Source organism: Ixodes scapularis, unplaced genomic scaffold (assembly GCF_016920785.2).
Source record: "Ixodes scapularis isolate PalLabHiFi unplaced genomic scaffold, ASM1692078v2 ptg000582l_1__unscaffolded, whole genome shotgun sequence".
Lineage (NCBI taxonomy): Eukaryota > Metazoa > Arthropoda > Arachnida > Ixodida > Ixodidae > Ixodes > Ixodes scapularis.
This window is the reverse complement of record NW_024610003.1, coordinates 354,097-426,185: the sequence shown is the minus strand read 5'-3', so window position 1 is coordinate 426,185 and position 72,089 is coordinate 354,097. Positions and strand designations below refer to the sequence as shown.

Sequence of the window (72,089 nt, the reverse complement as noted above, 5' to 3'; positions counted from 1 at the left end):
TGTGTCCTCGGTGTTGCTTGCCCACCCCCGTAAGATGTGGAGACACACTTCATTGAAAACCTACGTGATTTACTAAGACGGGGGTTTCTGCAGAACCCCGTAGGGGGCTGTGCAGAGAATACAGGTCGACATCAAGCCTTCAGAATTCACAGGTACCATTCGACAAGAATGCTGTAGCTGGACCTGAAACAAGCCGACGTGGGAAAGTACGGAAGCCGAGAAAACAAATGTGTCGGCCAAGCCGCAGCAAGGACGTCCCAGCACGACTGCGGACAGCGTTAACCTGGCTGTGCAAAGTGACCACCGTAACGCAGACTGGACGTCCCTCGGAGACAAATGGCAGACTTTTGCTTTCAGACAGAAACAACGCCTGCGTTCAAATTTTGGCCGTCAAGGGAAGAGGGACGTAGCTTGAGGGTTCAAACTGAACAGGTAGCAAGCTAGAAGGTTACTCGTGCTTCAGTTTAGCTCATCTTGCGCCAGAAAGTGCAGAAGGGGACAAAATAGAAAGTGCGGGGCCAGTTGTACTGTAGGGGCATGTCTGCAAAAAGCTCTGTAGGGTTGTGTGGAGGCCCTCTTGCAGCACATATGTGTATTTGTCCCTTCCCCAACAATTTGATAGTTGTACGTACCTATAATGGTTTTCTAATTACGAGCGAGCGGCAGCTCTTTGAAGTCTTGCTCGCGCTCTGGTGAGCCTTCAAACGACTAGCCGCTCCGCCGAGCGCGCGCCGCACGAGATGAATGAATTAAAATAATCTCGCGCGCATAGCGAACGTTCCTTTTACCCGAGGGAGCGCTTCAGAACAAAAAAGCAAATTCTGGTAGCAAATGATGAAGCGCTGAGCAATATCGAACCCGAAAATTAGTGCTTTCCTCTGGAAAGTCGCATCAGTGCTCGTAGAGTAAACTATCGACTCGATCCGAGGTAAACTACAGTCGTCGGGTCTTCTACGGAACGCGTGCTCACGTTTGACACCAACATCGCGGCTCGGAAACGAAAATTCAGCCTCGGAGGTCCGAACACAGGTTCGGAAATTAGAATTGGCCGCCATGACCATGCCCACGGTAAAAGCGTCGTAGCTTCGCGAAAGCTTTTATTTCACACGTTCAAAGTGGTGTCCATAGAGTCTAGAAAGAACAAGGAACACATCGGTGCTAGCGGCGATGAGATACGACCAGTATTAATGAAGGAAGTGTCTATTCTGCCGGCAGCCGGCAGAATAACCGGCGGGGGAAAAAGTGCCGGCAGTAGTCGCCTATTGGGTCTCGTATAAAACGGATTGTAAACGCGCCTCTTCCGAGCTGTGGATTAGCTCAGTGGGTAAGATGTGCGCTTCGTACACAGCAGGATCTTAGTTCAATCCCCCGAGAAAATTTGTTTTTTTTTTTTTTCTTCGGACTTTTGTTTTTTGTTGAGGTATTAGGCGATATTTACGGCATCTCTCTTTTAGAATTAACACTACAAAAAGAACACGCAAAAAAAACAAAAAAAAAAACAGAAAAAACACCAGAAATCAGCCGAGTTCTCCGAGCGGTTTTAATAGGTCGATAAAACAACTTTTGCGTTTGCTATCTCGAAGAAATTTGACACACAAACAGTCCTACCTGGTGCGAGACCCTTCCCCAACAATTTGATAGTTGTACCTATAATTGTTTTCTAATTACGAGCGGGGGCGGCAGCTCTTTGAAGAATATCAATCCACTCGTGCTCGGGAGACCGTCCCTGTTGATCGAAAAGTCTCGATTGAGATGAGCTGACACGGTTTCACTGCACACACATTTTCCTACGATGTTGTTTTCACGACCACGATCGATGAATGCACTCCAGCGGTCTTGAATATTCACGGGTGAACGATTGAACTTGGTCGGGGTTTTTAATCTCCAAGCAAAGTCCCAAAAACCTGTTTTCGCGAGTATAACGAGTTCTAGACGAGCTGGAGCGATGAAAATTTAACAGTGCGTCTAAATTCAGAGCGCGATCATTCGCTGCGAATTAGAACCTTCCAACTATCGTAGTTTTCTTTATACGAGGATATGCCAAATCACAACACCACAGAATGAAGCCTTACACGTAAACTTTTTATTCGTAACTTTCTTATTAGATTAGCTACATCGATGAGACGCGCCTAGAATGTTCCTCGGAACATCCCACTCGCCTGGTTAAAATAAATGACCCAGCTAGCACTTGTGGATTGATATACTTGAATACAAAGTACAGAGATACAAAAAAAGAAGAGAAAACGCAAGTTCAAAGGCTGTATAGATAATACAACGCCGCTGACAGCGTCTTGCAATAAGCGCAACAGAGAACGTTAAAAGAATGCATGTGCTCGCTTTTGGGCGAGCACACACATAAAAAAACACATTTCTTTTTTTTTTTTTTTCACGATTACCACAGGAAAAAGTCAAATTTCTGAATAATACTGATAAGGTACTTACTTTGTTTCCGCAGGTGTGCACAGCAGGGGCCTCTTTGTCCGTTTAACCTCAGATTGTTATATTATATTAAAAACGCAACACCAGGTAATCCGTAAAATGGGAGAGCGGAACAGGGGAAAATTGTAATGTAATAGCTCACAACAAAGTTGGGAGGAGTGGCAGTAGTGGGCAAGAGGAAAATTAAAACACCATGCAAAGAGTTGCACATGAAACAAACGCTCGATCGACTACAAAACATTGTCAGATATAAATCTGCGATGAGGTAGGCTGTTTCATTCTGTTATGGTTCTGGGAAAGGACTATTTAAATGCATTTGTAAGGAGATCAAGACCCTATGGCGTCGGGAAGTATTTAAATTCTTTTTTTATATTTGGTTTCTATTCATTTACACTGCAGGCCATTTCCAATCCCCAAGCAGGGTGCGACGAGAAGGAACAAAAAAATAACAGTAAACCGACAAATCTGGTACACTGGAGATCACAAAAAGAAAGAAGAAAAAACACAAGTTCAAAGGCTATGTATAGATATAATAGAACGCCGCTCATAGCGTCTTGCAATAAGCTCAAACATAAGAAAGAAGAATTTATGTCCTCGCTCTTTTTTTTTTCACGATTACCACGGGAAAAAATCAAATCTCTGAACAAACTGATAAGGGACTTACTTCGTTTCCGCAGGTGTGCACAGCAGGGGCTTCGTCCTCACCAGCAAAACACAAAACAACAGATTTCTCTGTTTTAACCTCACGTTTTATTAGGCTTGACGTCAAACTTTATTAGGCCGACAATGCAAGTTTTCGGACGAGAGCTGTCTCGATGAAAACACACTTGTTCCTATTCAGTGAATTCGCACGAGCTAACACGATTTCATAAAAACACTTTTTGCTTGGAGCAAGTTCTCAGTTGCCATTCAAGCGGTCTTGATTAAGCACAGGTCATCCGCAGCTGAAGGAGGTCACTTGAAACGGAGGGCCAGCCGTGCAACTCGCTCTTGCGCTGCACAAAAAGACAATCTTTAGCGCCCTACATTAAAGATGCACCGAACGTTCTTACGCCATACACATATATTTTTTCTTTTCTTTCGTGCGTCAGAGGCCGGCTTCCTAGCTCGGCGCCGCCGATTCCGTGTTTCGCGTGAAAAGAACAAAAGAATTCGTGCAAGAAGTCGGCTCCAACGGTCGCCCAACAGACAAAGGGGCTGTAGCAGACGACAGAGGTTCGGGGAAAGCTCACCCCACTAGCAAAGCCTGGCCTGGCGCTGCTGCCCGCCCGCCGAAACCGCTCCTCCTTTCCCTCCTTCGGGAGACGCTAGTATCTTTTTTTTTCGGCTTCTTGTCGGCTGCGTTCTTGGCGCCCGACTTGATTGACAGCCTCTGTCTCGCGGTCTGCTTTAATCTCTTCTTCCCTGCCTTGCAGCGGGGACTGCTCCTCTTTGTGCAATAGCTACTCTGGGGCGTTTTTCTTTTTGCTATTCTTTGCTTTAAAAGCTCTTTCCCTGCGTCTAGCAAACACACACACTTCTTTCGCGGCACCGTTAATGAACACCGTCTGCGTTTAGAAACTTACAAACGAACAGCCCCGAACTCGATTACCCAAGCGCCGATGAAATTAATCAGCGCGCCCAGCGAAAACCCAACACGCTCGAACGCTGATTTTACGATGCAAGATAATAAAAAAAACGTACTTGGACACTACCAACCCAATTACAGCAACAAATTAAGAAATACGAGGAAAACAATATTGCGCAATCCTTAATCGGACGTTCGAATCGCGGCTGACTTCGTTTTATCAGTTAAAAAAAATAATAAACGTAGGTAGACACGCTGAACTTCGCGTATAGCCACTCTAACACATACCGTTTTAAAGCCAACAGTTTATTTATTATTTCGTGCCAACTGAGAAATCGACACGAGCTCAAAAGACGAATTTTGCCTAACGAAAACTGCCCAAACGCCTAGGATGTGCAGGTCACGCTTGCATAATTGTGGAATGCCTTTTTCCCACCCTATTATAGTTTGATCGCTCACTCCTCTCTTTTTCCGAGGCAGTATTACATCATTTCGCGATGGAATACGCGCTTCAAAGCTTAATACACTTTATCCCAGTCGAAAATTCTCATTAAATTCCAATTACAATTTCCAATTGGTACCAGTTAGGTTTTCGGACAACCAATAGGTCACTGTAATGGGAACCAACGGGAACCATTTGAAACCCATTAAGTTTCCAACTGGAAAATTTTTTCCAACTGGTGAGACCCATTGGCCAGTGTACTTCCAATTGGAACCCACTAAAACCGATTGGTTCCAATTAAAACCAGTTAGAATTCCAATTGGATCTAATGATAATTTTTAGCTGGGATATCTTTGCAGAGCATGGACCTATCAAAAAAAAGCACTTGCATCAAACATGCATCGGTAATTCTTGCTCGCGCTCTGGTAAACAGCCTTAAAAAAAAAAAAAAAGAAGACCAGCCGCTCCGCCGAGAATTCAATTCATCTTGCGCGCCTATATCACGCTCAATATAGTAGATCCCATTAAAAGCCTTCTTTGCCGACACTCGGAAAAGCGTGCAGAATCACGCACGCTCCGAAAAGAACATTTCCATCTACCAACCGCCGAGCACAACAAACGCTCTTCTAATCTCCTCGCAAAACGCACGCGCTCACACAAACGACTTTGGGCAAAAACAAAGATCATGAAATGATCTTTGTTTTTATTCCCAGCGTCATGTACACGCATTTCTTGCGTGGAACAACGAATGAATAACTGCTATCTGCGTTTAATTCGATCTAGAAATCCCGTCGCGCCCGTTTGTTTACTTTCTGCCTTCCAGGTTAGACAACCTTCCTTCAAAAAATCCTAAAAAATCACCAATTCGTGCTAGAAGTGCCTGCCTCGGACGATAGGCAGCGAACAATTAGCGCCTTAGTTTGCGATTAAATAAGCTTCTGTACGCGTTTAATTAAAACTTGAAAGCACGCCGCCCGTCACGCGCGATGCCGGCGTTCGCTTTTCCAGGAGGGTTAAACACACTGCTCCTTTTTTCTTTAAGTTGAAAAAAGGTAATAATAAAAGTAGATAGAGATTCTTAATTTCGTGTGCCGTTAGACAAACGTGTGCGCTAAGAGCACAGAAAAAGAGACTGTTCTAAAGGTAGTAGTTCACTTTTATTTTTAATTTTTGCCTGATCTTAGACGATCGGATCGCGGCTCGAGCGCGCTTTCCGGACTCAACCGCTTCACTCTCTAACCCAAGAAAAATTAGTTGTACGCATATCGAAGTATATATTTTCCGAAAGCTAATGAACTTGTCCAATAGGTGTAAAAATTATTTGATTTTAAACGGAATTATTCTTCTTCATATTTCGATCTAACCAGCCAAACTAGTTTTCGGGTGCTCTGGGTGGCTGGTCGATTTAAGTTAAAAAAAGGTAATAATAAAAGTAGATAGAGATTCTTAATTTCGTGTGCCGTTAGACAAACGTGTGCGCTAAGAGCACAGAAAAAGAGACTGTTCTGAAGGTAGTAGTTCACTTTTATTTTTAATTTTTGCCTGATCTTAGACGATCGGATCGCGGCTCGAGCGCGCTCCGGACTCAACCGCTTCACTCTCTAACCCAAGAAAAAATAGTTGTACGCATATCGAAGTATATATTTTCCGAAAGCTAATGAACTTGTCCAATAGGCGTAAAAATTATTTGATTTTAAACGGAATTATTCTTCTTCATATTTCGATCTAACCAGCCAAACTAGTTTTCGGGTGCTCTGGGTGGCTGGTCGATTTAAGTTAAAAAAAGGTAATAATAAAAGTAGATAGAGATTCTTAATTTCGTGTGCCGTTAGGGAAACGTGTGCGCTAAGAGCACAGAATAATAAGATTCTTGTGAAGCGAGTAGTTCGTTTTCATTTTTAAATTTTGCCTGATCTTAGACGATCGAATCGCGGCTCGAGCGCGCTCCGGACTCTCCCGCTAAAAATCGGACTCTCCCGATAAAAATCAAAGCTAGAAGCAGACAAAGAACGCACCCGACAAGAAGCAACGCCAAAGAAAGATAACGGATACAGTCTCAAAGAGCTAAGTGGGTCAGGGGGCCCAGGCAAGGGGTGGCCCTAGGGTGCCTCAATGTCCTTCTGTTTAGGGTGATGCCACCCTTTGTAGTACCTGATGCGGACAGCACGCGCTCACGGTCAAAATACAAAGAAATCGACGAAAACAAAATGTCGCCATAGCACAGTCAGCGCCACAAGCGCGTGCAGGGACACGCTCTTTCACCTGCTTCTCAACAAAAAATAAACGCGTGTGACAAAATGGCGACATGCCACCACCCTAAGCAAAGCGCGCATGAAGGCACCCTAGGTGGCCCGGCGTGCGCGTTCTAAGCGGAGTCGAGTTAGAAAAAAGATTTCAGCGCGTGGTTCACCAAATGCAAAGGTAGAAATATGACATTTTCTAAAAATGCCTGGCACTTCGTTCTCTTCTACAGCACGAGCCGCGACGTTCGGCAACCGCTTCGAGGATCTGACCGGCTGTGTCCCGGTATCGACCACCTGAACCGGGAGCTACGCACGGTGCGAAGGGAACAGCGGAGGCACGAGCATCTACGCCACCCCGTCCCTGGACTGAGTGGCTACACAAGCGAGGAAACGAGCCTCGTCACGACATATGCCGGGGAATCTCTAGGCCTCGTAGAACTTTCTGTCTCCCGACCCTTCTCTTACCAACCCCGGACGAGCCTGTGACAATGTGCGACAGACATTGCTAATTGTTCTGTACAGAAGAGAACGAAGTGAGATGACAATTTCGTGTGCCGCTAAAAAAACGTGCGCGCCAAGAGCACAGAAAAACAAGTTAAAAAATGTAATAATAAACGGAGATAGAGATTCTTAATTTCGTGTGCCGTTAGAGAAACGTGTGCGCTAAGAGCACAGAATAATAAGATTCTTGTGAAGCGAGTAGTTCATTATTTTGTTTATTTTTTGCACTATTTATTAAGGGAAGCATTCTCGTTGATCTCCCTTCATTAATACTGGTCGTATCTCATCACCGCTAGCACCGATGTGTTCCTTGGTCTTTCTAGACTCTACGGACACCACTTTGAACGTGTGAAATAAAAGTTTTCGCGATGCTACGACGCTTTTACCGTGGGCATGGTCATGGCGGCCATTTCTCCTTTTAGAAACCTTTGTTCGGACCTCCGAGGCTGAATTTTCGTTTCCGAGACGCGATGGTGGTGTCAAACGTGAGCAGGCGTTTCGTAGAACACCCGACGACTGTACTTTACCTCTGATCGAGTTGATTTTTTACTGTACGAGCACTGATGCGACTTTCCACAGGAAAGCACTAATTTTCGGGTTCGATATTGCTCAGCCCTCCTCCCTCGTACGTTTTCTTGAGAAAACTGTTTTTGTTTCTTGTTTAGCAACGGCCAGCGCACCTTTCGAAAGTTATTAGAAAACTTTATCTGCTCTGGATTTTAAATAAAGACACACCTGGGTCCTGTAGCCGAAAGATTTTTTTTTCTAAGCTTTGGAACCTCCTTTCGTAAAGGTATGCCTACTGAAATTTGAGGCCTCTGGTACCTTGCTACCTGTGAAGTTTCAACCCTCTGGATCCATCCGTTTTTCTCTGACGGCCAAAATTTGAATGCAGGCCTGTCTTAGTAAATCACGTTCAGGGGCTCTGGAAGCGGGGGGGGCAGGGTGGGCTTGAGCCCCTCCTGTCCTCAGGACCGAGCTGCCGAGCCCCCCCTCCCCCTCCCTCTTTTTTTTCTTTTTTTTTAGTTTGTGTGTTTGCAGGTTATCTGGTATGGGCCTTCGGCCTATTTCCTGTACCTCCGTCTCTCCTGAGCCGAAATAAATGAAATGACTCTTTATACATGCTGACCTACCGCCCTCCTCACCTCCGCCAAGCACAAAAAGCACCGGGGCGACGGAGAGGCTTGCTTGAAAAGTCAAAACCAGAAGAAAATGACAGGCAGGACTCATGAGCCTGATTGACAACCAGTTTAGAGCGAGCAAAGAGGAGACAGCGAAATGAATGGATTCCGACAAAACGACGTCGGCCAGCGTTTGTCTGCTTCCCCCGTGTGGAAGCAAGAAGCCCAGAAGATGCATGGTGCTTCTGGCCCGCGGACAAAACAGGCAGGCGCTTAAAGGCCATCATTAGGAAAAGGGGGAGGGGGGGGTCTGGTGAGCTTGAGTGGGGATTCGGGAGTGCTTAGAAAAGGCGAAAGTCTACGAGCTCCCAAATTTGACAAGGCGCCTTTGATGGCGAAAGCTTTGCGCGCATGCGGCGTCGTGCCCGCAGGGTGGTGAGGCATGAGGCGACACATGTTTACAAACTAAGGACAACACAACACGAAGTCTGAAACACAGCTATTATCCTTCAGTACTCTCCTTTTGTGATGCCCCCCAACTTGTATTGACGCCAGGAGTCCGAAGCGATCACGGTCGATGTACTTGATCCTGAGGTACATACCGATGTATGCAACCTCTGCTTCCAGTTAAGACATCCGATGGCCCAACTTGCTGTGTTTGAGACTCCGTGTTGTGTTGTCCTTTTTTCCCCCGAGTTTCGGGGTTTTGTCTAAAACTTTTAACACTTGTTTGTCTACGTCTGCGTTAATACATCATGCTTCCCCGAGAATCCCTAAATGAAGGAAGGTTTTCATTTTTAGACATAGCCAATTTGGCATAGGCACAGCTGCGGTTGACATGTAACAGTTGGTATAGGAAAGAAAAAATAAAGAACACATGGTGCGGCTGATTTCAGTGGTTATCCAATCATTGTATGAGTTGTCAGTGCAAGCTTCTTACTGTTATTTTACTGAACCATTGTTTTAATTTGTTTTCCATGGATATGTGCGTGAATATGCGAACGCGGTGCATTAATATGTTTTCATTCAAATGTGGCAATTAATGTCAACCTGAAACCAACCTAACCTTGAGGATTTCGGAGATGTCGAGCCCCCCCTCTAAAGAAAGACTTCCGGAGCCTCTGGTCACGTTTGTTTTGATTAAAGTGTGTCTCCACATGTTACGGGGTGTGGGCTCTGTAGGGTTGTGTGGAGTCCCTCTTGCAGCACAGATGTGCATTTGTCCTCACCGTCTCTGGAAAAGACGACCATAACTCAGAATGAACGTCCCTCGGAGACGAAAGGCACACTTTTGGTTTGGCGCAGAAACAACGCCCGCGTTCAGATGTTGGCCGTCAAGTGAAAACGGACTTAGCTTGAGGGTTCAAACTGCTCAGATAGCAACCTAGAAGGTTACTCGTGCTTCAGTCGAGCTCATCTTGCACCAGAAAAAGCACAAGGGGGGAAAATAGGAGTGTGGGAGCGGTTGTACTGTGGCGGCATGTCTAGAAAAAGCTCAAAAGTGATTTGTGGAGTCCCTCTTGCGGCACAGATCTGTATTTGTCCTCACCGTCTCTGGGAAAGACCACCTTAACAAAAGAATGGACGTGAAAGTGAGGCAAAGGGCGTAGTTTTGCTTCGAGGTAGAAACAGTGCCTGCGTTCAGATGTTGGCCGTCAAGTGAAAACGGACTTAGCTTGAGGGTTCAAACTGAACAGGTAGCAAGCTAGAAGGTTACTCATGCTTCAGTCGAGCTCATCTTGCACCAGAAAAAGCACAAGGGGGCAAAATAAAGAGTGTGGGGCCAGTTGTACTCTAGGGGCATGTATACAAAAAGCTCTGCAGGAACAAACCTTTTCCCGAGGTGGACAGCAGGGGCCTGAAGACATAAATAAAAAAGAAGTGACACATTTAACGAGTCTTCACTGCGCCAGAAAAACAAGAATCAGCTCATTTCTTTTTGAGACCTCAGACTTTATTTAGGCCAAGAATACAATTTTTCAGACGAGCTGTCTCAATGTAAAAACACACTTCCTTATTAGTACCCTTTTGACACACAAACAGTCCTACCTGGTGCGAGACCCTTCACCAACAATTTGATAGTTGTACGTACCTATAATGGTTTTCTAATTACGAGCGAGCGGCAGCTCTTTGAAGTCTTGCTCGCGCTCTGGTGAGCCTTCAAACGACTAGCCGCTCCGCCGAGCGCGCGCCGCACGAGATGAATGAATTAAAATAATCTCGCGCGCATAGCGAACGTTCCTTTTACCCGAGGGAGCGCTTCAGAACAAAAAAGCAAATTGTGGTAGCAAATGATGAAGCGGTGAGCAATATCGAACACGAAAATGACTGCTTTCGTGCGGGAAGTCGCATCAGTGCTCCTACAGTAACCTATCGACTCGATCAGAGGCAAACTACAGTCGTCGGGTCTTCTACGAAACGCCTGCTCACGTTTGACACCAACATCGCGTCTCGGAAACGAAAATTCAGCCTCGGAGGTCCGAACACAGGTTCGGAAATTAGAATTGGCCGCCATGACCATGCCCACGGCAAAAGCGTCGTAGCATCGCGAAACCTTTTATTACACACGTTCAAAGTGGTGTCCGTAGAGTCTAGAAAGACCAAGGAACACATCGGTGCTAGCGGTGACGAGATACGACCAGTATTAATGAAGCGAGATCGAAGAAAGGATCGGTGCCTAAAGTGAGGAAAGCGAATGGCTGGCTTCGATGTGAAAACTTTCAAACGCCGTTTATTTCGCGAAACTCGCATCACACAAGAAAAGAAATCGGTCTCTGTCCAGTCCAGGGGCGGCTGGGAACAAGTGTCCCCCATTTGATATCGTAAATTCAAGGTCGTAATATAGATTTCAGAAATTCAATATTTTCAATGGTAAAACAAAAGGCACCAGGTGGCGGGATTTACCGACCGGTCGGAATCGCTCAGCCGCACTCATGGATCCATTCATTCGAAACGGGTCATCTATCTATTCATTCATAAAAAATGTAATTCCTGGCCGTGTTTTAAAATTAACGAAATCATACTGCGAGGTAAAGCTTCTGTACACCTGGCGTTTTGAAACCTGCCTGCGTCCAGCGTTCTTTCATTTCTGCTGTCACGTGACACGATCCGCCCGAGTAACTCGGGTTTGTTAGGGTGAGATTTGAAACACAGCCCTGGTTTAATAAAACCAAACTTAGAATTACGGGAATCGTCTTATTTTTCAAAACGATGTCGTCGAGACCCGTGTTCCACAACAAGTTTAAATTATTTAGGTCAAGTATTTAGAAATTTACCGCCCATTCGTGGTTCTGGTTTGGTTTTTGCAAAAAAAGCAAATGGCTGCCGCGTGTTTTGCTCGCAACCGGAGGTGATTCAATCGCACGAAGCTCGGAAAGTAGGCTAGCTAGGACATTTATTTTAACCAGGGAGTAAGATTATGTTCCGAGGAACATTCGAGGCGCGTCTCATCGATGTAGGTATTCTAAAAAGAAAGTTATCAACAGAAGTTTACGTGAAAGTAAGGCTTTCACTGTACGATGTTTTGATTTCACCTATGCTCGTATAAAGAAAACTACGATAGCTAGAAAGTTCTAATTCGCAGCGAATGATCGCGCTCTGAATTTAGACGCACGGTTAAAATTTCATCGCTCCAGCTAGTCTAGAACTCGTTATATTCGCGAAAACAGGTTTTGGGACTCTGCTCGGAAATTAACAAGCCCGACCAAGTTCAATCGTTCGCCCGTGGATATTCAAGACCGCTGGAGTGCATTCATCGATTGTGGTCGTGAAAACAACATCATAGGAACATGTGTGTGCAGTGAAACCGTGTCAGCTCATCTCAATCGAGACTCATCGATCAACAGGGAGGGTGTCCCGAGCACAAGTGGATGGATATACTTCAAAGAGCTGCCGCTCGCTCGGAATTAGAAAACCATTAAGCTATCCAATTGTCGGGAAAGGGTGTCGCACCAGGTAGGAGTGTTTGTGTGTCAAATTTCTTCGAGATAGCAAACGCAAAAGTTGTTTTATCGACCTAATAAAACCGCTCGGAGAACTCGGCTCATTTCTGGTGTTTTTTCTGTTTTTTTTTGTTGTTTTTTTTTAGTGAAAAAAGATGACTCTTCAGATTACCATTTCTTTTAGGTAATTGAGAAGTTGCATTAAAGAAACGGCCTGCACAGTAAATACAAATGGTTCTATTGCGATTATTTCATAATTGAACCAGAAAAGCACATTAATTTTGGCATGTTTTTTTTTTTTTTTTTTTTATTTATCAATACTGCCAGCCCAATATAGGGCCAAGGCAGGAGTGGGGTGATACAGTGTCACACATGCACATTATAAACACAACAGTTCTAAACAAAAAGCAATCTTAGCACCGAAAATTAATATCTACGACATATTCGAAAGAAGAGAAACAATACAGTAACCAAATGTAATACTAGTAATAACAATAACAGTATAGCAGTAAATGTAACAGCAGTAATAAAAAATAAAGACAGTAAAATAATTTCATAAGAGCAATAAAAGCAATCTCAGCACTGAAAAATATTATCTACGGCTTTTTCGAAAGAACAGAGTGAATCAATATCGACAACATCCCCGGGAAGGCTGTTCCACAAATCAATTGTATGCACAAAAAAAGATTGTTTATAGCTATTTATTCGAGCTTTAATAGGGGCTACGGTCTTTGAGTGATGCAAGCGTTCCGAGTAAAAACTTTTTGGTTTTAAGTAAACGGAGCCATCAATTTTTATTGAAAATCTGAAAGAACAGCTTCAACCGTTGGCTCTCTCTTCTGTTTGACAGAGGGCTTATATTGGCTCTCCTTTTAAGTTCGGTCACAGACGTAGTTCGTCTGAAATCTGAAAAAACTATACGCACAGCTAGCGACTGAATATCTTCGAGTTCTCTGACCAGAGAGTTCTGCCATGGGCTCCACACTGCAGACGCGTATTCTAACACAGGTCTAGTAATTGTCTTATACGCAAGAATTTTAACGGAAGGGGGAGTTTTACCCAGCGTTCTCTTCAGGTACCACAATTTGTTAGTTGCCCGCTTTTTAACATACTCCACATGCCTTTTCCACCCGAGGTCAGAAGACAAAATCACTCCTAAATATTTGTAACTATCCACTTCAGTCAATACTACGCCAGCAACCTCATAGCTAAAGTTTAAGACAGTTCTTTTTGTTGTTATGTGCATGTACTGAGTTTTGCTAATATTAATCTTCATGTTATTTTCACGACACCAAGACGCAATGTTAGCCAGTGCTTTACTCACTTTTATCTGGTCTTGTATTTCAACAACGGGACTGCAAATGACGCAGTCGTCGGCAAACATTCTTAGCTTAATTGGGACATCTTCATTGGATGGGAACAAACTGTTAACGTAAGTTAAAAAAAGTAGGGGCCCTAAGACAGACCCTTGGGGCACCCCAGAATGAACATCTAACAGCCCTGAGTAAGTACCATTTATATCCACAAATTGTTGACGGTTTGAAAGATATGCATTGATCCACTTAGTCAAAGAAAAGGGAACTCCGAGATCTATTAATGTCTTAATCAGTCTGCGGTGAGGTACCCGGTCGAATGCCTTCGACAGGTCGATGAAAACTGCATCAACCTGCGTACGGTTGTTAACGTAAGTGGCTAATTCATGGTAAAATTCAATCAACTGGGTTACCGTTGACAGGCCCCTGCGGAAACCATGTTGGTTGGGGTTTAGAACATTATGCATTTCTAAGAAAGAAACGAGTTTCTAAGAAAGAAACGAAACAAGGGCGTGGGGTTTTGTAGTGTCTGAGAATAAAGAGGCACTGCAGACAAGAAGACTGTGTCCTCGGTGTTGCTTGCCCACCCCCGTAAGATGTGGAGACACACTTCATTGAAAACCTACGTGATTTACTAAGACGGGGGTTTCTGCAGAACCCCGTAGGGGGCTGTGCAGAGAATACAGGTCGACATCAAGCCTTCAGAACTCACAGGTACCGTTCGACAAGAATGCTGTAGCTGGACTTGAAACAAGCCGACGTGGGAAAGTACGGAAGCCGAGAAAACAAATGTGTCGGCCAAGCCGTAGCAAGGACGTCCCAGCACGACTGCGGACAGCGTTATCCTGGCTGTGCAAAGTGGACGTCCCTCGGAGACAAAAGGCAGACTTTTGGTATTCCGCAGTAACCATGCCTGCGTTCAAATTTTGGCCGTCAAGGGAAAAGGGACGTAGCTTGAGGGTTCCAACTGAACAGGTAGCAAGCTAGAAGGTTACTCGTGCTTCAGTTTAGCTCATCTTGCGCCAGAAAGTGCACAAGGGGACAAAATATAAAGTGTCGGGCCAGTTGTACTGTAGGGGCATGTTTGTTTGTTTGTTTGTTTATTGGAACTTTTGACAATACAGGATTGTCATGGTGCTGAGGCAAAAGGTGACAGTAAGTCACCTGACCAGGCCCCTAGCACCAGACTACACTTGCAGCAGATGCAGCAGATGCAGCAGGCAGACTAGTGGTAGAGTGCTATAGTTAACCATAAACAAAAACAAAAAATACACAGTAACTAGATCACTACACTACATACGCTCTTGCAATGAAAAATAAATAATTCGCAACATGCAACAAAAATATATGAACTACATTACTACAATTACATCTGTACACATAATTTAGAAGACCACAGTATTATGCGGAAAGTAAAAAATATGTTTTTGATTTTTTTCTGAAAGTCAAGAGGTTTGAATTATGATCGATTATATCGATCAAGCCAGGGTGGAGGTTGAGAAGATTGGGAATCTGCCCAAAATAGTAATTGCGTACCGTAATTTGTTCTGGTTCTGATTTTTATAAAGTTTGTATTTCTAAAATTGTAGTGTGTATCAGTATTCGTATATGTAGAAAGGAATAATTCACGGTCAGTTTTAACTTGGGAGAATATCACCTCAGACAATCGTTGATTATACAGTGCCTCAATATTCAGGATACGATGTTTCTCAAAGTATTGGAATGTATGATCGCGGCTTGATAGGTTTTCAATAAATCGTATACTTTTTTTCTGCATTAAGTACAAACTAGTCATATTACATTTAGATGTAACCCCCCAGACAAGTAAACAATAGTGCAGTCGAGAATGAACAGTAGTGAAATAGAGCTGACGTTTTAGCCACATTGGTAATAAGGCACGAAATCTATTCAGCATGCCAATAGACTGTGCGATGTCACGCTTCACAAAATTCACATGACATGTCCAGCGAAGGTTTTCATGAAAATGTATGCCTAAGAATTTGTATTCGGTAACCCTTTCTAGTGACCGTGACTGGAATACAATTTCGGTAGTAAGGTTAACTGGTCTGTTAATTGAGGAAAAAACAATATATTTTGTTTTGTTAACATTTAGAAGCAGCTGATTCGCATCAAGCCACTTCGATAAGTTTTTGAGCCATGCGTTTGTGACAGGAATAAGAGATGATAGGTCCCTGGATGAAAAAAAAAACACTCGTGTCATCGGCGTAAAGTACTATGTCTGGCGTATGGGGGATAGCAACAATGTCATTGATATAAAGAAGGAATAGTATAGGTCCTAATATTGATCCTTGCGGAACACCAAATTTTATATGTTCAGTGTCCGATTCTATACTATTAGCTACCACAAACTGGCTACGATTTGTCAGATAACTGCGCAATAGTTTAAGTGAAATGCCTCTAATTCCGTAGTGTGGCAGTTTATCAAAGAGAATATTATGCTTGATAGAGTCAAAAGCTTTATTGAAATCTACGAAGATGCCTATAGTGTAGGATTGATTTTCTATATTGCTGATAAGTTTTCCTCGAATGTTAAGTAAAGCTGACTCAGTATATTTACCTCTCTGAAATCCATATTGGTTTGCAGAAATTAGTCGGTATTTATGAAGATGATTAATTATTCTAGATGTCTACAAAAAGCTCTGTAGGGTTGTGTGGAGGCCCTCTTGCAGCACAGATGTGTATTTGTCCTCACCGTCTCTGGAAAAGACGACCATAACACAGAATGAACGTCCCTCGGAGACAAAAGGCAGACTTTTTGTATTCCGCAGTAACCATGCCTGCGTTCAAATTTTGGCCGTCAAGGGAAAAGGGACGTAGCTTGAGGGTTCAAACTGAACAGATAGCAACCTAGAAGGTTACTCGTGCTTCACTTTAGCTCATCTTGCGCCAGAAAGTGCAGAAGGGGACAAAATAGAAAGTGTCGGGCCAGTTGTACTGTAGGGGCATGTCTGCAAAAAGCTCCGTAGGGTTGTGTGGAGGCCCTCTTGCAGCACATATGTGTATTTGTCCCTTCCCCAACAATTTGATAGTTGTACGTACCTATAATGTTTTTCTAATTACGAGCGAGCGGCAGCTCTTTGAAGTCTTGCTCGCGCTCTGGTGAGCCTTCAAACGACCAGCCGCTCCGCCGAGCGCGCGCCGCACGAGATGAATGAATTAAAATTATCTCGCGCGCATAGCGAACGTTCCTTTTACCCGAGGGAGCGCTTCAGAACAAAAAAGCAAATTGTGGTAGCAAATGATGAAGCGGTGAGCAATATCGAACCTGAAAATGACTGCTTTCGTGCGGGAAGTCGCATCAGTGCTCCTACAGTAAACTATCGACTCGATTAGAGGCAAACTACAGTCGTCGGGTCTTCTACGGAACGCGTGCTCACGTTTGACACCAACATCGCGGCTCGGAAACGAAAATTCAGCCTCGGAGGTCCGAACACAGGCTCGGAAAGTACAATTGGCCGCCATGACCATGCCCGCGGTAAAAGCGTCGTAGCATCGCGAAACCTTTTATTACACACGTTCAAAGTGGTGTCCGTAGAGTCTAGAAAGACCAAGGAACACATCGGTGCTAGCGGTGACGAGATACGACCAGTATTAATGAAGCGAGATCGAAGAAAGGATCGGTGCCTAAAGTGAGGAAAGCGAATGGCTGGCTTCGATGTGAAAACTTTCAAACGCCGTTTATTTCGCGAAACTCGCATCACACAAGAAAAGAAATCGGTCTCTGTCCAGTCCAGGGGCGGCTGGGAACAAGTGTCCCCCATTTGATATCGTAAATTCAGGTCGTAATATAGATTTCAGAAATTCAATATTTTCAATGGTAAAACAAAAGGCACCAGGTGGCGGGATTTACCGACCGGTCGGAATTGCTCAGCCGCACTCATGGATCCATTCATTCGAAACGGGTCATCTATCTATTCATTCATAAAAAATGTAATTCCTGGCCGTGTTTTAAAATTAACGAAATCATACTGCGAGGTAAAGCTTCTGTACACCTGGCGTTTTGAAACCTGCCTGCGTCCAGCGTTCTTTCATTTCTGCTGTCACGTGACACGATCCGCCCGAGTAACTCGGGTTTGTTAGGGTGAGATTTGAAACACAGCCCTGGTTTAATAAAACCAAACTTAGAATTACGGGAATCGTCTTATTTTTCAAAACGACGTCGTCGAGACACGTGTTCCACAACAAGTTTAAATTATTTACGTGAAGTATTTAGAAATTTACCGCCCATTCGTGGTTCTGGTTTGGTTTTTGCAAAAAAAGCAAATGGCTGCCGCGTGTTTTGCTCGCAACCGGAGGTGATTCAATCGCACCTTTAGCTAGGACATTTATTTTAACCAGGGAGTAAGATTATGTTCCGAGGAACATTCGAGGCGCGTCTCATCGATGTAGGTATTCTAAAAAGAAAGTTATCAACAGAAGTTTACGTGTAAGTAAGGCTTTCACTGTACGATGTTTTGACTTCACATATGCTCGTATAAAGAAAACTACGATAGCTAGAAAGTTCTAATTTGCAGCGAATGATCGCGCTCTGAATTTAGACGCACTGTTAAAATTTCATCGCTCCAGCTAGTCTAGAACTCGTTATATTCGCGAAAACAGGTTTTGGGACTCTGCTCGGAAATTAACAAGCCCGACCAAGTTCAATCGTTCGCCTGTGGATATTCAAGACCGCTGGAGTGCATTCATCGATTGTGGTCGTGAAAACAACATCATAGGAACATGTGTGTGCAGTGAAACCGTGTCAGCTCATCTCAATCGAGACTCATCGATCAACAGGGAGGGTGTCCCGAGCACAAGTGGATGGATATACTTCAAAGAGCTGCCGCTCGCTCGGAATTAGAAAACCATTAAGCTATCCAATTGTCGGGAAAGGGTGTCGCACCAGGTAGGAGTGTTTGTGTGTCAAATTTCTTCGAGATAGCAAACGCAAAAGTTGTTTTATCGACCTAATAAAAGCACTGTCAGTACTCGGCTGATTTCTGGTGTTTTTTCTGTTTTTTTTTGTTGTTTTTTTTAGTGAAAAAAGATGACTCTTCAGATTACCATTTCTTTTAGGTAATTGAGAAGTTGCATTAAAGAAACCGCCTGCACAGTAAATACAAATGGTTCTATTGCGATTATTTCATAATTGAACCAGAAAAGCACATTAATTTTGGCATGTTTTTTTTTTTTTTTATTATTATTTATCAATACTGCCAGCCCAATATAGGGCCAAGGCAGGAGTGGGGTGATACAGTGTCACACATGCACATTATAAACACAACAGTTCTAAACAAAAAGCAATCTTAGCACCGAAAATTAATATCTACGACATATTCGAAAGAAGAGAAACAATACAGTAACCAAATGTAATACTAGTAATAACAATAACAGTATAGCAGTAAATGTAACAGCAGTAATAAAAAATAAAGACAGTAAAATAATTTCATAAGAGCAATAAAAGCAATCTCGGCACTGAAAAATATTATCTACGGCTTTTTCGAAAGAACAGAGTGAATCAATATCGACAACATCCCCGGGAAGGCTGTTCCACAAATCAATTGTATGCACAAAAAAAGATTGTTTATAGCTATTTATTCGAGCTTTAATAGGGGGCTACGGTCTTTGAGTGATGCAAGCGTTCCGAGTAAAAACTTTTTGGTTTTAAGTAAACGGAGCCATCAATTTTTATACAGTTCTTGAAAATCTGAAAGAACAGCTTCAACCGTTGGCTCTCTCTTCTGTTTGACAGAGGGCTTATATTGGCTCTCCTTTTAAGTTCGGTCACAGACGTAGTTCGTCTGAAATCTGAAAAAACTATACGCACAGCTAGCGACTGAATATCTTCGAGTTCTCTGACCAGAGAGCTCTGCCATGGGCTCCACACTGCAGACGCGTATTCTTACACAGGTCTAGTAATTGTCTTGTGCGCAAGAATTTTAACGGAAGGGGGAGTTTTACCCAGCGTTCTCTTCAGGTACCACAATTTGTTAGTTGCCCGCTTTTTAACATACTCCACATGCCTTTTCCACCCGAGGTCAGAAGACAAAATCACTCCTAAATATTTGTAACTATCCACTTCAGTCAATACTACGCCAGCAACCTCATAGCTAAAGTTTAAGACAGTTCTTTTTGTTGTTATGTGCATGTACTGAGTTTTGCTAATATTAATCTTCATGTTATTTTCACGACACCAAGACGCAATGTTAGCCAGTGCTTTACTCACTTTTGTCTGGTCTTGTATTTCAACAACGGGACTGTAAATGACGCAGTCGTCGGCAAACATTCTTAGCTTAATTGGGACATCTTCATTGGATGGGAACAAACTATTAACGTAAGTTAAAAAAAGTAGGGGCCCTAAGACAGAACCTTGGGGCACCCCAGAATGAACATCTAACAGCCCTGAGTAAGTACCATTTATATCCACAAATTGTTGACGGTTTGAAAGATATGCGTTGATCCACTTAGTCAAAGAAAAGGGAACTCCGAGATCTATTAATGTCTTAATCAGTCTGCGGTGAGGTACCCGGTCGAATGCCTTCGACAGGTCGATGAAAACTGCATCAACCTGCGTACGGTTGTTAACGTAAGTGGGTAATTCATGGTGAAATTCAATCAACTGGGTTACCGTTGACAGGCCACTGCGGAAACCATGTTGGTTGGGGTTTAGAACGTTATGCATTTCTAAGAAAGAAACGAGTTGTTTGGTTATGATATGTTCTAGTAATTTACAGGCCGTGCAAGTCATGGAGATGGGACGATTCATGGAGATGGGACGATGGGACGAAGAGTGCTAGAGCGACGATTCATTTTTGATACGAGTGCTTGCTTTCCTCCTGTAATGAACGAACCCAGGTTGGTTAACACAGCTGGTGTCAAAGTTTATGTACGAACGCAAAAGCTGAAGGTAGTCCTGATTTTTCGAGCCTTTGAACAGGGGCGTGGGGTTTTGAAGTGTCTGAGAATAAAGAGGCACTGCAGACAAGAAGACTGTGTCCTCGGTGTTGCTTGCCCACCCCCGTAAGATGTGGAGACGCACTTCATTGAAAACCTACGTGATTTACTAAGACAGGGCTTTCTGCAGAACCCCGTAGGGGGCTGTGCAGAGAATAGAGGTCGACATCAAGCCTTCAGAATTCACAGGTACCATTCGACAAGAATGCTGTAGCTGGACTTGAAACAAGCCGACGTGGGAAAGTACGGAAGCCGAGAAAACAAATGTGTCGGCCAAGCCGCAGCAAGGACGTCCCAGCACGACTGCGGACAGCGTTATCCTGGCTGTGCAAAGTGGACGTCCCTCGGAGACAAAAGGCAGACTTTTGATATTCCGCAGTAACCATGCCTGCGTTCAAATTTTGGCCGTCAAGGGAAAAGGGACGTAGCTTGAGGGTTCAAACTGAACAGATAGCAACCTAGAAGGTTACTCGTGCTTCACTTTAGCTCATCTTGCGCCAGAAAGTGCAGAAGGGGACAAAATAGAAAGTGTCGGGCCAGTTGTACTGTAGGGGCATGTCTACAAAAAGCTCTGTAGGGTTGTGTGGAGGCCCTCTTGCAGCACATATGTGTATTTGTCCTCACCGTCTCTGGAAAAGACGACCATAACACAGAATGAACGTCCCTCGGAGACAAAAGGCAGACTTTTGGTATCCCGCAGTAACCATGCCTGCGTTCAAATTTTGGCCGTCAAGGGAAAAGGGACGTAGCTTGAGGGTTCAAACTGCTCAGATAGCAACCTAGAAGGTTACGGATGCTTCAGTCGAGCTCATCCTGCACCAGAAAAAGCACAAGGGGGGAATATAGGAGTGTGGGAGCGGTTGTACTGTGGCGGCATGTCTAGAAAAAGCTCAAAAGTGATTTGTGGAGTCCCTCTTGCGGCGCAGACCTGTATTTGTCCTCACCGTCTCTGGGAAAGACCACCCTAACAAAAGAATGGACGTGAAACTGAGGCAAAGGGCGTAGTTTTGCTTCGAGGTAGAAACAGCGCCTGCGTTCAGATGTTGGCCGTCAAGTGAAAACGGACTTAGCTTGAGGGTTCAAACTGAACAGGTAGCAAGCTAGAAGGTTACTCATGCTTCAGTCGAGCTCATCTTGCACCAGAAAAAGCACAAGGGGGGAAAATAAAGAGTGTGGGGCCAGTTGTACTCTAGGGGCATGTATACAAAAAGCTCTGTAGGGTTGTGTGGAGGCCCTCTTGCAGCACAGATGTGTATTTGTCCTCACCGTCTCTGGAAAAGACGACCATAACACAGAATGAACGTCCCTCGGAGACAAAAGGCAGACTTTTGGTATCCCGCAGTAACCATGCCTGCGTTCAAATTTTGGCCGTCGAGGGAAAAGGGACGTAGCTTGAGGGTTCAAACTGAACAGATAGCAACCTAGAAGGTTACTCGTGCTTCACTTTAGCTCATCTTGCGCCAGAAAGTGCAGAAGGGGACAAAATAGAAAGTGTCGGGCCAGTTGTACTGTAGGGGCATGTCTACAAAAAGCTCTGTAGGGTTGTGTGGAGGCCCTCTTGCAGCACATATGTGTATTTGTCCCTTCCCCAACAATTTGATAGTTGTACGTACCTATAATGGTTTTCTAATTACGAGCGAGCGGCAGCTCTTTGAAGTCTTGCTCGCGCTCTGGTGAGCCTTCAAACGACCAGCCGCTCCGCCGAGCGCGCGCCGCACCAGATGAATGAATTAAAATAATCTCGGGCGCATAGCGAACGTTCCTTTTACCCGAGGGAGCGCTTCAGAACAAAAAAGCAAATTGTGGTAGCAAATGATGAAGCGGTGAGCAATATCGAACCTGAAAATGACTGCTTTCGTGCGGGAAGTCGCATCAGTGCTCGTACAGTAATCTATCGACTCGATCCGAGGCAAACTACAGTCGTCGGGTCTTCTACGGAACGCGTGCTCACGTTTGACACCAACATCGCGGCTCGGAAACGAAAATTCAGCCTCGGAGGTCCGAACACAGGTTCGGAAATTAGAATTGGCCGCCATGACCATGCCCACGGTAAAAGCGTCGTAGCTTCGCGAAAGCTTTTATTTCACTCGTTCAAAGTGGTGTCCATAGAGTCTAGACAGAACAAGGAACACATCGGTGCTAGCGGCGATGAGATACGACCAGTATTAATGAAGTAAGTGTCTATTCTGCCGGCAGCCGGCAGAATAACCGGGGGGGGGGAACAAGTGCCGGCAGTAGTCGCCTATTGGGTCTCGTATAAAACGGATTGTAAACACGCCTATTCCCAGCTGTGGATTAGCGCAGAGGACACGCACTCTACAATTAATTGAAGGAGAGCAGCCTACGAAGAGGTACCTACATGCCGAACGAGAGTATGTGAAGAAAAAGTCGGTGTCATTGCTAATACTGAACGGCCAGGAACTGAAGAATGAAAGTGATATTCACCAGGCTTTTGTCTCGCATTACACCAATCTTTTTGCAACAGGCACTAAGGCACCTCGTCCACGTTTGCGAGAGATATTATCAACACTACCCTGCTTAGAAAACGACACAACGGAAAAACTTAATTCACCCCTGGATGTACAAGAAATTATGCAAAACATCTCTGAAATGAAAAGTCACAAAGCTCCTGGTCCGGATGGATTGCCTGCTAGCTTCTTCAAGAAGTGGAAAGAAAAATTAGCCCCCATACTTTGCAACGTTTTTGAAGAATCTTACACCACGGGTTACTTACCGCTGTCATTTCGTAAGGCTCATACAATACTAATTCCTAAATCGAAAGACCCTAACAAGCTTAAAAAAATTGAAGGCTATAGACCTATCAGCCTCCTCAATACTGACTACAAAATCCTGGCTCGGTTAATCGCAGGGAGACTTCAAACTGTCATAACCCAAGTCATCGGAGAACACCAAACATGTTCAATAAGAGGAAGAAATATACAGACAAACCTCCACATTGTTCGATCAATGCTAGAAATATGCCAACGCACACAAGAAGCAGCTGCTATTTTACAGCTTGATCTCGAAAAAGCTTTCGACAGAGTTGACCACTCATTTCTTTTTGCCCTGTTGAAGCACATACGGGTCGGCGAAACTCTTGAAAAGGGCATCACACTTTGCTACAATAGCATATCGACTAAGTTAATTATAAATGGGTCTCTTTCAAAATCTATCCCCGTTTTACGCTCAGTACGCCAAGGCTGCCCAATGTCCCCGCTACTTTTTAATATCTACTTAGAGCCACTCTGCAGGGTCATCATCAACGACACAAAGATACAAGGTTTTCAACTTCATGCCAGCGAAGTAAAACTCCTGGCGTACGCAGACGACCTGGCCCTCATTTGCTCCAACAAACCAAGCATAGAGACAGCTATGTCACATGTCGAAGACTACTGCCATGTGTCTGGTGCTTCTGTGAATAAGGCTAAAAGTAGTGGATCGTGGTGCGGGGAGTGGGGATCAACACCAGCCAAGTTCGTTGACATTGAATGGTCTAGAAACAAACCGCAGCTTTTAGGGGTGCCACTCAGTGCGATGGACAATCCAAAGTCTATGTGGGATTCTGTAGGCACAAAGGTGAAGTCAGCTGTACGCATGTGGAGCCAACGATACCTTTCTACATTTGGGAAGGTTGCCGTATGCAATATCTTCCTTTTGTCAAGGCTAACATACCTTTTACAGGTTATGCATTGTTCTAGAATTACAGTTAATGAGTTCAATAGAGTTTTCGCGACATTTATTTGGAATTCGTCGTACGAGCCTATGCGCAGATCTAACCTTTTTCGACGAACGGAAGATGGTGGTCTAGGCCTCGGTCACATCTTTGTGAGACAGCTAATCGCGAGATGGAAATTTTTTAAAACTCCCCAACACCCGTTCCTAGAAGCGTGCAAAGATTATTTTTTACCAAAGTATACGCAGGCACAAATATCTGGAATTCCATCGAATGACGCAATCCGTTTACGTGGATTTTATAAAGAGGTCGCAGACACCATTGAATTTTTGGGAGCACGTTTCACAAGCGCTTTCTTGGAGTCGTGCTCCAAAAAGAAATTGCAGAAATGTCTACTTGTGTCTCTATTCCCTGATCCACTATATCGCTTGAGTCCTTTCAATGCTCCTTTAAATTGTATTACGGATGTTTTAAAAAGAGTGAAACGTATGCCTATACCACCAAAGTGCAAGTCGTTCTTTTTCCGCTTTCACTCCCGAACGATACCGGTGAAAGAGTGGCGTGAATCCCGGGGATTCGATGTATTTTGGAGCACTAACTGCAGATTGTGTAACACCACTGAATCATTCACTCATGCATTCGTACTATGTGTTGATGCTGTATTTTTTTGGGACGTTTTCAAAAGAACAGTCAAAAAGGAATTTGAAGTTGAGGAGAGTAACTTTCGTTACCTGCATTTTGGAGACCGTCTAGATACGGTCCTTGACACACTTGTGGTACTTGCCTTATATAGCCTATGGAAAACACGGAAAGTGGACACGGATGGGGGTGTCGCCAAACCTTCCTGGGTAAACTTCAAGAATATCTCTATATTTGTTGGTCAGAGCTTGTTGGCACGCTCCGAGGACGATGAATGGAAAGAAATTGTAGCAAGTATCAGTCGTTCACCAAACATCATATAATTTTTTTTATGGAAATACAAAGAGTTGTATACGCTGTCATGGACTTAATGACAGAACCGCGTCGAGAAAGATAGATGTAGTTTCTGCTAAAATCTTGCACAATTCGTACTGAGCTGCAATATTTGCTCTCTAAAGAAGTTTACTACAAACGTCCGGCGAGCGAAGAATGTGAAGGCATATTTTACGTGATGATTTTTTTCGCTTCGATGATTTGTACATAGTGTATTATACTGTTTTCGTGTATATAAATATGTAAATAAACAATTTCCAAAAAAAAAAAAAAAAAAAAAAGCTGTGGATTAGCTCAGTGGGTAAGATGTGCGCTTCGTACACAGCAGGATCTTAGTTCAATCCCCTGAGAGAATTTGTTTTTTTTTTTTTTTTCTTCGGACTTTTGTTTTTTGTTGAGGTATTAGGCGATATTTACGGCATCTCTCTTTTAGAATTAACACTAAAAAAACACGCAAAAAAAAAAAAAAAAAAGAAAAAACACCAGAAATCAGCCGAGTTCTCCGAGCGGTTTTAATAGGTCGATAAAAAAACTTTTGCGTTTGCTATCTCGAAGAAATTTGACACACAAACAGTCCTACCTGGTGCGAGACCCTTCCCCAACAATTTGATAGTTGTACCTATAATTGTTTTCTAATTACGAGCGGGGGCGGCAGCTCTTTGAAGAATATCAATCCACTCGTGCTCGGGAGACCGTCCCTGTTGATCGAAAAGTCTCGATTGAGATGAGCTGACACGGTTTCACTGCACGCACATTTTCCTACGATGTTGTTTTCACGACCACGATCGATGAATGCACTCCAGCGGTCTTGAATATTCACGGGTGAACGATTGAACTTGGTCGGGGTTTTTAATCTCCAAGCAGAGTCCCAAAAACCTGTTTTCGCGAGTATAACGAGTTCTAGACGAGCTGGAGCGATGAAAATTTAACAGTGCGTCTAAATTCAGAGCGCGATCATTCGCTGCGACTATCGTAGTTTTCTTTATACGAGGATATGCCAAATCACACCACCACAGAATGAAGCCTTACACGTAAACTTTTTAATCAACACTTTCTTATTAGATTAGCTACATCGATGAGACGCGCCTATAATGTTCCTCGGAACATCCCACTCGCCTGGTTAAAATAAATGACCCAGCTAGCACTTGTGGATTGATATACTTGAATACAAAGTACAGAGATACAAAAAAAGAAGAGAAAACGCAAGTTCAAAGGCTGTATAGATAATACAACGCCGCTGACAGCGTCTTGCAATAAGCGCAACAGAGAACGTTAAAAGAATGCATGTGCTCGCTTTTGGGCGAGCACACACATAAAAAAACACATTTCTTTTTTTTTTTTTCACGATTACCACAGGAAAAAGTCAAATTTCTGAATAACACTGATAAGGTACTTACTTCGTTTCCGCAGGTGTGCACAGCAGGGGCCTCTTTGTCAGTTTAACCTCAGATTGTTATATTATATTAAAAACGCAACACCAGGTAATCCGTAAAATGGGAGAGCGGAACAGGGGAAAATTGTAATGTAATAGCTCACAACAAAGTTGGGAGGAGTGGCAGTAGTGGGCAAGAGGAAAATTAAAACACCATGCAAAGAGTTACACAACAAACAAACGCTCGATCGACTGCAAAACATTGTCAGATATAAATCTGCGACGAGGTAGGCTGCTTCATTCTGTTATGGTTCTGGGAAAAGAGTATTTAAATGCATTTGTAAGCAGATCGAGACCCTATGGCGTCGGGAAGTATTTAAATTCTTTTTTTTTTTATATTTGGTTTCTATTCATTTACACTGCAGGCCATTTCCAATCCCCAAGCAGGGTGCGACGAGAAGGAACAAAAAAATAACAGTAAACCGACAAATCTGGTACACTGGAGATCACAAAAAGAAAGAAGAAAAAACACAAGTTCAAAGGCTATGTATAGATATAACAGAACGCCGCTCATAGCGTCTTGCAATAAGCTCAAACATAAGAAAGAAGAATTTATGTCCTCGCGCTTTTTTTTTTTTTTTTTTCACGATTACCACGGGAAAAAATCAAATCTCTGAACAAACTGATAAGGGACTTACTTCGTTTCCGCAGGTGTGCACAGCAGGGGCTTCGTCCTCACCAGCAAAACACAAAACAACAGATTTTTCCTTTTTTACCTCACATTTTAATAACCTCACACTTTATTAGGCCGACAATGCAAGTTTGCAGACGAGAGCTGTCTCGATGAAAACACACTCGTTCCTATTCAGTGAATTCGCACGAGCTAACACGATTTCATAAAAACACTTTTTGCTTGGAGCAAGTTCTCAGTTGCCATTCAAGCGGTCTTGATTAAGCACAGGTCATCCGCAGCTGAAGGAGGTCACTTGAAACGGAGGGCCAGCCGTGCAACTCGCTCTTGCGCTGCACAAAAAGACAATCTTTAGCGCCCTACATTAAAGATGCACCGAACGTTCTTACGCCATACACATATCTTTTTTTCTTTTCTTCCGTGCGTCAGAGAGTGATGAAACGTTTGAGTTCGTAGAGGCCGGCTTCCTAGCTCCGCGCCGCCGCCGATTCCGTGTTTGATAAAAAAAAAACTGCTCCGACTTTACTCAACAAGATTAACAATTTAATCAAACGTTTCGTCTCCCATCCGGGAAACATCGTCAGTGAAACCTACAAGCAGGAATGAGGGGAAAAAAACTCGATTCCGTGTTTCGCGTGAAAAGAACAAAAGAATTCGTGCAAGAAGTCGGCTCCAACGGTCGCCCATGCACGCTGTGCGGGTTCAGACATTGCCTTCTTTGCTTTAGCTCACTTCTCTTCACCAACTTTCTTTCGCGGCACATTTTTCACGTACCGGGGTCCCCCTCGAAAGAAAGCCCACCAGGAAAACCTAAGTAATCAAAACTTGGCCAAGCAGTCATTGAGTTAGAGAGGGATTTTTATAGCAGCGTATGATTTAAACAAGAGCAGGAATGTCGACGCGTTTCAGTTTAGAAATATCTGCAGCGACGTGGGGACGGCAACACACGACGTCGCACGAAGCTCAAAAAGTAACTCCCGCCGCGCAAAAACGTGGTTTTGTTTCACAGCATGACGGCATGTTTGGCATCCGATACACTAGAGACGAGATTTTTGAGACGACGAGTACACGAAACGCGAGACGTCGGGAAAAATCATGCAAGACCAAATAGACGATTGATACAGGGTACTTTGTGTCGGGTGGCGTCTTGTGCGACCTAGCTTACACAATTACGGTTCTCAGTTTAGTTTCGTTATTGAAAGGCGACCAAAATTGCTTCTTTGGCGCAGATTAGCCATATTTCGGTGAAATGTAGCAGGATGTAGCAAGGTTAGCCCCTTGGTGCAGTTTGGCGCAATTATCACATCACTGGTATTCCATCATTTCGCGATGGAATACGCGCTTCAAAATACACTTTATATCTTTGCCGAGCATGGACCTATCAAAAAAAAGAACTTGCATCAAACACGCATAGGGAATTTTTGCTCGCGCTCTGGGAAAGAGCCTTCAAAAAAACGACCTGGATCCGTGGCGCCGTCTCAGAATAAGGGGAAGAAACGAGGCTAAGAACATAGAACTCCGAAAGGAGACGATGCACGGAGAAAAGAACAGTTGCAGAAAAAAGATGCTTCGTTTCTGGAGCAGCAGAGGGGAGCTATTATTTATTCGCATTTATAGTCTGACACTTTGAGCACTTTCCGAAAGCTAATGAAAATGTCCAATAGGCGTACAAATATTTTGAATTTAAACGGAATTATTTTTCTTTATATTTCGATCTAACCGCCTAAACTAGTTTTCAGGCGCTCTGGGTAGCTGGTCGATTTAAGTTAATAAAGGTAATAATAAACGTAGATACAGACTCCTAATTTCGTGTGCCGTTATAGAAACGTGTGCGCTAAGAGCACAGAATAATAAGACTCGTCTGAAGGGATTAGTTCATTTTTATTTTTAATTTTTGCCTGATCTTAGACGATCGAATCGCGGCTCGAGCGCGCTGCGGACTCCACCGCTTCACCTGCTTCACTCTCTAACGCAACGAGAAATACTCTTACGCACATCGAAGTGTATATTTTCCGAAAGCTAATGAAATTCTCCAACCGGTGTAAAAAGCATTTGATTTTAAACGGAATTATTATTCTTTTTTTTGCTGAAAAACCCAAACCACTTTTTTTTGGCAAATCATCGGATTCAAAAACTCGAATTAAAGGATAGTATAATGGACGTACACTTACCCCAATGTGTCGAACGAAAGGAGGCCCTTTGACGAAGGCAGGAACCGTGAGGCGACGTTCGGGGTCCGAGGAAGAAGAAGACCGATTTCGGAACAAAGAACAAAGCAGGAGCTGGACACGGGTGACTACGCGACTGCTCCGAAGCACAACCGAAACCACACTGGGGCCGGCCTCTCGGAACAAAGGAAAGCGGAGGAGGATGAGCGAGGAGGAGAGAGAAAGAAACAAAGAGAAAGACAAAAGAACAAACGAGCAATTAGCGGGCCAAAGAAAGAAACCGGGGGGACAAACAAAGAGAAGGAAAAAAAGGATGGATGGATGGATGGATACGGCTGAGCCCTTTGGATCCGGCGGTAGCTTACGCCACCTAGCCACAAAAACGTCGGGAAAGTGGATCGCGCCGCCTGGTAGAGGGCAGACACACCACTCGCCTCGGCTAGTGTGTCTGCCCTCCGCCAGGAGGCACTCATTTTTATTTTGCACTATTTATTAAGGGAAGCATTCTCGTTGATCTCCCTTCATTAATACTGGTCGTATCTCATCACCGCTAGCACCGATGTGTTCCTTGTTCTTTCTAGACTCTATGGACACCACTTTGAACGTGTGAAATAAAAGCTTTCGCGAAGCTACGACGCTTTTACCGTGGGCATGGTCATGGCGGCCAATTGTACTTTCCGAACCTGTGTTCGGACCTCCGAGGCTGAATTTTCGTTTCCGAGAAACGATGTTGATGTCAAACGTGAGCACGCGTTCCGTAGAAGACCCGACGACTGTAGTTTACCTCTCATCGAGTCGATAGTTTACTGTACGCGACTTCCCGCAGGAAAGCAGTCATTTTCGTGTTCGATATTGCTCACCGCTTCATCATTTGCTACCACAATTTGCTTTTTTGTTCTGAAGTGCTCCCTCGGGTAAAAGGAACGGTCGCTATGCGCGCGAGATTAATTTAATTCATTCATCTGGTGCGGCGCGCGCTCGGCGGAGCGGCTGGTCGTTTGAAGGCTCACCAGAGCGCGAGCAAGACCCGCGTCGAATACCGATATTTCATCCAACTGCTTCTTGATAGGTCTATGCTCGGCAAAGAAAGCTTTCACTATAAAGTGTATACTCTATAATTGAGCTCTAAAGCGCGTCCGCCGCGAAATGATGGAATACTGCCTCGGGAAAGGAGATGACAAGGTTCATTTTGAAATTGAGGTGTGCGATCAAACTATAATAGGGGGAAAAAGGCATTCCACAATTCTGCGAGCCTGGCCTAAAAAATATATTTGGCGTGAGATCGTTTCGCGTATCTTTTTAAATGTAGGGCGCTAAAGATTGTTTTGTCTTTTGTGCAGCACGAGCGTGTCGCACGGCTGGCCCTCCGTTTGAAAGAAACCAATGGCCTCCTGACCCGAGTCTTCTTCAGCTGCGGATGACCGCTTCAATGGAAACACCGATTGTGACAACTCTCTGCGAGCAACATATGTGTGAAATCGTGTTATCTAGCTCCTAGGTTAAAAAAACAAGAACACTATACGAACTGTGAGATTTTCATGGCAGGGTACTAATAAGGAAGTGTGTTTTTACATTGAGACAGCTCGTCTGAAAAATTGTATTCTTGGCCTAATAAACTCTGAGGTCTCAAAAAGAAATGAGCTGATTCTTGTTTTTCTGGCGCAGTGAAGACTCGTTAAATGAGCCACTTCTTTTTTATTTATGTCTTCAGGCCCCTGCTGTCCACCTCGGGAAAAGGTTTGTTCCTGCAGAGCTTTTTGTAGACACGCCCCTACAGTACAACTGGCCTTTCTATTTTCTCCCCTTGTGCACTTTCAGGAACAAGATGAGCTCAGCTGAAGCATGAGTAACCTTCTAGCTTGCTACCTGTTCAGCTTCAACCCTCAAGCTACGTCCGTTTTCCCTTGACGGCCAAAATCTGAATGCAGGCGTTGTTTCTGCGCCAAACCAAAAGTGTGCCTTTTGTCTCCGAGGGACGTTCATTCTGTGTTATGGTCGTCTTTTCCAGAGACGGTGAGGACAAATACACATCTGTGCTGCAAGAGGGACTCCACACAACCCTACAGAGCTTTTTGTATACATGCCCCTAGAGTACAACTGGCCCCAACTTTTGCGTGTGCTGTCTCGAAGAAATTTGACACACAAACACTCCTACCTGGTGCGAGACCCTTCCCCAACAATTTGATAGTTGTACGAGCGAGCGGCAGCTCTTTGAAGTCTTGCTCGCGCTCTGGTGAGCCTTCAAACGACCAGCCGCTCCGCCGAGCGCGCGCCGCACGAGATGAATTAATTAAATTAATCTCGCGCGCATAGCGAACGTTCCTTTTACCCGAGGGAGCGCTTCAGAACAAAAAAGCAAAGTGTGGTAGCAAATGATGAAGCCGTGAGCAATATCGAACACGAAAATGACTGCTTTCCTGCGGGAAGTCGCGTCAGTGCCCGTACATTAAAATATCGACTCGATGAGAGGCAAACTACAGTCGTCGGGTCTTCTACGGAACGCGTGCTCACGTTTGACACCAACATCGCGTCTCGGAAACGAAAATTCAGCCTCGGAGGTCCGAACACAGGTTCGGAAATTAGAATTGGCCGCCATGACCATGCCCACGGTAAAAGCGTCATAGCATCGCGAAACCTTTTATTACACACGTTCAAAGTGGTGTCCGTAGAGTCTAGAAAGACCAAGGAACACATCGGTGCTAGCGGTGACGAGATACGACGAGTATTATTGAAGCGAGATCGAAGAAAGGATCGGTGCCTAAAGTGAGGAAAGCGAATGGCTGGCTTCGATGTGAAAACTTTCAAACGCCGTTTATTTCGCGAAACTCGCATCACACAAGAAAAGAAATCGGTCTCTGTCCAGTCCAGGGGCGGCTGGGAACAAGTGTCCCCCATTTGATATCGTAAATTCAAGGTCGTAATATAGATTTCAGAAATTCAATATTTTCAATGGTAAAACAACAGGCACCAGGTGGCGGGATTTACCGACCGGTCGGAATTGCTCAGCTGCACTCATGGATCCATTCATTCGAAACGGGTCATCTATCTATTCATTCATAAAAAATGTAATTCCTGGCCGTGTTTTAAAATTAACGAAATCATACTGCGAGGTAAAGCTTCTGTACACCTGGCGTTTTGAAACCTGCCTGCGTCCAGCGTTCTTTCATTTCTGCTGTCACGTGACACGATCCGCCCGAGTAACTCGGGTTTATTAGGGTGAGATTTGAAACACAGCCCTGGTTTAATAAAACCAAACTTAGAATTACGGGAATCGTCTTATTTTTGAAAACGATGTCGTCGAGACCCGTGTTCCACAACAAGTTTAAATTATTTAGGTCAAGTATTTAGAAATTTACCGCCCATTCGTGGTTCTGGTTTGGTTTTTGCAAAAAAAGCAAATGGCTGCCGCGTGTTTTGCTCGCAACCGGAGGTGATTCAATCGCACGAAGCTCGGAAAGTAGGCTAGCTAGGACATTTATTTTAACCAGGGAGTAAGATTATGTTCCGAGGAACATTCGAGGCGCGTCTCATCGATGTAGGTATTCTAAAAAGAAAGTTATCAACAGAAGTTTACGTGTAAGTAAGGCTTCACTGTACGATGTTTTGACTTCACATATGCTCGTATAAAGAAAACTACGATAGCTAGAGGGTTCTAATTCGCAGCGAATGATCGCGCTCTAAATTTAGACGCACTGTTAAAATTTTATCGCTCCAGCTAGTCTAGAACTCGTTATATTCGCGAAAACAGGTTTTGGGACTCTGCTCGGAAATTAACAAGCCCGACCAAGTTCAATCGTTCGCCTGTGGATATTCAAGACCGCTGGAGTGCATTCATCGATTGTGGTCGTGAAAACAACATCATAGGAACATGTGTGTGCAGTGAAACCGTGTCAGCTCATCTCAATCGAGACTCATCGATCAACAGGGAGGGTGTCCCGAGCACAAGTGGATGGATATACTTCAAAGAGCTGCCGCTCGCTCGGAATTAGAAAACCATTAAGCTATCCAATTGTCGGGAAAGGGTGTCGCACCAGGTAGGAGTGTTTGTGTGTCAAATTTCTTCGAGATAGCAAACGCAAAAGTTGTTTTATCGACCTAATAAAACCGCTCGGAGAACTCGGCTCATTTCTGGTGTTTTTTCTGTTTTTTTTTGTTGTTTTTTTTTAGTGAAAAAAGATGACTCTTCAGATTACCATTTCTTTTAGGTAATTGAGAAGTTGCATTAAAGAAACGGCCTGCACAGTAAATACAAATGGTTCTATTGCGATTATTTCATAACTGAACCAGAAAAGCACATTACTGCTCATGTCTAGGAAACTAAGAGTGCTAGAGCGACGATTCATTTTTGATACGAGTGCTTGCTTTCCTCCTGTAATGAACGAGCCCAGGTTGGTTAACACAGCTGGTGTCAAAGTTTATGTACGAACGCAAAAGCTGAAGGTAGTCCTGATTTTTCGAGCCTTTGAACAGGGGCGTGGGGTTTTGTAGTGTCTGAGAATAAAGAGGCACTGCAGACAAGAAGACTGTGTCCTCGGTGTTGCTTGCCCACCCCCGTAAGATGTGGAGACACACTTCATTGAAAACCTACGTGATTTACTGAGACAGGGGTTTCTGCAGAACCCCGTAGGGGGCTGTGCAGAGAATACAGGTCGACATCAAGCCTTCAGAACTCACAGGTACCATTCGACAAGAATGCTGTAGCTGGACTTGAAACAAGCCGACGTGGGAAAGTACAGAAGCCGAGAAAACAAATGTGTCGGCCAAGCCGTAGCAAGGACGTCCCAGCACGACTGCGGACAGCGTTATCCTGGCTGTGCAAAGTGGACGTCCCTCGGAGACAAAAGGCAGACTTTTGGTATTCCGCAGTAACCATGCCTGCGTTCAAATTTTGGCAGTCAAGGGAAAAGGGACGTAGCTTGAGGGTTCCAACTGAACAGGTAGCAAGCTGGAAGGTTACTCGTGCTTCAGTTTAGCTCATCTTGCGCCAGAAAGTGCACAAGGGGACAAAATAGAAAGTGTCGGGCCAGTTGTACTGTAGGGGCATGTTTGTTTGTTTGTTTGTTTATTGGAACTTTTGACAATACAGGATTGTCATGGTGCTGAGGCAAAAGGTGACAGTAAGTCACCTGACCAGGCCCCTAGCACCAGACTACACTTGCAGCAGATGGAGCAGATGCAGCAGGCAGACTAGTGGTAGAGTGCTATAGTTAACCATAAACAAAAACAAAAAATACGCAGTAACTAGATCACTACACTACATACGCTCTTGCAATGAAAAATAAATAATTCGGAACATGCAACAAAAATATATGAACTACATTACTACAATTACATCTGTACACATAATTTAGAAGACCACAGTATTATGCGGAAAGTAAAAAATATGTTTTTGATTTTTTTCTGAAAGTCAAGAGGTTTGAATTATGATCGATTATATCGATCAAGCCAGGGTGGAGGTTGAGAAGATTGGGAATCTGCCAAGATAGTAATTGCGTACCGTAATTTGTTCTGGTTCTGATTTTTATAAAGTTTGTATTTCTAAAATTGTAGTGTGTATCAGTATTCGTATATCTAGAAAGGAATAATTCACGGTGAGTTTTAACTTGGGAGAATATAACCTCAGACAATCGTTGATTATACAGTGCCTCAATATTCAGGATACGATGTTTCTCAAAGTATTGGAATGTATGATCGCGGCTTGATAGGTTTTCAATAAATCGTATACTTTTTTTCTGCATTAAGTGCAAACTAGTCATATTACATTTAGATGTAACCCCCCAGACAAGTAAACAATAGTGCAGTCGAGAATGAACAGTAGTGAAATAGAGCTGACGTTTTAGCCACATTGGTAATAAGGCACGAAATCTATTCAGCATGCCAATAGACTGTGCGATGTCACGCTTCACAAAATTCACATGACATGTCCAGCGAAGGTTTTCATGAAAATGTATGCCTAAGAATTTGTATTCGGTAACCCTTTCTAGTGACCGTGACTGGAATACAATTTCGGTAGTAAGGTTAACTGGTCTGTTAATTGAGGAAAAAACAATATATTTTGTTTTGTCAACATTTAGAAGCAGCTGATTCGCATCAAGCCACTTCGATAAGTTTTTGAGCCATGCGTTTGTGACAGGAATAAGAGATGATAGGTCCCTGGATGAAAAAAAAACACTCGTGTCATCGGCGTAAAGTACTATGTCTGGCGTATGGGGGATAGCAACAATGTCATTGATATAAAGAAGGAATAGTATAGGTCCTAATATTGATCCTTGCGGAACACCAAATTTTATATGTTCAGTGTCCGATTCTATACTATTAGCTACCACAAACTGGCTACGATTTGTCAGATAACTGCGCAATAGTTTAAGTGAAATGCCTCTAATTCCGTAGTGTGGCAGTTTATCAAAGAGAATATTATGCTTGATAGAGTCAAAAGCTTTATTGAAATCTACGAAGATGCCTATAGTGTAGGATTGATTTTCTATATTGCTGATAAGTTTTCCTCGAATGTTAAGTAAAGCTGACTCAGTGGATTTACCTCTCTGAAATCCATATTGGTTTGCAGAAATTAGTCGGTATTTATGAAGATGATTAATTATTCTAGATGTCTACAAAAAGCTCTGTAGGGTTGTGTGGAGGCCCTCTTGCAGCACAGATGTGTATTTGTCCTCACCGTCTCTGGAAAAGACGACCATAACACAGAATGAACGTCCCTCGGAGACAAAAGGCAGACTTTTTGTATTCCGCAGTAACCATGCCTGCGTTCAAATTTTGGCCGTCAAGGGAAAAGGGACGTAGCTTGAGGGTTCAAACTGAACAGGTAGCAAGCTAGAAGGTTACTCATGCTTCAGTCGAGCTCATCTTGCACCAGAAAAAGCACAAGGGGGGAAAATAAAGAGTGTGGGGCCAGTTGTACTCTAGGGGCATGTATACAAAAAGCTCTGCAGGAACAAACCTTTTCCCGAGGTGGACAGCAGGGGCCTGAAGACATAAATAAAAAAGAAGTGACACATTTAACGAGTCTTCACTGCGCCAGAAAAACAAGAATCAGCTCATTTCTTTTTGAGACCTCAGACTTTATTTAGGCCAAGAATACAATTTTTCAGACGAGCTGTCTCAATGTAAAAACACACTTCCTTATTAGTACCCTTTTGACACACAAACAGTCCTACCTGGTGCGAGACCCTTCACCAACAATTTGATAGTTGTACGTACCTATAATGGTTTTCTAATTACGAGCGAGCGGCAGCTCTTTGAAGTCTTGCTCGCGCTCTGGTGAGCCTTCAAACGACTAGCCGCTCCGCCGAGCGCGCGCCGCACGAGATGAATGAATTAAAATAATCTCGCGCGCATAGCGAACGTTCCTTTTACCCGAGGGAGCGCTTCAGAACAAAAAAGCAAATTGTGGTAGCAAATGATGAAGCGGTGAGCAATATCGAACACGAAAATGACTGCTTTCGTGCGGGAAGTCGCATCAGTGCTCCTACAGTAACCTATCGACTCGATCAGAGGCAAACTACAGTCGTCGGGTCTTCTACGAAACGCCTGCTCACGTTTGACACCAACATCGCGTCTCGGAAACGAAAATTCAGCCTCGGAGGTCCGAACACAGGTTCGGAAATTAGAATTGGCCGCCATGACCATGCCCACGGTAAAAGCGTCGTAGCTTCGCGAAAGCTTTTATTTCACACGTTCAAAGTGGTGTCCATAGAGTCTAGAAAGAACAAGGAACACATCGGTGCTAGCGGCGATGAGATACGACCAGTATTAATGAAGGAAGTGTCTATTCTGCCGGCAGCCGGCAGAATAACCGGCGGGGGAAAAAGTGCCGGCAGTAGTCGCCTATTGGGTCTCGTATAAAACGGATTGTAAACACGCCTATTCCGAGCTGTGGATTAGCTCAGTGGGTAAGATGTGCGCTTCGTACACAGCAGGATCTTAGTTCAATCCCCCGAGAAAATTTTTTTTTTTTTTTTTCTTCGGACTTTTGTTTTTTGTTGAGGTATTAGGCGATATTTACGGCATCTCTCTTTTAGAATTAACACTACAAAAAGAACACGCAAAAAAAACAAAAACAAAAAAAAAACAGAAAAAACACCAGAAATCAGCCGAGTTCTCCGAGCGGTTTTAATAGGTCGATAAAACAACTTTTGCGTTTGCTATCTCGAAGAAATTTGACACACAAACAGTCCTACCTGGTGCGAGACCCTTCCCCAACAATTTGATAGTTGTACCTATAATTGTTTTCTAATTACGAGCGGGGGCGGCAGCTCTTTGAAGAATATCAATCCACTCGTGCTCGGGAGACCGTCCCTGTTGATCGAAAAGTCTCGATTGAGATGAGCTGACACGGTTTCACTGCACACACATGTTCCTATGATGTTCTTTTCACGACCACGATCGATGAATGCACTCCAGCGGTCTTGAATATTCACGGGTGAACGATTGAACTTGGTCGGGGTTTTTAATCTCCAAGCAGAGTCCCAAAAACCTGTTTTCGCGAGTATAACGAGTTCTAGACGAGCTGGAGCGATGAAAATTTAACAGTGCGTCTAAATTCAGAGCGCGATCATTCGCTGCGAATTAGAACCTTCCAACTATCGTAGTTTTCTTTATACGAGCGTATGCCAAATCACACCACAGAATGAAGCCTTACACGTAAACTTTTTATTCGTAACTTTCTTATTAGATTAGCTACATCGATGAGACGCGCCTAGAATGTTCCTCGGAACATCCCACTCGCCTGGTTAAAATAAATGACCCAGCTAGCACTTGTGGATTGATATACTTGAATACAAAGTACAGAGATACAAAAAAAGAAGAGAAAACGCAAGTTCAAAGGCTGTATAGATAATACAACGCCGCTGACAGCGTCTTGCAATAAGCGCAACAGAGAACGTTAAAAGAATGCATGTGCTCGCTTTTGGGCGAGCACACACATAAAAAAACACATTTCTTTTTTTTTTCACGATTACCACAGGAAAAAGTCAAATTTCTGAATAATACTGATAAGGTACTTACTTTGTTTCCGCAGGTGTGCACAGCAGGGGCCTCTTTGTCCGTTTAACCTCAGATTGTTATATTATATTAAAAACGCAACACCAGGTAATCCGTAAAATGGGAGAGCGGAACAGGGGAAAATTGTAATGTAATAGCTCACAACAAAGTTGGGAGGAGTGGCAGTAGTGGGCAAGAGGAAAATTAAAACACCATGCAAAGAGTTGCACATGAAACAAACGCTCGATCGACTACAAAACATTGTCAGATACAAATCTGCGATGAGGTAGGCTGTTTCATTCTGTTATGGTTCTGGGAAAAGAGTATTTAAATGCATTTGTAAGCAGATCAAGACACTATGGCGTCGGGAAGTATTTAAATTCTTTTTTTATATTTGGTTTCTATTCATTTACACTGCAGGCCATTTCCAATCCCCAAGCAGGGTGCGACGAGAAGGAACAAAAAAAAATAACAGTAAACCGACAAATCTGGTACACTGGAGATCACAAAAAGAAAGAAGAAAAAACACAAGTTCAAAGGCTATGTATAGATATAATAGAACGCCGCTCATAGCGTCTTGCAATAAGCTCAAACATAAGAAAGAAGAATTTATGTCCTCGCTCTTTTTTTTTTTCACGATTACCACGGGAAAAAATCAAATCTCTGAACAAACTGATAAGGGACTTACTTCGTTTCCGCAGGTGTGCACAGCAGGGGCTTCGTCCTCACCAGCAAAACACAAAACAACAGATTTCTCTGTTTTAACCTCACGTTTTATTAGGCTTGACGTCAAACTTTATTAGGCCGACAATGCAAGTTTCCGGACGAGAGCTGTCTCGATGAAAACACACTTGTTCCTATTCAGTGAATTCGCACGAGCTAACACGATTTCATAAAAACACTTTTTGCTTGGAGCAAGTTCTCAGTTGCCATTCAAGCGGTCTTGATTAAGCACAGGTCATCCGCAGCTGAAGGAGGTCACTTGAAACGGAGGGCCAGCCGTGCAACTCGCTCTTGCGCTGCACAAAAAGACAATCTTTAGCGCCCTACATTAAAGATGCACCGAACGTTCTTACGCCATACACATAAATTTTTTCTTTTCTTTCGTGCGTCAGAGGCCGGCTTCCTAGCTCGGCGCCGCCGATTCCGTGTTTCGCGTGAAAAGAACAAAAGAATTCGTGCAAGAAGTCGGCTCCAACGGTCGCCCAACAGACAAAGGGGCTGTAGCAGACGACAGAGGTTCGGGGAAAGCTCACGCCACTAGCAAAGCCTGGCCTGGCGCTGCTGCCCGCCCGCCGAAACCGCTCCTCCTTTCCCTCGTTCGGGAGACGCTAGTATCTTTTTTTTTCGGCTTCTTATCGGCTGCGTTCTTGGCGCCCGACTTGATTGACAGCCTCTGTCTCGCGGTCTGCTTTAATCTCTTCTTCCCTGCCTTGCAGCGGGGACTGCTCCTCTTTGTGCAATAGCTACTCTGGGGCGTTTTTCTTTTTGCTATTCTTTGCTTTAAAAGCTCTTTCCCTGCGTCTAGCAAACACACACACTTCTTTCGCGGCACCGTTAATGAACACCGTCTGCGTTTAGAAACTTACAAACGAACAGCCCCGAACTCGATTACCGAAGCGCCGATGAAATTAATCAGCGCGCCCACCGAAAACCCAACACGCTCGAACGCTGATTTTACGATGCAAGATAATAAAAAAAACGTACTTGGACACTACCAACCCAATTACAGCAACAAATTAAGAAATACGAGGAAAACAATATTGCGCAATCCTTAATCGGACGTTCGAATCGCGGCTGACTTCGTTTTATCAGTTAAAAAAAATAATAAACGTAGGTAGACACGCTGAACTTCGCGTATAGCCACTCTAACACATACCGTTTTAAAGCCAACAGTTTATTTATTATTTCGTGCCAACTGAGAAATCGACACAAGCTCAAAAGACGAATTTTGCCTAACGAAAACTGCCCAAACGCCTAGGATGTGCAGGTCACGCTTGCATAATTGTGGAATGCCTTTTTCCCACCCTATTATAGTTTGATCGCTCACTCCTCTCTTTTTCCGAGGCAGTATTCCATCATTTCGCGATGGAATACGCGCTTCAAAGCTTAATACATTTCTTTGCAGAGCATGGACCTATCAAAAAAAAGCACTTGCATCAAACATGCATCGGTAATTCTTGCTCGCGCTCTGGTAAACAGCCTTAAAAAAAAAAAAAAAAGAAGACCAGCCGCTCCGCCGAGAATTCAATTCATCTTGCGCGCCTATATCACGCTCAATATAGTAGATCCCATTAAAAGCCTTCTTTGCCGACACTCGGAAAAGCGTGCAGAATCACGCACGCTCAGAAAAGAACATTTCCATCTACCAACCGCCGAGCACAACAAACGCTCTTCTAATCTCGCAAAACGCACGCGCTCACACAAACGACTTTGGGCAAAAACAAAGATCATGAAATGATCTTTGTTTTTATTCCCAGCGTCATGTACACGCATTTCTTGCGTGGAACAACGAATGAATAACTGCTATCTGCGTTTAATTCGATCTAGAAATCCCGTCGCGCCCGTTTGTTTACTTTCTGCCTTCCAGGTTAGACAACCTTCCTTCAAAAAATCCTAAAAAAATCACGAATTCGTGCTAGAAGTGCCTGCCTCGGACGATAGGCAGCGAACAATTAGCGCCTTAGTTTGCGATTAAATAAGCTTCTGTACGCGTTTAATTAAAACTTGAAAGCACGCCGCCCGTCACGCGCGATGCCGGCGTTCGCTTTTCCAGGAGGGTTAAACACACTGCTCCTTTTTTCTTTAAGTTGAAAAAAGGTAATAATAAAAGTAGATAGAGATTCTTAATTTCGTGTGCCGTTAGACAAACGTGTGCGCTAAGGGCACAGAAAAAGAGACTGTTCTAAAGGTAGTAGTTCACTTTTATTTTTAATTTTTGCCTGATCTTAGACGATCGGATCGCGGCTCGAGCGCGCTCCGGACTCAACCGCTTCACTCTCTAACCCAAGAAAAAATAGTTGTACGCATATCGAAGTATATATTTTCCGAAAGCTAATGAACTTGTGCAATAGGTGTAAAAATTATTTGATTTTAAACGGAATTATTCTTCTTCATATTTCGATCTAACCAGCCAAACTAGTTTTCGGGTGCTCTGGGTGGCTGGTCGATTTAAGTTAAAAAAAGGTAATAATAAAAGTAGATAGAGATTCTTAATTTCGTGTGCCGTTAGCGAAACGTGTGCGCTAAGAGCACAGAATAATAAGATTCTTGTGAAGCGAGTAGTTCGTTTTTATTTTTAATTTTTGCCTGATCTTAGACGATCGAATCGCGGCTCGAGCGCGCTCCGGACTCTCCCGCTAAAAATCGGACTCTCCCGATAAAAATCAAAGCTATACTTCGTTTCACCTTATGTGCGAGCGAGGGCAAAGCTGGAAGCGCGAGCACGAAAGCTCCGTGCGTTCAGGCTTTGCTCGAGCGCGCGAGCTGGGGAGAAACGCAAAAAGCGCTGGTCTCGTGCTTTTAGGCTAGCCCACATGGTGCGCTTTTCTCCGCGTCTGCGTCGCGTCTGCGCCTGCGCTTTGACGTCACTTCCGGCGCCGGGACGAAACGCAGCGCTTTTAGGCGCATCCCGGCGTATCTGGAGGAGCCAGATATTTTGCGTCCACGCGTCGCGTCTCGCGCTGCGTCCAGAAGGCAACAACCAATGAACCGCCGTGTTCACTAGTTGCAAGGAGCGTTTGAATTTTCTCCACTGTAGGACTGTAGTTTTCGCCGCCACAGACCTCGCGACAAAGGCGATAATAATAATAATAATACTTTTTATTTGCACATATTGCGATACCCACTCGGCAGCGTGCGAGGCTAGGCAAAAAGGTCGAGACCCTTACGCAGGTGGGCCTGCTAGCCCGCCGCCAAGTAGGGAAAGGGATACGGGAAAGGAAAATAAATAAAAACACTCAAAACAGAAAGATACACACAAAAACGGGTAGCAGCCCTGTGCCATTCCAAGGCAAAGCGCACGCGCGCACGCACACACACACACCCGCGCGCGCGGAGTTTACAAAATTTGCACGCTCGCGGCCTTAAATAAAAACGGCTTTTAGGCCCCGCCAACGCTAGCAGCAGGGCGAACATGGGTAGTTACGTCCTTCCCCCGCGGATATCAGTTTATCATACCTTTTACACAAGTCCAGGGAATCCTCTCTGCTCCGCGGGAGAGGCTGACGCTGCTTCAGCTGAACAGAGAGGACCTAGCGAAGTACAAAAGCGTCCTGCACTCTCGCAGGCCAAATGTAAAGAATACAAGGACACCGAGAGACAAAGGTACAAAATTAATACTACCGGCAACAACCGCAACAACGTAACCACTGTAGCGGCCAGCGGCCAACGGCCAGCTGTAAATGTTTTGGCGCCCTTCCCCCCCCCCCCCCCCCCCGTTTTGGTTTTGGCGCGGGCGATGGTGATGCCAATGGCGTATCGAAACGTAGATGAGGCGTACGCACTAAAAAGGATAAAAATTAGTGAAATGGAGCTTCATTGCGATTGCTGTAATAAAAATGAGTGCTTGCTATTACTAAAATTAAATACTACGGCATGTAGCCATCATTTACCGCGCGATTTCTATTTAATGTTTGCTTTTGTTTCTTAAGCGCGTCTGGCTACGTTGGGCAGACGCTTCGGAAACGCAGACGCGAAGCGCTGCGCGGTAGCGCTGCGTGTGGTTTGACTGGGCGCACGCGTCGCGCTTAGCGCGCGCGCCAAGCCGAGACGCGCGTCTAGACGCACTGAAAAACGCGCCATGTGGGCTAGCCTTTTAGCTTTGGCTTCGCTCGCAGATAAGGTGAAACAAAGTATAGAAGCAGACAAAGAACGCACCCGACAAGAAGCAACGCCAAAGAAAGATAACGGATACAGTCTCAAAGAGCTAAGTGGGTCAGGGGGCCCAGGCAAGGGGTGGCCCTAGGGTGCCTGAATGTCCTTCTGTTTAGGGTGATGCCACCCTTTGTAGTACCAGATGCCGACAGCACGCGCTCACGGGCAAAATACAAAGAAATCGACGAAAACAAAATGTCGCCATAGCACAGTCAGCGCCACAAGCGTGTGCAGGGACACGCTCTTTCACCTGCTTCTCAACAAAAAATAAACTTGTGTGACAAAATGGCGACATGCCACCACCCTAAGCAAAGCGCGCATGAAGGCACCCTAGGTGGCCCGGCGTGCGCGTTCTAAGCGGAGTCGAGTTAGAAAAAAGATTTCAGCGCGTGGTTCACCAAATGCAAAGGTAGAAATATGACATTTTCTAAAAATGCCTGGCACTTCGTTCTCTTCTACAGCACGAGCCGCGACGTTCGGCAACCGCTTCGAGGATCTGACCGGCTGTGTCCCGGTATCGACCACCTGAACCGGGAGCTACGCACGGTGCGAAGGGAACAGCGGAGGCACGAGCATCTACGCCACCCCGTCCCTGGACTGAGTGGCTACACAAGCGAGGAAACGAGCCTCGTCACGACATATGCCGGGGAATCTCTAGGCCTCGTAGAACTTTCTGTCTCCCGACCCTTCTCTTACCAACCCCGGACGAGCCTGTGACAACGTGCGACAGACATTGCTAATTGCTCTGTACAGAAGAGAACGAAGTGAGATGACAATTTCGTGTGCCGCTAAAGAAACGTGCGCGCCAAGAGCACAGAAAAACAAGTTAAAAAATGTAATAATAAACGGAGATAGAGATTCTTAATTTCGTGTGCCGTTAGAGAAACGTGTGCGCTAAGAGCACAGAATAATAAGATTCTTGTGAAGCGAGTAGTTCATTTTAATTTTTAATTTTTGCCTGATCTTAGACGATCGAATCGCGGCTCGCGCGCGCTCCGGACTTTCCCGTTTTACTCTCTAACGCAACGAGAAATACTTTTACGCATATCGAAGTATATATTTTCCGAAAGCTAATGAAATTCTCCAATAGGTGTGAAAAGCACTTGGTTTTAAACGAATTATTCTTCTTTTTTTGCTGAAAAACTCAAATCACTTTCGTTTGGCAAATAATCAAAAACTCGAAATTAAAGGATAGTATAATGGACGTACACTTACCCCAATGTGTCGAACGAAAGGAGGCCCTTTGACGAAGGCAGGAAGCGTGAGGCGACGTTCGGGGTCCGAAGAAGAAGAAGACCGATTTCGGAACAAAGAACAAAGAAGGAGCTGGACACGGGCGACTACGCGACTGCTCCCAAGCACAACGGAAACCACACTGGGGCCGGCCTCTGGGAACAAAGGAAAGCGGAGGAGGATGAGCGAGGAGGAGAGGGAAAGAGAAGGAAAAAAGGATGGATGGATGGATGGATGAATACGGCTGAGCCCTTTGGATCGGGCGGTAGCTTACGCCACCTAGCCATTTTGTTTTACCATTTAAGCTTAGAATATTTAAATGTGAAATCTATATTCACTCCGCAGTGCAAAGAAAGTGAGGCTATGAAACCCCCTTGCCATCAGTGGATAAGAAAATACCTAGTTTTCCCTCGATTTCTGCCACCATTCACTTAATCTTTGCTTGGTAATCTCTACAGTCTTGAAATCCACTCTCCCTTCGCTGTCTCTAAAACCCAATGACTTTATTAAATCTATGTTGTCTTCGGTAGGCATAGGATGAAGCCCTTTACAGTAGAGTATCAAGTGCTCAGCCGTCTCGTCCTCCTCTCCACAAGCAGTGCACACTGTATCAATTTCCTGGTACTTCACTCTGTATGTTCTGGTTCGCAGAACACCCGTTCTTGCCTCAAACAGCAATGAGCTTCCCCTAGAATTGTCATAAATGCTTTCTTTGGCAATAACTCTTTTGTTTAATCTATAGCTTTCCAGAGCCGTCTTTGTCTGCATTCCCTCTAGCCACCAATCTCTTTCTGTAGCCTTAACTTTCTTCTTAACTGAGACTTGCTCTTCCGTATCTTCGCTATAGCCCAAAAACTTTCCTCTTAATTTCCTAGTGCGCTGTCTCCACTTTGTGTCTACACTCCTCATGTATAAATAGCTGAAAACTTTTCGTGCCCATTGCTCCCCGTCCATTTGCCTCAACCTATCCTCAAATTCTACCTTGCTCACCGCTTCCCTGCTCTCAAATGATGCCCATCCCATGTCTCCTTGTACTCCCTGGTTTGGCGTTTTGCAATGTGCCCCCAAAGCCAGTCTACCTACTCCGCGCTGTTTTATTTCTAGTCTCGCATGCACTTCGGATTTCATGCATAGCACTGCGTTTCCAAAAGTCAAGCCAGGCACCATGACCCCTTTCCAAATCTCTCTCACCACCTCATACCTGTTGTAATTCCAAAGTGCTCTATTTTTCATTACAGCTGCATTTCTGTTGCCCTTACCTATTATATACTTTTCGTGGTCTCTGAGATATTCTGCACCATCACATATCCATACTCCTAGATACTTGTATTTACTAGCTCTCTCAACTGTAATATTCTGTATCTTCAGCCTCTCAACTTCATCCTCGTTAAAAATCATGACTGCCGATTTTTCGCTTTCGGGAAGGGGATCGCGCCGCCTGGTGGAGGGCAGACACACCACTCGCATCGGGTATTTTTTTCTTTATTATTTTGTTTATTTTTTGCACTATTTATTAAGGGAAGCATTCTCGTTGATCTCCCTTCATTAATACTGGTCGTATCTCATCACCGCTAGCACCGATGTGTTCCTTGGTCTTTCTAGACTCTATGGACACCACTTTGAATGTGTGAAATAAAAGTTTTCGCGATGCTACGACGCTTTTACCGTGGGCATGGTCATGGCGGCCATTTCTCCTTTTAGAAACCTTTGTTCGGACCTCCGAGGCTGAATTTTCGTTTCCGAGACGCGATGTTGGTGTCAAACGTGAGCAGGCGTTTCGTAGAACACCCGACAACTGTACTTTACCTCTGATCGAGTTGATTTTTTACTGTACGAGCACTGATGCGACTTTCCACAGGAAAGCACTAATTTTCGGGTTCGATATTGCTCAGCCCTCCTCCCTCGTACGTTTTCTTGAGAAAACTGTTTTTGTTTCTTGTTTAGCAACGGCCAGCGCACCTTTCGAAAGTTATTAGAAAACTTTATCTGCTCTGGATTTTAAATAAAGACACACCTGGGTCCTGTAGCCGAAAGATTTTTTTTTCTAAGCTTTGGAACCTCCTTTCGTAAAGGTATGCCTACTGAAATTTGAGGCCTCTGGTACCTTGCTACCTGTGAAGTTTCAACCCTCTGGATCCATCCGTTTTTCTCTGACGGCCAAAATTTGAATGCAGGCCTGTCTTAGTAAATCACCTTCAGGGGCTCTGGAAGCGGGGGGGCAGGGTGGGCTTGAGCCCCTCCTGTCCTCAGGACCGAGCTGCCGAGCCCCCCCTCCCCCTCCCTCTTTTTTTTCTTTTTTTTTAGTTTGTGTGTTTGCAGGTTATCTGGTATGGGCCTTCGGCCTATTTCCTGTACCTCCGTCTCTCCTGAGCCGAAATAAATGAAATGACTCTTTATACATGCTGACCTACCGCCCTCCTCACCTCCGCCAAGCACAAAAAGCACCGGGGCGACGGAGAGGCTTGCTTGAAAAGTCAAAACCAGAAGAAAATGACAGGCAGGACTCATGAGCCTGATTGACAACCAGTTTAGAGCGAGCAAAGAGGAGACAGCGAAATGAATGGATTCCGACAAGACGACGTCGGCCAGCGTTTGTCTGCTTCCCCCGTGTGGAAGCAAGAAGCCCAGAAGATGCATGGTGCTTCTGGCCCGCGGACAAAACAGGCAGGCGCTTAAAGGCCATCATTAGGAAAAGGGGGAGGGGGGGGGTCTGGTGAGCTTGAGTGGGGATTCGGGAGTGCTTAGAAAAGGCGAAAGTCTGCGAGCTCCCAAATTTGACAAGGCGCCTTTGATGGCGAAAGCTTTGCGCGCATGCGGCGTCGTGCCCGCAGGGTGGTGAGGCATGAGGCGACACATGTTTACAAACTAAGGACAACACAACACGAAGTCTGAAACACAGCTATTATCCTTCAGTACTCTCCTTTTGTGATGCCCCCCAACTTGTATTGACGCCAGGAGTCCGAAGCGATCACGGTCGATGTACTTGATCCCGAGGTACATACCGATGTATGCAACCTCTGCTTCCAGTTAAGACATCCGATGGCCCAACTTGCTGTGTTTGAGACTCCGTGTTGTGTTGTCCTTTTTTCCCCCGAGTTTCGGGGTTTTGTCTAAAACTTTTAACACTTGTTTGTCTACGTCTGCGTTAATACATCATGCTTCCCCGAGAATCCCTAAATGAAGGAAGGTTTTCATTTTTAGACATAGCCAATTTGGCATAGGCACAGCTGCGGTTGACATGTAACAGTTGGTATAGGAAAGAAAAAATAAAGAACACATGGTGCGGCTGATTTCAGTGGTTATCCAATCATTGTATGAGTTGTCAGTGCAAGCTTCTTACTGTTATTTTACTGAACCATTGTTTTAATTTGTTTTCCATGGATATGTGCGTGAATATGCGAACGCGGTGCATTAATATGTTTTCATTCAAATGTGGCAATTAATGTCAACCTGAAACCAACCTAACCTTGAGGATTTCGGAGATGTCGAGCCCCCCCTCTAAAGAAAGACTTCCGGAGCCTCTGGTCACGTTTGTTTTGATTAAAGTGTGTCTCCACATGTTACGGGGTGTGGGCTCTGTAGGGTTGTGTGGAGTCCCTCTTGCAGCACAGATGTGCATTTGTCCTCACCGTCTCTGGAAAAGACGACCATAACTCAGAATGAACGTCCCTCGGAGACGAAAGGCACACTTTTGGTTTGGCGCAGAAACAACGCCCGCGTTCAGATGTTGGCCGTCAAGTGAAAACGGACTTAGCTTGAGGGTTCAAACTGCTCAGATAGCAACCTAGAAGGTTACTCGTGCTTCAGTCGAGCTCATCTTGCACCAGAAAAAGCACAAGGGGGGAAAATAGGAGTGTGGGAGCGGTTGTACTGTGGCGGCATGTCTAGAAAAAGCTCAAAAGTGATTTGTGGAGTCCCTCTTGCGGCACAGATCTGTATTTGTCCTCACCGTCTCTGGGAAAGACCACCTTAACAAAAGAATGGACGTGAAAGTGAGGCAAAGGGCGTAGTTTTGCTTCGAGGTAGAAACAGCGCCTGCGTTCAGATGTTGGCCGTCAAGTGAAAACGGACTTAGCTTGAGGGTTCAAACTGAACAGATAGCAAGCTAGAAGGTTACTCGTGCTTCAGTCGAGCTCATCTTGCACCAGAAAAAGCACAAGGGGGCAAAATAAAGAGTGTGGGGCCAGTTGTACTCTAGGGGCATGTATACAAAAAGCTCTGCAGGAACAAACCTTTTCCCGAGGTGGACAGCAGGGGCCTGAAGACATAAATAAAAAAGAAGTGGCTCATTTAACGAGTCTTCACTGCGCCAGAAAAACAAGAATCAGCTCATTTCTTTTTGAGACCTCAGACTTTATTAGGCCAAGAATACAATTTTTCAGACGAGCTGTCTCAATGTAAAAACACACTTCCTTATTAGTACCCTTTTGACACACAAACAGTCCTACCTGGTGCGAGACCCTTCCCCAACAATTTGATAGTTGTACGTACCTATAATGGTTTTCTAATTACGAGCGAGCGGCAGCTCTTTGAAGTCTTGCTCGCGCTCTGGTGAGCCTTCAAACGACCAGCCCCTCCGCCGAGCGCGCGCCGCACGAGATGAATGAATTAAAATAATCGCGCGCGCATAGCGAACGTTCCTTTTACCCGAGGGAGGGCTTCAGAACAAAAAAGCAAATTGTGGTAGCAAATGATGAAGCCGTGAGCAATATCGAACACGAAAATGACTGCTTTCGTGCGGGAAGTCGCATCAGTGCTCGTACAGTAAACCATCGACTCGATCAGAGGCAAACTACAGTCGTCGGGTCTTCTACGGAACGCGTGCTCGCGTTTGACACCAACATCGCGTCTCGGAAACGAAAATTCAGCCTCGGAGGTCCGAACACAGGCTCGGAAAGTACAATTGGCCGCCATGACCATGCCCACGGTAAAAGCGTCGTAGCATCGCGAAACCTTTTATTACACACGTTCAAAGTGGTGTCCGTAGAGTCTAGAAAGACCAAGGAACACATCGGTGCTAGCGGTGACGAGATACGACCAGTATTAATGAAGCGAGATCGAAGAAAGGATCGGTGCCTAAAGTGAGGAAAGCGAATGGCTGGCTTCGATGTGAAAACTTTCAAACGCCGTTTATTTCGCGAAACTCGCATCACACAAGAAAAGAAATCGGTCTCTGTCCAGTCCAGGGGCGGCTGGGAACAAGTGTCCCCCATTTGATATCGTAAATTCAAGGTCGTAATATAGATTTCAGAAATTCAATATTTTCAATGGTAAAACAAAAGGCACCAGGTGGCGGGATTTACCGACCGGTCGGAATCGCTCAGCCGCACTCATGGATCCATTCATTCGAAACGGGTCATCTATCTATTCATTCATAAAAAATTTAATTCCTGGCCGTGTTTTAAAATTAACGAAATCATACTGCGAGGTAAAGCTTCTGTACACCTGGCGTTTTGAAACCTGCCTGCGTCCAGCGTTCTTTCTGTTCTGCTGTCACGTGACACGATCCGCCCGAGTAACTCGGGTTTGTTATTGTGAGATTTGAAACACAGCCCTGGTTTAATAAAACCAAACTTAGAATTACGGGAATCGTCTTATTTTTCAAAACGACGTCGTCGAGACACGTGTTCCACAACAAGTTTAAATTATTTAGGTGAAGTATTTAGAATTTTACCGCCCATTCGTGGTTCTCGTTTGGTTTTTGCAAAAAAAGCAAATGGCTGCCGCGTGTTTTGCTCGCAACCGGAGGTGATTCAATCGCACGAAGCTCGGAAAGTAGGCTAGCTAGGACATTTATTTTAACCAGGGAGTAAGATTATGTTCCGAGGAACATTCGAGGCGCGTCTCATCGATGTAGGTATTCTAAAAAGAAAGTTATCAACAGAAGTTTACGTGAAAGTAAGGCTTTCACTGTACGATGTTTTGATTTCACCTATGCTCGTATAAAGAAAACTACGATAGCTAGAAAGTTCTAATTCGCAGCGAATGATCGCGCTCTGAATTTAGACGCACTGTTAAAATTTCATCGCTCCAGCTAGTCTAGAACTCGTTATATTCGCGAAAACAGGTTTTGGGACTCTGCTCGGAAATTAACAAGCCCGACCAAGTTCAATCGTTCGCCTGTGGATATTCAAGACCGCTGGAGTGCATTCATCGATTGTGGTCGTGAAAACAACATCATAGGAACATGTGTGTGCAGTGAAACCGTGTCAGCTCATCTCAATCGAGACTCATCGATCAACAGGGAGGGTGTCCCGAGCACAAGTGGATGGATATACTTCAAAGAGCTGCCGCTCGCTCGGAATTAGAAAACCATTAAGCTATCCAATTGTCGGGAAAGGGTGTCGCACCAGGTAGGAGTGTTTGTGTGTCAAATTTCTTCGAGATAGCAAACGCAAAAGTTGTTTTATCGACCTAATAAAACCGCTCGGAGAACTCGGCTCATTTCTGGTGTTTTTTCTTTTTTTTTTGTTGTTTTTTTGTAGTGAAAAAAAGATGACTCTTCAGATTACCATTTCTTTTAGGTAATTGAGAAGTTGCATTAAAGAAACGGCCTGCACAGTAAATACAAATGGTTCTATTGCGATTATTTCATAATTGAACCAGAAAAGCACATTAATGTTGGCCTAATAAGAGAGTCGGCTGTTTTTCATGTACTGCTCATGTCTAGGAAACTAAGAGTGCTAGAGCGACGATTCATTTTTGATACGAGTGCTTTGTTTTCCTCCTGTAATGAACGAGCCCAGGTTGGTTAACACAGCTGGTGTCAAAGTTTATGTACGAACGCAAAAGCTGAAGGTAGTCCTGATTTTTCGAGCCTTTGAACAGGGGCGTGGGGTTTTGTAGTGTCTGAGAATAAAGAGGCACTGCAGACAAGAAGACTGTGTCCTCGGTGTTGCTTGCCCACCCCCGTAAGATGTGGAGACACACTTCATTGAAAACCTACGTGATTTACTAAGACAGGGGTTTCTGCAGAACCCCGTAGGGGGCTGTGCAGAGAATACAGGTCGACATCAAGCCTTCAGAATTCACAGGTACCATTCGACAAGAATGCTGTAGCTGGACTTGAAACAAGCTGACGTGGGAAAGTACGGAAGCCGAGAAAACAAATGTGTCGGCCAAGCCGTAGCAAGGACGTCCCAGCACGACTGCGGACAGCGTTATCCTGGCTGTGCAAAGTGGACGTCCCTCGGAGACAAAAGGCAGACTTTTGGTATTCCGCAGTAACCATGCCTGCGTTCAAATTTTGGCCGTCAAGGGAAAAGGGACGTAGCTTGAGGGTTCAAACTGAACCGATAGCAACCTAGAAGGTTACTCCTGCTTCAGTTTAGCTCATCTTGCGCCAGAAAGTGCAGAAGGGGACAAAATAGGAAGTGTCGGGCCAGTTGTACTGTAGGGGCATGTCTACAAAAAGCTCTGTAGGGTTGTGTGGAGGCCCTCTTGCAGCACATATGTGTATTTGTCCTCACCGTCTCTGGAAAAGACGACCATAACACAGTATGAACGTCCCTCGGAGACAAAAGGCAGACTTTTGGTATTCCGCAGTAACCATGCCTGCGTTCAAATTTTGGCCGTCAAGGGAAAAGGGACGTAGCTTGAGGGTTCAAACTGAACAGATAGCAACCTAGAAGGTTACTCCTGCTTCAGTTTAGCTCATCTTGCGCCAGAAAGTGCAGAAGGGGACAAAATAGGAAGTGTCGGGCCAGTTGTACTGTAGGGGCATGTCTACAAAAAGCTCTGTAGGGTTGTGTGGAGGCCCTCTTGCAGCACATATGTGTATTTGTCCTCACCGTCTCTGGAAAAGACGACCATAACACAGTATGAACGTCCCTCGGAGACAAAAGGCAGACTTTTGGTATTCCGCAGTAACCATGCCTGCGTTCAAATTTTGGCCGTCAAGGGAAAAGGGACGTAGCTTGAGGGTTCAAACTGAACAGATAGCAACCTAGAAGGTTACTCCTGCTTCAGTTTAGCTCATCTTGCGCCAGAAAGTGCAGAAGGGGACAAAATAGGAAGTGTCGGGCCAGTTGTACTGTAGGGGCATGTCTACAAAAAGCTCTGTAGGGTTGTGTGGAGGCCCTCTTGCAGCACATATGTGTATTTGTCCTCACCGTCTCTGGAAAAGACGACCATAACACAGTATGAACGTCCCTCGGAGACAAAAGGCAGACTTTTGGTATTCCGCAGTAACCATGCCTGCGTTCAAATTTTGGCCGTCAAGGGAAAAGGGACGTAGCTTGAGGGTTCAAACTGAACCGATAGCAACCTAGAAGGTTACTCCTGCTTCAGTTTAGCTCATCTTGCGCCAGAAAGTGCAGAAGGGGACAAAATAGGAAGTGTCGGGCCAGTTGTACTGTAGGGGCATGTCTACAAAAAGCTCTGTAGGGTTGTGTGGAGGCCCTCTTGCAGCACATATGTGTATTTGTCCTCACCGTCTCTGGAAAAGACGACCATAACACAGTATGAACGTCCCTCGGAGACAAAAGGCAGACTTTTGGTATTCCGCAGTAACCATGCCTGCGTTCAAATTTTGGCCGTCAAGGGAAAAGGGACGTAGCTTGAGGGTTCAAACTGAACAGATAGCAACCTAGAAGGTTACTCCTGCTTCAGTTTAGCTCATCTTGCGCCAGAAAGTGCAGAAGGGGACAAAATAGGAAGTGTCGGGCCAGTTGTACTGTAGGGGCATGTCTACAAAAAGCTCTGTAGGGTTGTGTGGAGGCCCTCTTGCAGCACATATGTGTATTTGTCCTCACCGTCTCTGGAAAAGACGACCATAACACAGTGTGAACGTCCCTCGGAGACAAAAGGCAGACTTTTGGTATTCCGCAGTAACCATGCCTGCGTTCAAATTTTGGCCGTCAAGGGAAAAGGGTTCAAACTTGAGGGTTCAAACTGAACAGATAGCAACCTAGAAGGTTACTCCTGCTTCAGTTTAGCTCATCTTGCGCCAGAAAGTGCAGAAGGGGACAAAATAGGAAGTGTCGGGCCAGTTGTACTGTAGGGGCATGTCTACAAAAAGCTCTGTAGGGTTGTGTGGAGGCCCTCTTGCAGCACATATGTGTATTTGTCCTCACCGTCTCTGGAAAAGACGACCATAACACAGTATGAACGTCCCTCGGAGACAAAAGGCAGACTTTTGGTATTCCGCAGTAACCATGCCTGCGTTCAAATTTTGGCCGTCAAGGGAAAAGGGACGTAGCTTGAGGGTTCAAACTGAACAGATAGCAACCTAGAAGGTTACTCCTGCTTCAGTTTAGCTCATCTTGCGCCAGAAAGTGCAGAAGGGGACAAAATAGGAAGTGTCGGGCCAGTTGTACTGTAGGGGCATGTCTACAAAAAGCTCTGTAGGGTTGTGTGGAGGCCCTCTTGCAGCACATATGTGTATTTGTCCTCACCGTCTCTGGAAAAGACGACCATAACACAGTATGAACGTCCCTCGGAGACAAAAGGCAGACTTTTGGTATTCCGCAGTAACCATGCCTGCGTTCAAATTTTGGCCGTCAAGGGAAAAGGGACGTAGCTTGAGGGTTCAAACTGAACCGATAGCAACCTAGAAGGTTACTCCTGCTTCAGTTTAGCTCATCTTGCGCCAGAAAGTGCAGAAGGGGACAAAATAGGAAGTGTCGGGCCAGTTGTACTGTAGGGGCATGTCTACAAAAAGCTCTGTAAGGTTGTGTGGAGGCCCTCTTGCAGCACATATGTGTATTTGTCCTCACCGTCTCTGGAAAAGACGACTATAACACAGTATGAACGTCCCTCGGAGACAAAAGGCAGACTTTTGGTATTCCGCAGTAACCATGCCTGCGTTCAAATTTTGGCCGTCAAGGGAAAAGGGACATAGCTTGAGGGTTCAAACTGAACAGATAGCAACCTAGAAGGTTACTCCTGCTTCAGTTTAGCTCATCTTGCGCCAGAAAGTGCAGAAGGGGACAAAATAGGAAGTGTCGGGCCAGTTGTACTGTAGGGGCATGCCTACAAAAAGCTCTGTAGGGTTGTGTGGAGGCCCTCTTGCAGCACATATGTGTATTTGTCCTCACCGTCTCTGGAAAAGACGACCATAACACAGTTTGAACGTCCCTCGGAGACAAAAGGCAGACTTTTGGTATTCCGCAGTAACCATGCCTGCGTTCAAATTTTGGCCGTCAAGGGAAAAGGGACGTAGCTTGAGGGTTCAAACTGAACAGATAGCAACCTAGAAGGTTACTCCTGCTTCAGTTTAGCTCATCTTGCGCCAGAAAGTGCAGAAGGGGACAAAATAGGAAGTGTCGGGCCAGTTGTACTGTAGGGGCATGTCTACAAAAAGCTCTGTAGGGTTGTGTGGAGGCCCTCTTGCAGCACATATGTGTATTTGTCCTCACCGTCTCTGGAAAAGACGACCATAACACAGTATGAACGTCCCTCGGAGACAAAAGGCAGACTTTTGGTATTCCGCAGTAACCATGCCTGCGTTCAAATTTTGGCCGTCAAGGGAAAAGGGACGTAGCTTGAGGGCTCAAACTGAACAGATAGCAACCTAGAAGGTTACTCCTGCTTCAGTTTAGCTCATCTTGCCCCAGAAAGTGCAGAAGGGGACAAAATAGGAAGTGTCGGGCCAGTTGTACTGTAGGGGCATGTCTACAAAAAGCTCTGTAGGGTTGTGTGGAGGCCCTCTTGCAGCACATATGTGTATTTGTCCTCACCGTCTCTGGAAAAGACGACCATAACACAGTATGAACGTCCCTCGGAGACAAAAGGCAGACTTTTGGTATTCCGCAGTAACCATGCCTGCGTTCAAATTTTGGCCGTCAAGGGAAAAGGGACGTAGCTTGAGGGTTCAAACTGAACCGATAGCAACCTAGAAGGTTACTCCTGCTTCAGTTTAGCTCATCTTGCGCCAGAAAGTGCAGAAGGGGACAAAATAGGAAGTGTCGGGCCAGTTGTACTGTAGGGGCATGTCTACAAAAAGCTCTGTAGGGTTGTGTGGAGGCCCTCTTGCAGCACATATGTGTATTTGTCCTCACCGTCTCTGGAAAAGACGACCATAACACAGTATGAACGTCCCTCGGAGACAAAAGGCAGACTTTTGGTATTCCGCAGTAACCATGCCTGCGTTCAAATTTTGGCCGTCAAGGGAAAAGGGACGTAGCTTGAGGGTTCAAACTGAACAGATAGCAACCTAGAAGGTTACTCCTGCTTCAGTTTAGCTCATCTTGCGCCAGAAAGTGCAGAAGGGGACAAAATAGGAAGTGTCGGGCCAGTTGTACTGTAGGGGCATGTCTACAAAAAGCTCTGTAGGGTTGTGTGGAGGCCCTCTTGCAGCACATATGTGTATTTGTCCTCACCGTCTCTGGAAAAGACGACCATAACACAGTATGAACGTCCCTCGGAGACAAAAGGCAGACTTTTGGTATTCCGCAGTAACCATGCCTGCGTTCAAATTTTGGCCGTCAAGGGAAAAGGGACGTAGCTTGAGGGTTCAAACTGAACCGATAGCAACCTAGAAGGTTACTCCTGCTTCAGTTTAGCTCATCTTGCGCCAGAAAGTGCAGAAGGGGACAAAATAGGAAGTGTCGGGCCAGTTGTACTGTAGGGGCATGCCTACAAAAAGCTCTGTAGGGTTGTGTGGAGGCCCTCTTGCAGCACATATGTGTATTTGTCCTCACCGTCTCTGGAAAAGACGACCATAACACAGTATGAACGTCCCTCGGAGACAAAAGGCAGACTTTTGGTATTCCGCAGTAACCATGCCTGCGTTCAAATTTTGGCCGTCAAGGGAAAAGGGACGTAGCTTGAGGGTTCAAACTGAACCGATAGCAACCTAGAAGGTTACTCCTGCTTCAGTTTAGCTCATCTTGCGCCAGAAAGTGCAGAAGGGGACAAAGTAGAAAGTGTCGGGCCAGTTGTACTGTAGGGGCATGTCTACAAAAAGCTCTGTAGGGTTGTGTGGAGGCCCTCTTGCAGCACATATGTGTATTTGTCCTCACCGTCTCTGGAAAAGACGACCATAACACAGTATGAACGTCCCTCGGAGACAAAAGGCAGACTTTTGGTATTCCGCAGTAACCATGCCTGCGTTCAAATTTTGGCCGTCGAGGGAAAAGGGACGTAGCTTGAGGGTTCAAACTGCTCAGATAGCAACCTAGAAGGTTACGCATGCTTCAGTCGAGCTCATCCTGCACCAGAAAAAGCACAAGGGGGGAATATAGGAGTGTGGGAGCGGTTGTACTGTGGCGGCATGTCTAGAAAAAGCTCAAAAGTGATTTGTGGAGTCCCTCTTGCGGCGCAGACCTGTATTTGTCCTCACCGTCTCTGGGAAAGACCACCCTAACAAAAGAATGGACGTGAAACTGAGGCAAAGGGCGTAGTTTTGCTTCGAGGTAGAAACAGCGCCTGCGTTCAGATGTTGGCCGTCAAGTGAAAACGGACTTAGCTTGAGGGTTCAAACTGAACAGGTAGCAAGCTAGAAGGTTACTCATGCTTCAGTCGAGCTCATCTTGCACCAGAAAAAGCACAAGGGGGAAAATAAAGAGTGTGGGGCCAGTTGTACTCTAGGGGCATGTATACAAAAAGCTCTGCAGGAACAAACCTTTTCCCGAGGTGGACAGCAGGGGCCTGAAGACATAAATAAAAAAGAAGTGACACATTTAACGAGTCTTCACTGCGCCAGAAAAACAAGAATCAGCTCATTTCTTTTTGAGACCTCAGACTTTATTAGGCCAAGAATACAATTTTTCAGACGAGCTGTCTCAATGTAAAAACACACTTCCTTATTAGTACCCTTTTGACACACAAACAGTCCTACCTGGTGCGAGACCCTTCCCCAACAATTTGATAGTTGTACGTACCTATAATGGTTTTCTAATTACGAGCGAGCGGCAGCTCTTTGAAGTCTTGCTCGCGCTCTGGTGAGCCTTCAAACGACCAGCCGCTCCGCCGAGCGCGCGCCGCACGAGATGAATGAATTAAAATAATCTCGCGCGCATAGCGAACGTTCCTTTTACCCGAGGGAGCGCTTCAGAACAAAAAAGCAAATTGTGGTAGCAAATGATGAAGCGGTGAGCAATATCGAACCTGAAAATGACTGCTTTCGTGCGGGAAGTCGCATCAGTGCTCGCACAGTAAACCATCGACTCGATCAGAGGCAAACTACAGTCGTCGGGTCTTCTACGGAACGCGTGCTCACGTTTGACACCAACATCGCGTCTCGGAAACGAAAATTCAGCCTCGGAGGTCCGAACACAGGCTCGGAAAGTACAATTGGCCGCCATGACCATGCCCACGGTAAAAGCGTCGTAGCATCGCGAAACCTTTTATTACACACGTTCAAAGTGGTGTCCGTAGAGTCTAGAAAGACCAAGGAACACATCGGTGCTAGCGGTGACTAGAGCACTATATAGCTCCTTCGGAGCAGAGTAGCGCAATCTAGAACGCCGCCTCTCGGCGACTAGCGGCGAACGCCCGGAGGTTCCAACTGCGGTCAGAAATGCATGCAGAACGTGAGAAAATCGTTGTTTCTCCAGTATTGTGGGAATGTACGAAATCGCAATCATTTTTGACATAATAATGGAACACTTTAGAATAATTTGCGCTAAGTTTTGTGCCCCGCAAGGACCTGACTTTTTTTTAAAAATTGCCTGAGAGGCATCATGCAGCAGACGACACGGCGACGTCACACCATTCACGTGACCCGCTCCGGCCAACCCGAAAAGCCCATTTCCGCTGCGAGCAAAAATCGTCTGCTTCAAACGCCATTGCCTTGGAAATTGCCTTCTCAAAATTTTCACACGCATCCGATATTGTTAAAACTTTGATAAAGTGTTTAGTGCTTTACTAACTTCATGACAGACTAGTTTTGAAAAGTGTGAACTCGCCGTTCACTTTTTAATCAGCCGTGTTATGTCGATCTCCATGTATTCTCCCATAGGGCGGGCCGCCTCCTGGAACCCTGAGTACCACGTGACTCGCGCCGAGCCGCTCTGTCGGCCATGTTGTCGGCAAAACACGGAGTTCAAAGGATTGCGCTACTCTGCTCCGTAGGAGCTATATAGTGCTCTAGCGGTGACGAGATACGACCAGTACTAATGAAGCGAGATCGAAGAAAGGATCGGTGCCTAAAGTGAGGAAAGCGAATGGCTGGCTTCGATGTGAAAACTTTCAAACGCCGTTTATTTCGCGAAACTCGCATCACACAAGAAAAGAAATCGGTCTCTGTCCAGTCCAGGGGCGGCTGGGAACAAGTGTCCCCCATTTGATATCGTAAATTCAAGGTCGTAATATAGATTTCAGAAATTCAATATTTTCAATGGTAAAACAAAAGGCACCAGGTGGCGGGATTTACCGACCGGTCGGAATCGCTCAGCCGCACTCATGGATCCATTCATTCGAAACGGGTCATCTATCTATTCATTCATAAAAAATTTAATTCCTGGCCGTGTTTTAAAATTAACGAAATCATACTGCGAGGTAAAGCTTCTGTACACCTGGCGTTTTGAAACCTGCCTGCGTCCAGCGTTCTTTCATTTCTGCTGTCACGTGACACGATCCGCCCGAGTAACTCGGGTTTGTTAGGGTGAGATTTGAAACACAGCCCTGGTTTAATAAAACCAAACTTAGAATTACGGGAATCGTCTTATTTTTCAAAACGACGTCGTCGAGACACGTGTTCCACAACAAGTTTAAATTATTTAGGTGAAGTATTTAGAATTTTACCGCCCATTCGTGGTTCTCGTTTTGTTTTTGCAAAAAAAGCAAATGGCTGCCGCGTGTTTTGCTCGCAACCGGAGGTGATTCAATCGCACGAAGCTCGGAAAGTAGGCTAGCTAGGACATTTATTTTAACCAGGGAGTAAGATTATGTTCCGAGGAACATTCGAGGCGCGTCTCATCGATGTAGGTATTCTAAAAAGAAAGTTATCAACAGAAGTTTACGTGAAAGTAAGGCTTTCACTGTACGATGTTTTGATTTCACCTATGCTCGTATAAAGAAAACTACGATAGCTAGAAAGTTCTAATTCGCAGCGATTGATCGCGCTCTGAATTTAGACGCACGGTTAAAATTTCATCGCTCCAGCTAGTCTAGAACTTGTTATATTCGCGAAAACAGGTTTTGGGACTCTGCTCGGAAATTAACAAGCCCGACCAAGTTCAATCGTTCGCCTGTGGATATTCAAGACCGCTGTAGTGCATTCATCGATTGTGGTCGTGAAAACAACATCATAGGAACATGTGTGTGCAGTGAAACCGTGTCAGCTCATCTCAATCGAGACTCATCGATCAACAGGGAGGGTGTCCCGAGCACAAGTGGATGGATATACTTCAAAGAGCTGCCGCTCGCTCGGAATTAGAAAACCATTAAGCTATCCAATTGTCGGGAAAGGGTGTCGCACCAGGTAGGAGTGTTTGTGTGTCAAATTTCTTCGAGATAGCAAACGCAAAAGTTGTTTTATCGACCTAATAAAACCGCTCGGAGAACTCGGCTCATTTCTGGTGTTTTTTCTTTATTTTTTTTTTGTTGTTTTTTTGTAGTGAAAAAAGATGACTCTTCAGATTACCATTTCTTTTAGGTAATTAAAAAGTTGCATTAAAGAAACGGCCTGCACAGTAAATACAAATGGTTCTATTGCGATTATTTCATAATTGAACCAGAAAAGCACATTAATGTTGGCCTAATAAGAGAGTCGGCTGTTTTTCATGTACTGCTCATGTCTAGGAAACTAAGAGTGCTAGAGCGACGATTCATTTTTGATACGAGTGCTTGCTTTCCTCCTGTAATGAACGAGCCCAGGTTGGTTAACACAGCTGGTGTCAAAGTTTATGTACGAACGCAAAAGCTGAAGGTAGTCCTGATTTTTCGAGCCTTTGAACAGGGGCGTGGGGTTTTGTAGTGTCTGAGAATAAAGAGGCACTGCAGACAAGAAGACTGTGTCCTCGGTGTTGCTTGCCCACCCCCGTAAGATGTGGAGACACACTTCATTGAAAACCTATGTGATTTACTAAGACAGGGGTTTCTGCAGAACCCCGTAGGGGGCTGTGCAGAGAATACAGGTCGACATCAAGCCTTCAGAATTCACAGGTACCATTCGACAAGAATGCTGTAGCTGGACTTGAAACAAGCTGACGTGGGAAAGTACGGAAGCCGAGAAAACAAATGTGTCGGCCAAGCCGTAGCAAGGACGTCCCAGCACGACTGCGGACAGCGTTATCCTGGCTGTGCAAAGTGGACGTCCCTCGGAGACAAAAGGCAGACTTTTGGTATTCCGCAGTAACCATGCCTGCGTTCAAATTTTGGCCGTCAAGGGAAAAGGGACGTAGCTTGAGGGTTCAAACTGAACCGATAGCAACCTAGAAGGTTACTCCTGCTTCAGTTTAGCTCATCTTGCGCCAGAAAGTGCAGAAGGGGACAAAATAGGAAGTGTCGGGCCAGTTGTACTGTAGGGGCATGTCTACAAAAAGCTCTGTAGGGTTGTGTGGAGGCCCTCTTGCAGCACATATGTGTATTTGTCCTCACCGTCTCTGGAAAAGACGACCATAACACAGTATGACCGTCCCTCGGAGACAAAAGGCAGACTTTTGGTATTCCGCAGTAACCATGCCTGCGTTCAAATTTTGGCCGTCAAGGGAAAAGGGACGTAGCTTGAGGGTTCCAACTGAACAGGTAGCAAGCTAGAAGGTTACTCGTGCTTCAGTTTAGCTCATCTTGCGCCAGAAAGTGCACAAGGGGACGAAATATAAAGTGTCGGGCCAGTTGTACTGTAGGGGCATGTTTGTTTGTTTGTTTGTTTATTGGAACTTTTGACAATACAGGATTGTCATGGTGCTGAGGCAAAAGGTGACAGTAAGTCACCTGACCAGGCCCCTAGCACCAGACTACACTTGCAGCAGATGCAGCAGATGCAGCAGGCAGACTAGTGGTAGAGTGCTATAGTTAACCATAAACAAAAACAAAAAATACACAGTAACTAGATCACTACACTACATACGCTCTTGCAATGAAAAATAAATAATTCGCAACATGCAACAAAAATATATGAACTACATTACTACAATTAAATCTGTACACATAATTTAGAAGACCACAGTATTATGCGGAAAGTAAAAAATATGTTTTTGATTTTTTTCTGAAAGTCAAGAGTGTGGTGTCTGGAGACCCGGAATGGAACGACCACACTTGAGCGCAGCTGCCACGAGACTCTATGTTTAATCTTTTTAGTAAAGAAGAGGAAGTAGAAAGGAAAAGGACAGAAGAAGACGAAGTGACCGGAAAGTAATTAGCTAGAAGATACAACATTTTCCCCCCTCCCATTTTAAGAAAGTAACTAAAAGACAAAGCCTAAAGAAAGTAATTAAAGGAGTAAAAATAAAGAGGAAGTATAAGAGAAAGATTCACAGAGAAAATCGAAAATAAATCAAAGAGAAATAGAAATGTTCATATACAAAGTCCAAAAGTTATTCATCTTGAGACATAGTCCCCAAACCGCACAGGCGGTCGTCGTTCCCGCCGTGGTCGATCTGGCCACGGCACATCTCCCGCTGGACCTGGTGGAGGTACCGATAGAGGTCGGTTCCCAGTTGGCGATGACGGCTGAGAAGCTGACCTGGTCAGTTGTCCGTATGGCGTTGGGGAACCAGCTGATGTCCGCGGCGTCGGCTGGTCATGCTGGCTCCGCCAGCCCAATCGTGCAGACGGTGGTTGCCACTGGTGATGGTCAGCTGACCTTTGACTAAACTTCCCTGTTGGTACCGGGTTTCTGTGGTCCAAACCAGAGGAAGCCGGTCCTGGAACTGCCGCTAGCTTAGAGGCATTCCATATTCTGCCATCTTCCAGCCGAAATGTCCAGCGGCCCACACGCTCGACAATCCGGGAGGGACTGCTAAAGGCAGAGGATCCTTTCGGAACAGATCCGGGCTTCTTCACTCGGACCAGCTGTCCGACCTTGAACTTCGGTGTTCTAGCTCCTCGCCTTCTGTCGGTGTAGGCTTTGGTCTTGTCTTGTTGTTGTCGAACACGTCGACGAAGTCGCTGCAGTTCCTCGAAAGGGTTACGAAGAAACTCTGACGATGAGAGTCCTAGAATGTTCAATCGCGTTCGGGGTTTGCGACCATGAAGTAGCAGAGCAGGAGATAGCCCTGTTGTCGTATGAGGTGTGCATCTGTATACGCCCAGGTAATCAACTACAGCAGATTTTATCTGCCGTTTCTCCCTCGATGCACACTGGATGAAACCCTTGAGTGTTCTATTAAAACGCTCAACTTGCCCACAGACATGCTAATGCTTCTCTTTCACCCACCGAATACTTTCTCTCCGCTGCTGTTAGTGTGCGAGAGGCGAAAGAAAGGATGTGGTGTCTGGAGACCCGGAATGGAACGACCACACTTGAGCGCAGCTGCCACGAGACTCTATGTTTAATCTTTTTAGTAAAGAAGAGGAAGTAGAAAGGAAAAGGACAGAAGAAGACGAAGTGACCAGAAAGTAATTAGCTAGAAGATACAACAAAGAGGTTTGAATTATGATCGATTATATCGATCAAGCCAGGGTGGAGGTTGAGAAGATTGGGAATCGGCCAAGATAGTAATTGCGTACCGTAATTTGTTCTGGTTCTGATTTTTATAAAGTTTGTATTTCTAAAATTGTAGTGTGTATCAGTATTCGTATATGTAGAAAGGAATAATTCACGGTCAGTTTTAACTTGGGAGAATATAACCTCAGACAATCGTTGATTATACAGTGCCTCAATATTCAGGATACGATGTTTCTCAAAGTATTGGAATGTATGATCGCGGCTTGATAGGTTTTCAATAAATCGAATACTTTTTTCTGCATTAAGTACAAACTAGTCATATTACATTTAGATGTAACCCCCCAGACAAGTAAACAATAGTGCAGTCGAGAATGAACAGTAGTGAAATAGAGCTGACGTTTTAGGCACATTGGTAATAAGGCACGAAATCTATTCAGCATGCCAATAGACTGTGCGATGTCACGCTTCACAAAATTCACATGACATGTCCAGCGAAGGTTTTCATGAAAATGTATGCCTAAGAATTTGTATTCCGTAACCCTTTCTAGTGACCGTGACTGGAATACTATTTCGGTAGTAAGGTTAACTGGTCTGTTAATTGAGGAAAAAACAATATATTTTGTTTTGTTAACATTTAGAAGCAGCTGATTCGCATCAAGCCACTTCGATAAGTTTTTGAGCCATGCGTTTGTGACAGGAATAAGAGATGATAGGTCCCTGGATGAAAAAAAAACACTCGTGTCATCGGCGTAAAGTACTATGTCTGGCGTATGGGGGATAGCAACAATGTCATTGATATAAAGAAGGAATAGTATAGGTCCTAATATTGATCCTTGCGGAACACCAAATTTTATATGTTCAGTGTCCGATTCTATACTATTAGCTACCACAAACTGGCTACGATTTGTCAGATAACTGCGCAATAGTTTAAGTGAAATGCCTCTAATTCCGTAGTGTGGCAGTTTATCAAAGAGAATATTATGCTTGATAGAGTCAAAAGCTTTATTGAAATCTACGAAGATGCCTATAGTGTAGGATTGATTTTCTATATTGCTGATAAGTTTTCCTCGAATGTTAAGTAAAGCTGACTCAGTGGATTTACCTCTCTGAAATCCATATTGGTTTGCAGAAATTAGTCGGTATTTATGAAGATGATTAATTATTCTAGATGTCTACAAAAAGCTCTGTAGGGTTGTGTGGAGGCCCTCTTGCAGCACAGATGTGTATTTGTCCTCACCGTCTCTGGAAAAGACGACCATAACACAGAATGAACGTCCCTCGGAGACAAAAGGCAGACTTTTTGTATTCCGCAGTAACCATGCCTGCGTTCAAATTTTGGCCGTCAAGGGAAAAGGGACGTAGCTTGAGGGTTCAAACTGAACAGATAGCAACCTAGAAGGTTACTCGTGCTTCACTTTAGCTCATCTTGCGCCAGAAAGTGCAGAAGGGGACAAAATAGAAAGTGTCGGGCCAGTTGTACTGTAGGGGCATGTCTACAAAAAGCTCTGTAGGGTTGTGTGGAGGCCCTCTTGCAGCACATATGTGTATTTGTCCTCACCGTCTCTGGAAAAGACGACCATAACACAGAATGAACGTCCCTCGGAGACAAAAGGCAGACTTTTGGTATCCCGCAGTAACCATGCCTGCGTTCAAATTTTGGCCGTCAAGGGAAAAGGGACGTAGCTTGAGGGTTCAAACTGCTCAGATAGCAACCTAGAAGGTTACGCATGCTTCAGTCGAGCTCATCCTGCACCAGAAAAAGCACAAGGGGGGAATATAGGAGTGTGGGAGCGGTTGTACTGTGGCGGCATGTCTAGAAAAAGCTCAAAAGTGATTTGTGGAGTCCCTCTTGCGGCGCAGACCTGTATTTGTCCTCACCGTCTCTGGGAAAGACCACCCTAACAAAAGAATGGACGTGAAACTGAGGCAAAGGGCGTAGTTTTGCTTCGAGGTAGAAACAGCGCCTGCGTTCAGATGTTGGCCGTCAAGTGAAAACGGACTTAGCTTGAGGGTTCAAACTGAACAGGTAGCAAGCTAGAAGGTTACTCATGCTTCAGTCGAGCTCATCTTGCACCAGAAAAAGCACAAGGGGGGAAAATGAAGAGTGTGGGGCCAGTTGTACTCTAGGGGCATGTATACAAAAAGCTCTGCAGGAACAAACCTTTTCCCGAGGTGGACAGCAGGGGCCTGAAGACATAAATAAAAAAGAAGTGACACATTTAACGAGTCTTCACTGCGCCAGAAAAACAAGAATCAGCTCATTTCTTTTTGAGACCTCAGTCTTTATTAGGCCAAGAATACAATTTTTCAGACGAGCTGTCTCAATGTAAAAACACACTTCCTTATTAGTACCCTTTTGACACACAAACAGTCCTACCTGGTGCGAGACCTTTCCCCAACAATTTGATAGTTGTACGTACCTATAATGGTTTTCTAATTACGAGCGAGCGGCAGCTCTTTGAAGTCTTGCTCGCGCTCTGGTGAGCCTTCAAACGACCAGCCGCTCCGCCGAGCGCGCGCCGCACGAGATGAATGAATTAAAATAATCTCGCGCGCATAGCGAACGTTCCTTTTACCCGAGGGAGCGCTTCAGAAGAAAAAAGCAAATTGTGGTAGCAAATGATGAAGCGGTGAGCAATATCGAACCTGAAAATGACTGCTTTCGTGCGGGAAGTCGCATCAGTGCTCGTACAGTAACCTATCGACTCGATCAGAGGCAAACTACAGTCGTCGGGTCTTCTACGAAACGCCTGCTCACGTTTGACACCAACATCGCGTCTCGGAAACGAAAATTCAGCCTCGGAGGTCCGAACACAGGTTCGGAAATTAGAATTGGCCGCCATGACCATGCCCACGGTAAAAGCGTCGTAGCTTCGCGAAAGCTTTTATTTCACACGTTCAAAGTGGTGTCCATAGAGTCTAGAAAGAACAAGGAACACATCGGTGCTAGCGGCGATGAGATACGACCAGTATTAATGAAGGAAGTGTCTATTCTGCCGGCAGCCGGCAGAATAACCGGAGGGGGAAAAAGTGCCGGCAGTAGTCGCCTATTGGGTCTCGTATAAAACGGATTGTAAACACGCCTATTCCGAGCTGTGGATTAGCTCAGTGGGTAAGATGTGCGCTTCGTACACAGCAGGATCTTAGTTCAATCCCCCGAGAAAATTTGTTTTTTTTTTTTTCTTCGGACTTTTGTTTTTTGTTGAGGTATTAGGCGATACTTACGGCATCCCTCTTTTAGAATTAACACTACAAAAAGAACGCGCAAAAAAAAAAAAAAAACAGAAAAAACACCAGAAATCAGCCGAGTTCTCCGAGCGGTTTTACGATAAAACAACTTTTGCGTTTGCTATCTCGAAGAAATTTGACACACAAACAGTCCTACCTGGTGCGAGACCCTTCCCCAACAATTTGATAGTTGTACGTACCTATAATGGTTTTCTAATTACGAGCGAGCGGCAGCTCTTTGAAGTCTTGCTCGCGCTCTGGTGAGCCTTCAAAGGACCAGCCGCTCCGGCGAAGGCGCGCGCCGCACGAGATGAATGAATTAAAATAATCGCGCGCGCATAGCGAACGTTCCTTTTACCCGAGGGAGCGCTTCAGAACAAAAAAGCAAATTGTGGTAGCAAATGATGAAGCCGTGAGCAATATCGAACACGAAAATGACTGCTTTCGTGCGGGAAGTCGCATCAGTGCTCCTACAGTAAACTATCGACTCGATCCGAGGCAAACTACAGTCGTCGGGTCTTCTACGGAACGCGTGCTCACGTTTGACACCAACATCGCGGCTCGGAAACGAAAATTCAGCCTCGGAGGTCCGAACACAGGCTCGGAAAGTACAATTGGCCGCCATGACCATGCCCACGGTAAAAGCGTCGTAGCATCGCGAAACCTTTTATTACACACGTTCAAAGTGGTGTCCGTAGAGTCTAGAAAGACCAAGGAACACATCGGTGCTAGCGGTGACGAGATACGACCAGTATTAATGAAGCGAGATCGAAGAAAGGATCGGTGCCTAAAGTGAGGAAAGCGAATGGCTGGCTTCGATGTGAAAACTTTCAAACGCCGTTTATTTCGCGAAACTCGCATCACACAAGAAAAGAAATCGGTCTCTGTCCAGTCCAGGGGCGGCTGGGAACAAGTGTCCCCCATTTGATATCGTAAATTCAAGGTCGTAATATAGATTTCAGAAATTCAATATTTTCAATGGTAAAACAAAAGGCACCAGGTGGCGGGATTTACCGACCGGTCGGAATTGCTCAGCCGCACTCATGGATCCATTCATTCGAAACGGGTCATCTATCTATTCATTCATAAAAAATGTAATTCCTGGCCGTGTTTTAAAATTAACGAAATTATACTGCGAGGTAAAGCTTCTGTACACCTGGCGTTTTGAAACCTGCCTGCGTCCAGCGTTCTTTCATTTCTGCTGTCACGTGACACGATCCGCCCGAGTAACTCGGGTTTATTAGGGTGAGATTTGAAACACAGCCCTGGTTTAATAAAACCAAACTTAGAATTACGGGAATCGTCTTATTTTTGAAAACGATGTCGTCGAGACCCGTGTTCCACAACAAGTTTAAATTATTTAGGTCAAGTATTTAGAAATTTACCGCCCATTCGTGGTTCTGGTTTGGTTTTTGCAAAAAAAGCAAATGGCTGCCGCGTGTTTTGCTCGCAACCGGAGGTGATTCAATCGCACGAAGCTCGGAAAGTAGGCTAGCTAGGACATTTATTTTAACCAGGGAGTAAGATTATGTTCCGAGGAACATTCGAGGCGCGTCTCATCGATGTAGGTATTCTAAAAAGAAAGTTATCAACAGAAGTTTACGTGTAAGTAAGGCTTTCACTGTACGATGTTTTGACTTCACATATGCTCGTATAAAGAAAACTACGATAGCTAGAGGGTTCTAATTCGCAGCGAATGATCGCGCTCTGAATATAGACGCACTGTTAAAATTTCATTGCTCCAGCTAATCTAGAACTCGTTATATTCGCGAAAACAGGTTTTGGGACTCTGCTCGGAAATTAACAAGCCCGACCAAGTTCAATCGTTCGCCTGTGGATATTCAAGACCGCTGGAGTGCATTCATCGATTGTGGTCGTGAAAACAACATCATAGGAACATGTGTGTGCAGTGAAACCGTGTCAGCTCATCTCAATCGAGACTCATCGATCAACGGGGAGGGTGTCCCGAGCACAAGTGGATGGATATACTTCAAAGAGCTGCCGCTCGCTCGGAATTAGAAAACCATTAAGCTATCCAATTGTCGGGAAAGGGTGTCGCACCAGGTAGGAGTGTTTGTGTGTCAAATTTCTTCGAGATAGCAAACGCAAAAGTTGTTTTATCGACCTAATAAAACCGCTCGGAGAACTCGGCTCATTTCTGGTGTTTTTTCTGTTTTTTTTGTTGTTTTTTTTTAGTGAAAAAAGATGACTCTTCAGATTACCATTTCTTTTAGGTAATTGAGAAGTTGCATTAAAGAAACGGCCTGCACAGTAAATACAAATGGTTCTATTGCGATTATTTCATAATTGAACCAGAAAAGCACATTAATGTTGGCCTAATAAGAGAGTCGGCTGTTTTTTATGTACTGCTCATGTCTAGGAAACGAAGAGTGCTAGAGCGACGATTCATTTTTGATACGAGTGCTTGCTTTCCTCCTGTAATGAACGAGCCCAGGTTGGTTAACACAGCTGGTGTCAAAGTTTATGTACGAACGCAAAAGCTGAAGGTAGTCCTGATTTTTCGAGCCTTTGAACAGTGGCGTGGGGTTTTGTAGTGTCTGAGAATAAAGAGGCACTGCAGACAAGAAGACTCTGTCCTCGGTGTTGCTTGCCCACCCCCGTAAGATGTGGAGACACACTTCATTGAAAACCTACGTGATTTACTAAGACGGGGGTTTCTGCAGAACCCCGTAGGGGGCTGTGCAGAGAATACAGGTCGACATCAAGCCTTCAGAATTCACAGGTACCATTCGACAAGAATGCTGTAGCTGGACTTGAAACAAGCCGACGTGGGGAAAGTACGGAAGCCGAGAAAACAAATGTGTCGGCCAAGCCGTAGCAAGGACGTCCCAGCACGACTGCGGACAGCGTTATCCTGGCTGTGCAAAGTGGACGTCCCTCGGAGACAAAAGGCAGACTTTTGGTATTCCGCAGTAACCATGCCTGCGTTCAAATTTTGGCCGTCAAGGGAAAAGGGACGTAGCTTGAGGGTTCCAACTGAACAGGTAGCAAGCTAGAAGGTTACTCGTGCTTCAGTTTAGCTCATCTTGCGCCAGAAAGTGCACAAGGGGACGAAATAGAAAGTGTCGGGCCAGTTGTACTGTAGGGGCATGTTTGTTTGTTTGTTTGTTTATTGGAACTTTTGACAATACAGGATTGTCATGGTGCTGAGGCAAAAGGTGACAGTAAGTCACCTGACCAGGCCCCTAGCACCAGACTACACTTGCAGCAGATGCAGCAGATGCAGCAGGCAGACTAGTGGTAGAGTGCTATAGTTAACCATAAACAAAAACAAAAAATACGCAGTAACTAGATCACTACACTACATACGCTCTTGCAATGAAAAATAAATAATTCGCAACATGCAACAAAAATATATGAACTACATTACTACAATTACATCTGTACACATAATTTAGAAGACCACAGTATTATGCGGAAAGTAAAAAATATTGTTTTTGATTTTTTTCTGAAAGTCAAGAGGTTTGAATTATGATCGATTATATCGATCAAGCCAGGGTGGAGGTTGAGAAGATTGGGAATCTGCCAAGATAGTAATTGCGTACCGTAATTTGTTCTGGTTCTGATTTTTATAAAGTTTGTATTTCTAAAATTGTAGTGTGTATCAGTATTCGTATATGTAGAAAGGAATAATTCACGGTCAGTTTTAACTTGGGAGAATATAACCTCAGACAATCGTTGATTATACAGTGCCTCAATATTCAGGATACGATGTTTCTCAAAGTATTGGAATGTATGATCGCGGCTTGATAGGTTTTCAATAAATCGTATACTTTTTTTCTGCATTAAGTACAAACTAGTCATATTACATTTAGATGTAACCCCCCAGACAAGTAAACAATAGTGCAGTCGAGAATGAACAGTAGTGAAATAGAGCTGACGTTTTAGCCACATTGGTAATAAGGCACGAAATCTATTCAGCATGCCAATAGACTGTGCGATGTCACGCTTCACAAAATTCACATGACATGTCCAGCGAAGGTTTTCATGAAAATGTATGCCTAAGAATTTGTATTCGGTAACCCTTTCTAGTGACCGTGACTGGAATACTATTTCGGTAGTAAGGTTAACTGGTCTGTTAATTGAGGAAAAAACAATATATTTTGTTTTGTTAACATTTAGAAGCAGCTGATTCGCATCAAGCCACTTCGATAAGTTTTTGAGCCATGCGTTTGTGACAGGAATAAGAGATGATAGGTCCCTGGATGAAAAAAAAACACTCGTGTCATCGGCGTAAAGTACTATGTCTGGCGTATGGGGGATAGCAACAATGTCATTGATATAAAGAAGGAATAGTATAGGTCCTAATATTGATCCTTGCGGAACACCAAATTTTATATGTTCAGTGTCCGATTCTATACTATTAGCTACCACAAACTGGCTACGATTTGTCAGATAACTGCGCAATAGTTTAAGTGAAATGCCTCTAATTCCGTAGTGTGGCAGTTTATCAAAGAGAATATTATGCTTGATAGAGTCAAAAGCTTTATTGAAATCTACGAAGATGCCTATTGTGTAGGATTGATTTTCTATATTGCTGATAAGTTTTCCTCGAATGTTAAGTAAAGCTGACTCAGTGGATTTACCTCTCTGAAATCCATATTGGTTTGCAGAAATTAGTCGGTATTTATGAAGATGATTAATTATTCTAGATGTCTACAAAAAGCTCTGTAGGGTTGTGTGGAGGCCCTCTTGCAGCACAGATGTGTATTTGTCCTCACCGTCTCTGGAAAAGACGACCATAACACAGAATGAACGTCCCTCGGAGACAAAAGGCAGACTTTTTGTATTCCGCAGTAACCATGCCTGCGTTCAAATTTTGGCCGTCAAGGGAAAAGGGACGTAGCTTGAGGGTTCAAACTGAACAGATAGCAACCTAGAAGGTTACTCGTGCTTCACTTTAGCTCATCTTGCGCCAGAAAGTGCAGAAGGGGACAAAATAGAAAGTGTCGGGCCAGTTGTACTGTAGGGGCATGTCTACAAAAAGCTCTGTAGGGTTGTGTGGAGGCCCTCTTGCAGCACATATGTGTATTTGTCCTCACCGTCTCTGGAAAAGACGACCATAACACAAAATGAACGTCCCTCGGAGACAAAAGGCAGACTTTTGGTATCCCGCAGTAACCATGCCTGCGTTCAAATTTTGGCCGTCAAGGGAAAAGGGACGTAGCTTGAGGGTTCAAACTGCTCAGATAGCAACCTAGAAGGTTACGCATGCTTCAGTCGAGCTCATCCTGCACCAGAAAAAGCACAAGGGGGGAATATAGGAGTGTGGGAGCGGTTGTACTGTGGCGGCATGTCTAGAAAAAGCTCAAAAGTGATTTGTGGAGTCCCTCTTGCGGCGCAGACCTGTATTTGTCCTCACCGTCTCTGGGAAAGACCACCCTAACAAAAGAATGGACGTGAAACTGAGGCAAAGGGCGTAGTTTTGCTTCGAGGTAGAAACAGCGCCTGCGTTCAGATGTTGGCCGTCAAGTGAAAACGGACTTAGCTTGAGGGTTCAAACTGAACAGGTAGCAAGCTAGAAGGTTACTCATGCTTCAGTCGAGCTCATCTTGCACCAGAAAAAGCACAAGGGGGGAAAATGAAGAGTGTGGGGCCAGTTGTACTCTAGGGGCATGTATGCAAAAAGCTCTGCAGGAACAAACCTTTTCCCGAGGTGGACAGCAGGGGCCTGAAGACATAAATAAAAAAGAAGTGACACATTTAACGAGTCTTTACTGCGCCAGAAAAACAAGAATCAGCTCATTTCTTTTTGAGACCTCAGTCTTTATTAGGCCAAGAATACAATTTTTCAGACGAGCTGTCTCAATGTAAAAACACACTTCCTTATTAGTACCCTTTT

General features: G+C 44.8%; 2 long non-coding RNA genes across 2 annotated transcripts; both read right to left on the bottom strand.

Annotated features, from left to right (window-relative positions):
- Positions 1-27,436: 27,436 nt before the first annotated feature.
- LOC121834116 lies at positions 27,437-29,703 on the bottom strand. Its single transcript, XR_006077051.1, has 2 exons — positions 29,401-29,703; positions 27,437-27,561 (listed from the first exon to the last, which is right to left on the bottom strand). It is a non-coding gene; the product is annotated as an uncharacterized LOC121834116 (long non-coding RNA).
- Positions 29,704-39,153: 9,450 nt separating this feature from the next.
- LOC121834115 lies at positions 39,154-48,762 on the bottom strand. Its single transcript, XR_006077048.1, has 3 exons — positions 48,735-48,762; positions 44,485-44,657; positions 39,154-39,413 (listed from the first exon to the last, which is right to left on the bottom strand). It is a non-coding gene; the product is annotated as an uncharacterized LOC121834115 (long non-coding RNA).
- Between the last annotated feature and the right edge of the window lie 23,327 nt (positions 48,763-72,089).